The 71,375-nt window shown below is 38.9% G+C and overlaps 20 non-coding genes across 20 annotated transcripts; all 20 read left to right on the top strand.

Moving 5' to 3' along the window:
* The first annotated feature begins 27,952 nt into the window (after positions 1-27,952).
* On the top strand, positions 27,953-28,025 carry trnav-uac (transfer RNA valine (anticodon UAC)). Its single transcript has one exon. It is a non-coding gene; the product is annotated as a tRNA-Val (tRNA).
* A 3,597-nt stretch (positions 28,026-31,622) lies between these two features.
* trnav-uac (transfer RNA valine (anticodon UAC)) lies at positions 31,623-31,695 on the top strand. Its single transcript has one exon. It is a non-coding gene; the product is annotated as a tRNA-Val (tRNA).
* A 7,317-nt stretch (positions 31,696-39,012) lies between these two features.
* Positions 39,013-39,085, top strand: trnav-uac (transfer RNA valine (anticodon UAC)). The gene has a single exon. It is a non-coding gene; the product is annotated as a tRNA-Val (tRNA).
* Positions 39,086-41,988: 2,903 nt separating this feature from the next.
* trnav-aac (transfer RNA valine (anticodon AAC)) lies at positions 41,989-42,061 on the top strand. The gene has a single exon. It is a non-coding gene; the product is annotated as a tRNA-Val (tRNA).
* Positions 42,062-42,236: 175 nt separating this feature from the next.
* trnav-aac (transfer RNA valine (anticodon AAC)) lies at positions 42,237-42,309 on the top strand. The gene has a single exon. It is a non-coding gene; the product is annotated as a tRNA-Val (tRNA).
* Positions 42,310-42,484: 175 nt separating this feature from the next.
* On the top strand, positions 42,485-42,557 carry trnav-aac (transfer RNA valine (anticodon AAC)). Its single transcript has one exon. It is a non-coding gene; the product is annotated as a tRNA-Val (tRNA).
* A 175-nt stretch (positions 42,558-42,732) lies between these two features.
* Positions 42,733-42,805, top strand: trnav-aac (transfer RNA valine (anticodon AAC)). Its single transcript has one exon. It is a non-coding gene; the product is annotated as a tRNA-Val (tRNA).
* Positions 42,806-42,980: 175 nt separating this feature from the next.
* trnav-aac (transfer RNA valine (anticodon AAC)) lies at positions 42,981-43,053 on the top strand. The gene has a single exon. It is a non-coding gene; the product is annotated as a tRNA-Val (tRNA).
* A 175-nt stretch (positions 43,054-43,228) lies between these two features.
* On the top strand, positions 43,229-43,301 carry trnav-aac (transfer RNA valine (anticodon AAC)). Its single transcript has one exon. It is a non-coding gene; the product is annotated as a tRNA-Val (tRNA).
* A 175-nt stretch (positions 43,302-43,476) lies between these two features.
* Positions 43,477-43,549, top strand: trnav-aac (transfer RNA valine (anticodon AAC)). The gene has a single exon. It is a non-coding gene; the product is annotated as a tRNA-Val (tRNA).
* A 175-nt stretch (positions 43,550-43,724) lies between these two features.
* On the top strand, positions 43,725-43,797 carry trnav-aac (transfer RNA valine (anticodon AAC)). Its single transcript has one exon. It is a non-coding gene; the product is annotated as a tRNA-Val (tRNA).
* A 175-nt stretch (positions 43,798-43,972) lies between these two features.
* On the top strand, positions 43,973-44,045 carry trnav-aac (transfer RNA valine (anticodon AAC)). The gene has a single exon. It is a non-coding gene; the product is annotated as a tRNA-Val (tRNA).
* Positions 44,046-44,220: 175 nt separating this feature from the next.
* On the top strand, positions 44,221-44,293 carry trnav-aac (transfer RNA valine (anticodon AAC)). Its single transcript has one exon. It is a non-coding gene; the product is annotated as a tRNA-Val (tRNA).
* Positions 44,294-44,468: 175 nt separating this feature from the next.
* Positions 44,469-44,541, top strand: trnav-aac (transfer RNA valine (anticodon AAC)). Its single transcript has one exon. It is a non-coding gene; the product is annotated as a tRNA-Val (tRNA).
* Positions 44,542-44,716: 175 nt separating this feature from the next.
* Positions 44,717-44,789, top strand: trnav-aac (transfer RNA valine (anticodon AAC)). Its single transcript has one exon. It is a non-coding gene; the product is annotated as a tRNA-Val (tRNA).
* A 175-nt stretch (positions 44,790-44,964) lies between these two features.
* On the top strand, positions 44,965-45,037 carry trnav-aac (transfer RNA valine (anticodon AAC)). Its single transcript has one exon. It is a non-coding gene; the product is annotated as a tRNA-Val (tRNA).
* A 175-nt stretch (positions 45,038-45,212) lies between these two features.
* On the top strand, positions 45,213-45,285 carry trnav-aac (transfer RNA valine (anticodon AAC)). The gene has a single exon. It is a non-coding gene; the product is annotated as a tRNA-Val (tRNA).
* Positions 45,286-45,460: 175 nt separating this feature from the next.
* On the top strand, positions 45,461-45,533 carry trnav-aac (transfer RNA valine (anticodon AAC)). Its single transcript has one exon. It is a non-coding gene; the product is annotated as a tRNA-Val (tRNA).
* Positions 45,534-45,708: 175 nt separating this feature from the next.
* On the top strand, positions 45,709-45,781 carry trnav-aac (transfer RNA valine (anticodon AAC)). Its single transcript has one exon. It is a non-coding gene; the product is annotated as a tRNA-Val (tRNA).
* Positions 45,782-45,956: 175 nt separating this feature from the next.
* On the top strand, positions 45,957-46,029 carry trnav-aac (transfer RNA valine (anticodon AAC)). Its single transcript has one exon. It is a non-coding gene; the product is annotated as a tRNA-Val (tRNA).
* The last annotated feature ends 25,346 nt before the right edge of the window (positions 46,030-71,375 follow it).

Genomic DNA, 71,375 nt, shown 5'->3' with positions numbered 1-71,375 from the left:
CCGCCAGTATCAAGCAGGATTTTCCGTAAAACTTTGACCAGATGAGTGGTCAGTTCCTTCTGTATGAAATGACAGACACAGCAAAGTGGTACGCTGTAAACGCTAAAGTAGCTGTTAGCTCCTTGAGGTTGTAACTGTACTGCAGGTTTCACATTGTATTATTGTTATTAATACATTAGTATTATAAACAGTTTTTTGCCGTTTTTGTGTTGCTTCCAGCGACGTTTCTCTGCTGCTAAAGAATCACATCCCTGCTATCACACTACAAAAATGGCCGAATGTTGGAGTGGGACGCTCTGTGGCCTGGAGGGAAGGGCGAGGTGAGGAGAGTCTCTGCTGCATTTATAAAGAACGAGTGGAGCTGCAATAGAGGCAAAATGCTTTCCATTTTATTTCAACCACAACTGAATGATACGTGTTTCTGATCTGAACTGGTGCCTACTGTCAAATTGTGTTTGCATGTTTTGTTCCTCTCCAAAGCCTCGTCAGTCCTGAGCACTGATGCCAAATATACTTTAATAATCTCCAAACAGTGCAGCGTAGGTGCATCAAAAGGATTAATGCTACACCAAATATGTCACCTCACACAGCTTGGAAGGGTGGAAAAACGCAATGAGTAGGTGGATAAATTGTGAGCTTGTGCTTGTGTGGTATTTAGGTTTATTGGATCTTTTTTCTGCCAGAAGAAGAGATAAAAAAAAGAGGATCCAGAAGATGCTTGCAAATAGTTTTTTTTTTTTTTAAGGGACCAAATGAGGCTTTAGCTGGAGTCTTAAAGGGGCCAAAAATAAAACACATTTCTACTAATTCCAATAGTTCAGTGTTTGAGATGTCAAGCAGAGAGGTAGTAACTGGTTTTACAGAAGTTGTTAATAAACATCTTTAGCACCAGGCCTCGTTTAGGCCTACAACTGATTTGGTTAAAAAAGCCCAGGTTCTTCTGCTAACTTGTTCATCTTTCACCTTCCAGTGGGATGTGAAGTTGTTGTATGTTTTAACGGCGTAGCACCATGTAGCATGTTTCCACCCGAATAGCTGCTCATTCACACATCACTAGTGTTTCCATCTGATCCATTCTGCTCTCTGTTTTATGCAAATATACTCAACTAATGAAAAAACACTAAATTCTAGATATGTTTGTTGGGAGTGTATTTGTATTCTGTTTGTGAAGGTGGGATTCTACAGCTAGAATGTTATTTGTAAATGTTATTTAGAAAACATAAAGGGGTGAGACATCATCAGTCGACATATTGTTTGTTTCTGACAGGAACAACCTGGTTTTCAGAGTTCATCTCCCTGCAAACATGGACTGTTCTAATCGAAACGAATCCTCCAGGCTCCAGGTGGATTTTTTATGCAGTCTGAGCAGATTTTAATTTAAAATCAGTCTTTGATGGATGAAGGACGGAGGGAAAAGATGAAACCTTGAGAAATCACAGAAAGCTTCTCTGCTTGTGCTTGACAAGATTGAAGCTGTAACTGTCTGTTTTACAATAGTTAGTTTAATTATCAGCATGGGGTGACTTTATCTACCCAGACTCCTGGTTGGTTGGATTTCCTTTGCATGTTAAGGTCAAAATAATCAAAACATTATGTTACCATTTTTAAATAAGGCTGTAAATGGTGATAAGAATGAACATGATTATTTTTCTTTTTGTGTTACATCAATAATACACTCTACATGTCTACCAATATCCACTGTATCTGGCAGCGCTCTTAATAAGCAGCTGAATAGAAAATAGACATCTGTGTATATGTGTGTTTATTTGCATGCAAGCATGTGTGGGCAGCATTAGTAGAGACGGCACCGATTTGTGTTCCCTCTCAAGTGCCAAAAGGCTACATGCAGCAGTAAGAGACGGTGTTAGCCCTCCGTAATGTCTGCTGCCCCTCAGGCTGACAGGCTCAGGACGTCTGCAAGCAGCCAAACAAACACTGAAGCCTGGGGCCTGTCCCGATTCCAGACATCCTCATCCCGTCCACTCATCCGTCCAAAGTATCATCTTGAGCAGTTTGCTGTGATGCCCATCTGCCACAACATTTGAAGCGCTGCCCGTGTTTGTACCAAAGTCTTTTCAGTGTCTGATTTGAACCAACACCAAAACCTAAAAGCAAATGCAGATTTGCAAATTGATCCATGGACCATCATGTTTAAACACCAAGAGCTGAAAAATAGTCTGTAACTTTGGGCTAATGAGCTGTAGGTCCTTGCTAGATATCAGGACATTACCACATCATCCTGGAGGCTAGTTAGTATATTAATAAGGCTTTTTTCTTTATTTTGTTGTGACTGAACTGAGAAACTCTGACCCCAAAGAATATTTAGGAATTTTGAGAAGCTATTTTTGCAAGATCTTAATAGAAGCAGGTGTTGTTGTTGTTCTCTAAAACCTTCAGCAAGACCTTGCAGGATTTTTTGTCATTGATCATTGGATGCATTTAGTTAGGGAAAAAAAGATTCTTTAAGGGATGAAGAGAAGAAAATATTCTCTTTACACCTCACAGGTTATGGCTGAAGTTTCATCTTCATATGATTAAACTACTACATTTGACCCTGTAAAATCCCAGAGGCAAATTCCTATTCAAGAGACGAGGCCAAAGACACCAAGACGAACTGCAAATTTAGCCGCAGCCAATAAATATTGAAGATGCAAAGCAGTGAAAACTGAGATGCTGTGTGTGGATTTATTGCTAGACAGATATGGAAGTCCTGACTGAGAGTTTACAGGGTAAACAAATTGCCTCTGTTAGCAACAAGTATTTAAATCTTTTTTTTAGTAACATCTGGTTAACGAGTTTGACAGCAGACTATCCACTCAGTAGTGCATCATATAACACACTGTGTTATATCATGTGATATGAACAGGATCTGGATGTTTTTTCATGGGAAAATAAAACTTTTCTCTAAGCCGACTGGTGGAAACTTGTGGGATCAGATTAAATTAACTTTTGTTTACGTCTAGGTTGTGAGAAATTATCGATTAATTTTTTGGTATCAATTTTTGAGAGAAATAAACAGCATTTAATTATTTTTTATTTAAGAATCCAGTTGGAAAAGAGTTCATAAGCGAACCACCTGTAGCCCACAGCCTTTTCTTTGACTATTTTTGTTCTGGAACTTCAAAGGCTGTGACGCCCTCTGCTGTTTATGACGCTCAACTCCAGGAGACGCTTGTTAATCCCTTTTCTACCTCCTCTGTCTAGAATTTGCTTTCATGGACAGAGAGGCAGTCAGTGACACCAGTACTAGAAAAAGATGTTACACAATGTCATATATGCAGTCTATTATTTCATCAGCACTGCAGTAAACCTGGCAGTCTTTGCTGTCTGTGTCTACTCTGAAACCCGCTGCTGCAGCCTTGGTGTAAATAGGCCATGCAAATACATGGCTTTTAGTACTGTTCTTCAAACTATGGGCACAAACTTCCAGAAGGAAGAAAAAAGACAAAGGAAGACAGAAGAGATTTACATCCATCTTGGTGTTTACCCAGAAAATGACAGTTGTGTTAGTATAGACTATGACAAAAATCATTATTTTGTCTCTGTGCAAAACTCGTAAGATAAATTGTACATTTTTAAAAAGTTATAAACATGTTTTTATGTTTGCTTGCAGCTATGTGACAGATGTCAATGCCATGTCTTGTATTTCTCGGTTCTATGATGATCAAAGATCAAAAGCCATTCAGTAAATCAGCAAGAATGAAGGAAAGGTCGGTTTTTGGACCACTGTTACCTTGCAGTGAAGAGTTGAACATTCAGGATGAGGACAGCACAGTTAGCATGAAAAGTACATTTTATTTTGTAAGAATTTGTTATTATGGGTTTGATCATTATGTTAACTTGATGTTTTATATGTTTCAGTTAATGTTTCAGCAACATCCAAACTCGTTTTTAGGTGTTTTTGAAGTTTATCTTATTCTTACTGGTTGTCCTTGTGGATAAAAATTTTCTTTACAATTATTTATAAATCTAAATATTATGATTAAATTACAAATCTCATGTACTCCAGGGTCCCTGGTCTCAGGTTTACAGATGATCAACATCTGCCTGCTGTTTAGGAATTTTCCAAAAACAACCGATCCCTTTTGTCTTTTATTTTTTTACAACTTGGTATCTTTAATCGTTATTGGTGTCTGCAGGATGCTGCTGTGGTCCCACAAACTGCAGATACAATGCAGTTATTCCATCACTTCTATAAAGTAACAAAAGCTGGAACACAAAAATGATTGAGGGTTTGGTGAGGTGAGGGAAGATGCAGGCAGACCCAGGATGAAGGTGATGATGATGGTTTTAATGATGAAATAATCCTAAAGAACAGAATACAAACAGGTTTCACAGGGAGCAACGGGGAAGACAGAGATGTACACGACGAGGATCCGACACACAGGGAGGGTAATCAGGTAAGCAGACACACCTGGGAACAATCAACAGGGAAGACAGGACTAAACACAGAAAACCTCAAAAATAACTAGACAGAAAACAGAACATAACAGCTATACAATGTTTACCATTGGATTCCCCCTAATGCTGAAAGGTTAGACCTTCTTGACCCACTTTTCATCAGATGTCAGTCGCACAACGAAAAATAACAAAACCAGTTTTCTCTATTCTGTATGCACACATAAGCACACAGCAGAAACAGTGGGTTGCTTCATTAGTCGTAGTTAATAAAGTGTAAAGGATTTTTATGGGTGCTGACAAGCCAGCTGGCTAAGGACGCAACTTACCGACGAGAGGTCAGAGAGGAAGAAAATGGACAATAAAAGGAGAGAGAGAGAGAAAAGTATAGAGTTTGTTTGTTTGGGACACATTTATTGTAAAACATTAATTAAAAATAAACCCTTCAATAAAAAAGACAGCAAAAAAATTAGATGAACCATCTAAATAAGAGAAAATGCAAAGGATAGGCAGACGTAAAAAATAAGATGGCAGGAGATGGAAAACAAACACATCACACATAAGACGAGGTAATTAATGGGAAACAAGTAACAGGTGAAAATGAGCTGATGTGAGATAAAGGATTGACATGACATGGATGCACAGCTACAAAGATTAGCAGCAGGAGCTTAAAGCAAAGTGTGATGTGTGAGGAGAGAGTTATAGGGAAGGGAAAGTCTGTCAAACGTTTTGAGAAGGAGAAAATGCTTAACAAAACACAACTTGGCATTGGCATTACTCGGTAACATACTGCCAAGCCATACAACTCAGAACAACAAGACACAAATGTAAAAATCTAACAGAACTAAAACACCTGGAGCACAAACCTGAAAGGAAAACTGAGCTTTTGAAAACGTGTCTGTATTTCTGATCAGCCTTTTTTACTGACCAAATTTTGGCAGATCTTTTTTTACAGCCACATTTTATCAAAATGTTTGTTCATTTCTACAGCTGAAAACTCTTTTAGCACCAATCTTTCTTCTCGCACGTTTTTGTGTCCGATGCATCATGTGTTGTTCTGAAAGTTTATTCCAACACCTGCACAGGTACACAGTAACATCCACTTTATCAGTGGTTTTTAATAGGATTTTTCAAAGTGTGCCATATTAAGCCTGAAAAACTACAAATGCATAAAATAAATTATGGGATTTTAGCTCCATTTAAACACAGCAGAGTTTTCTACCCTGATAAAGTTGTTTTGTTTACCTGAGACTGAAGTAAGTCACAACCGGAGACAGAGACAAATAAAGATTGTCTGTCATTGAGAGGTGACTGTCCTGCCAGCTAACACAGTACAAAGACACATATGTGAATGTGTGTGTGTGTGTGTGTGTGTGTGTGTGTGTGTGTGTGTGTGTGTGTGTGTGTGTGTGTGTGTGTGTGCGTGTGTGTGTGTTTAGGTTTTATTGGGCGTCTCAGTAATGTCCTTAGAGATCCAGACAGGAGTCTAACCAAAGTCACCTCCTCATGAGCTCTCAGACAGCCCTGCGTGTATCTGTGTGTGTGTGTGTGTGTGTGCGTGTGTGTGTGTGTGTGTGTGGGTGTGTGTGTGTGTGTGTGTGTGTGTGTGTGTGTGTGCGTGTGTGTGCGTGTGTGTGTGAGCCCCAGCCTTTCTCTGCTTTTGTGGGAGTGTGTGTGCTGAATGCCAGAAATCTGCTGTTGAACATCTGAAGCTGTGGGAGTCCTGAAAAATCTGCAATCAGAGTTAACTGGAAATCATAATCAGGAGGAAGAACAAATTACAGCAAATAGCATAAAAAACCGTTTGCAGCTGCATCCTCAAATATTGACTCACAGCTCATGTTCCCTCACACAAATCTTTTTTGGGACTCTGGATCCTCACAGGGGAGGATGTGGAAACATTTCTTCTGAGTGTAAATTCAACATGCAGGTACTGAAGTAATTTGCTATAGAAATCACACACACACACACACACGCACGCACACACGCGCGCGCGCGCACACACACACACACACACACACACACACACACACACACACACACACCAGAACCCACCGCTCGGTTTATGCCCTGGGCTCCTGTGTCTCCATGAGTTCATCCATATTTATTGATCACCCTCTGACGTTTCCACCTGGAGCTCTTTTACTGACAAAAAACTAAACACATTTCATTACTGCCTAAAACACTAAAGAGATTCTTAATGATTTGAAAGGTGCACATTTCAGGAAAAACTGCAACTGAACTGAACTGGAAAGCATGTGAGTAAATTACAGGTGTGTTTTCTGCTGTTGTGCATGGAGCAGCTTAGGACAAAGTCCATCTCTCCAGGCTGGACTCCCCTCTCAGTGTGTTGAGACGGCAGTCAGAGTGATGTGTTGTAGCTCCGATGAAGGGATCCTGGAGGTAATAGACCTGATGACAATGATCCATTACCAGCTGTAGGCCTGCAGCCAGCAGCACCCCCAACGCAGAGCGACAGTCAGACAGACACATGAAACACTGAAACACACTCCCTGTCATTCTTCTCTTGTTTACCCACTACCTGGCTCATAGACACATCTACACAGGTCGATCACAAACTCTCATCAATTATTTAATGCTTAATAATCTCACTGAACTCTATGGAGTACAGAACATGCACTCTGGGAATGATTAGTTTATAACAATGAAGGAAGAGTTTTTATTTGGGAAACTGGACATGAAGGTTCTGTTTTCTGTGATTCTGATGGACCAAAAGAACGAGGAGAGCAACAGAAAGGATGTCTGACTGAATTTGAGTGTCTTGGAGAACCTGTAGAGTTTAGAGGGATTCTGGATGTTGTGGATTAAATGTGAAAATATTCATTTCAGTTGTTAGAGACATTAGTCTTGACTTGAAAAAACTTGAAACATGATTAGGAGCGTCTGTAACCAAACCTAGTTGTAAACACAGCCTTTAACTGTAACTTTAGTTCATGGTGGTGATTTTTAGCCACTTTGGATAAATCTGTCATTGTAAGATTTTTGGCCTTGAACTTGGATCCGTCACGTCTGGTCGTTCAGTTTGATGATGTTCTGAAAAGTTGGTAGATAGTGATCTTCTTGTGGCCAGAAATAATTCAGTTCAGCAAATATTAAACCTTAAGCCTCACAGTTTTACTGTATGACTAAAGCTTGCACTGTATAACACATACAAGTCTTTTATTATTTTTGAAATGTTTGTGTGGGGCTGCTTTTAAATCTAATTTACACCTTTTCACCCCAAACATCTACAGACAATCAGGTATTTTAAAACTTGGGCTGATCAGTGTATGAAAGGTTCTGGTTGTTGTAATAATGAGCTGGAGGATGTTTCAGCAGAGATCCATCTACCTGAACATTTCCTTAATAAGGATACTGGCTAAAAATAATTTACCTAGGAATAAAACATAGAAAGGAGAAGACTCAAATGCTGTTAAGCTTAGAGATGTTGCAGGTGACAGTTTCCTACTTGTCTCTGCATAACTTGTTTGGGTCACGATATAATGAACGGGGTCATCTATAAATGTGGGTTTGTGTCGCGTGCTCTTAAAGACTGAGGCGTGCGATGATCTGCACAGACACACAGGGTTCAGATGTCGTTGTGCTTCAGGCTACAGCTGCTCTGTCCTGGGTGAATAAAACCAGGACAAGAGTTACGCATGTGGGCCTGGACACACCTGCATGGTCAGAGTATAAATAATGAACAACTTTCCTTCGCCTACGATGTTTTCAGGAACTCTGGAGACTGACGTAAAGTTACTTTGCCGGTGTGTGTGTGTGTGTGTGTGCGTGTGTGAATGTAACTGAGGTTCAGTGTGTTTGGCACATACTTTGTGTTATACAAGCACAGAGGCAGAGGAATGGTCAGAGGTCTTACCCTTCCACCCTTATAAAAAATCCAGCAGGAAACAGAGGAATTCTTGCCGTCTTTCTCCATCTGGCACATAGTCTACAGTCTTGCTTCTGGCTTGCTGCATCTTACAATATTCACATGAATATGGATTACATAGGCTAGAGGCTGCGCACCCTGTTAAAGGTTGGTTTAAGTTGGGTAAACTTTTCGTACCTAGGCACAAAAAAAGTTGTATGACTATTTTGAGGAGACGTACTCCTGTATAATGGATCATATTTTGTCCAGGCAGGCAGTGTGTTGGTACAGATGAGACTACTGCATTCAGGAAAAAGATCTCCATCTGAATAATAGGCAGCGTGAGGAAAACTTGTGGTCAGAGCGACTATCTGACTGAAGAATATGTTCATCACATTTTAACAGATCCACCTTCTGCATTGTTACTGGATGCTAGTGTCTTCTCCGTAAAGAACCATAAAGTGTTACTAAGACAAACTAAAAGCATTGACAATAGGCTGATGTTAGGATTTAAAACTAACAGTTTTAGTTGGAGTTGAATCCACTGTGGGTTAGATTCTGACTGGTTTCCTCACTGGGATTGTTTTAAGCTTCTTTCACTTTATTGAAGCTACGTTTCTAACAAAGTTATGTACTACAGGTTTAACAGTATAACTTATATCCTTTCTAAAGAATCTCTTTTCAAAAAACTAATCTAAGTTTTAATCACTAAATTTGCACAATTTAGTTTTCATTTTAAAAAACCTCTTAAAGGCGTGTGCTGTGGAAAACTTGTCTTTTTGGGCTTCATGCTGTAACATCATTCCCTCATCAATACCCAGAGAGCTGCTTTGACATCATGCATGTTTGAGAAATCACTGAGTCTCCTGTGGTAGTCAATTAAAAGCTTATTGTTAGCTTGTGATAGCTCCAGATAGCTCAGCTAATTAGCCTGCTAATATCAGCTTGTCTCCCAAAACACAGAATGATGGAGAAAAACCATGTAGAATAATTTTATTTATTCCTATAGTAAATTAAACTGATCTAAATATCTTTTTTTAACTATCATGGTGTTTAGCTGTTGATGGCCATACATTATATCACACCAGATGAAATAACTGTTAAGATTCGGATCTAAAAACATCTGGAAAAAATGTAAAGTTGTCTCTAAAACTAAGTACATCCTCCAGTTCAACAGCTTGAAGCACCTTTAGCAGCGATAAATTTGGGTCGTTTCTGTGACTCCTCTTTCCAACAGTCCTTCAGTTCATTGTTTGCAGACATTTTTTCTGCTCAGCTCTTTTAAGAGCTGATTTATACCTCCCATTGCGCTCCACTGTCAGCTCAGCCACACAGCCTGAATAGAAAAAAAATCTCAATCTTTATGTGCTCACTAGTCTGCAAGGACTCCCAGCAGGAGTCGGTGCTGTCCAGACTGGGACTGAGGGGCATCCGTTCAAAAGATGCCCAGACGATGAGGAACAAGAGGGTCAGGAGAACAACAAGGATGCTTGTTTGTTTTTGTAAAGAAATAGTGTGAGGAGATGTGGATGAATTATTCCTTAGAAACACAAAGTCATATTTGTCACCTGGTGAGAAATCACTTCCACAATGTTAACGGTTTGTGTCCCAGAACAGAGCCAGCCTTCTCTATGAGCTTCTTCAGCTTTTCTTTAGATTCAAATGCTCTTTCCTTGAGAAATGATGGCAGGAGAACTTGGACTCCTCATAACAGATAAGTGGAGCCACAATTAGTCTGGTTTGCTTCATATCCACTCTGAAGTTAATAAATCAGTCTGTGGAGATTTCGGCCTTGTGTTAATACTTTATTAAAAGGAAAGAAACCAAAGCCATACAAGTTTTCATTCCAAAACTTGATGATGACGATTCCCAGTCAGTAAAATATGCAGATATTTTTCAGTGAATGATTGGATAATTGGCTTAGCTGTTTTACTCTTTGCTTTACTTGTCTCATTTTCTGAATTTACTTGCCTCTTCACTCCATTTTCATCTCATTCTTGATCAACTCAGATATTTTAGCCTATTACACACCACTCATTCTGTTCATTTCAAATTGTTTTAATTGGACACTTGACTGAAACAGCAAGTTTAGAAATGCATATTCTTGGCTACCTGTCATCATGTCGAATAGCTGAAGGGTAACATTGCATTTCTCGATCTGAAGAAATGTCCAATTTCTGTCATATTCTGAGAAGGATATAATTTATCTATGGCTCAAAACTCAAACCAAGTGTCTAATAATTGGGATGAATTATCACTTTCTGTCTGAGTGTCAGAAGGCTTCCTGTGTGCGGTTTGTTGTGATGGATAACGGCGACATGACGGCTCAATTGGAACCTCGTCTCTCGTCCGGCTTTTAAAATAACTTGCAGTTTCCTATTTCAGTTTCACGATCTTTTCCAAACTCCATCATATAATGTAAAATCTGATCATTTTTAATACTGGAAAATATAAGCCCTGGTAAAGATGTGTGTCTTACAGTGCAGTAGTTTAATCTCTAACTGAAAGTTGTGGGAAAATGTAACCTTTAATCCCATGTTAAGAAGTAAAGGTTTTTAACAAAATCATGCTGGCACAATTGTTCGCCACCCTGCTGCCTTTTTACTTATAGTTAAGGCTCAGTCTTGGATCACATAACTACATTTTTTCACCACACTGGCGTAAATGGATACACAGTAAGCCAAAGAGCTAATATAAACCATTTCAATTAGTTTTCATTTAATAACAAACTGTAAGTTTGCTCCTTATGCTTCAGCTCTGCACAGCTTTGTTTTTACTTCCTCCATACTTCCTTCAATGTTGTTTTTTTTCTCATTTGTGACTTTTCTTCTCCTCCTTTTTACTTTGTCACACTTCAGTTTGTCTTCCATCATCCCATCCTCATTTCCACCACCTTCTAGGCCAAAGGCTCGGGGAAAGGATGCTGATGGGTGTTGGCACGCTGCTGCTACTGGTTTCTGATGCCAAGCCTTTGGTGCAAATGATTCTAGAGCAAAGCTTTGTGTATTTGTGAGTATCTGCATTCTACAGTAGTTAAGACCATCAACACATTTGGCAAAAGCTCAGTAAGAGAATTGCATATTTTTATTTGTGCCTGATTCTCATGTTTTCTGTAGATTTGTGTCTGTGTGCATTTCTACCCCCCATCATGTGTTTCTGTGGTTTTCTCAACAAAAGTGGTTCACATTCCCCAATAAACCTGTTTACTTACTTTCTCCACATTGTATACTGTTAAGAAAAAATATATTTTAAATGTAGCAAAGTTGTGCTTAGTGCATTTTTAGTGAAAGCTCTTTGTTTCCCATTTTCTTAGTAAGATGTTTGTCTACAGAATCTCCTCAGGTTTGTTCTCTCCCTCTCTCTTCTCTTTCCTCAGAGTTTTGCAGACTGCAGTCTTTATTCTCACAGATAAACCCACACATCACGACACTAGCTGTATTTCTATTGGCCATATAGTTGTTCAATTTGACATTTCAAAAACAAAAATTTGCTAAATGGATCATGGCAATTAAAAAAAAAACTCTTGTTTTTGGATAAAACGTTTTGCTGCTAGAATGAAGTGGGTTTTTTTTGGCTGTATTGAAATTTTATTCCACAAAAATGTAATACAAAAACATTTTTTGCATTTCACGAGTCACATGATGAACAACGGGATGCTGCTACTGGCAGAAACCATGAAGAAGAAGAACAGGAAGTAGAAGGAGAATCATGGCATGTTATTAATGACCTATTTTATAAACAAACTTATTCACGTGTGATTTTAATTAAGTTTAATGGAAATACTTTTAGTATTTTACTTTTTAGTTTTTCCACATTAGTAAAATGTTGATGTTTTGTGTAATGGAAGCGGATCTACTGACTATTCCATTCCCAGAGATATATGGTGCTACTTACTGAATGGTAAAGGATAAAAAGAGGATTGATTCCTGGATTCATTTAATTTTGAAACTAAAGCAGCAACATGAGGGCCAACATGTAAGTAAGAAGAATTTAATCTTCATTTTATGAAGTTTAATTTGTCAGTGGATTTAATCTAATATATCTTTTGAGACTTTCACCATTTATTTGTCGTACTTTAACATTTTTAGCACAGCATAAAGTAGCTCACATTGCTGCTCCTACTCAGCATAATGAAGAATTCTGCAGGCTACCAGAGCTTACAGCATCTAGATGTGTCTAAAATGTAAATCTTTAAACAGAACGTTTATCGTTGTTGAAAGGAGCATTAAATGAAGAAACACAACAAATAAAATGTCCCACTTCTTCATTTATTATGCATGCATTTAAAATTTAAATAGATGTAAATGTTCAGCTACTTGTTGCAAAGTTAACTTTTACTCTTCTGCTTTGCTTGTGGAAAGAGATGCATTATGCATTTGGACACCAGATTCTATCGCCTGATAAAATATGTGGATCATTGCTTGAGTTGTGTTTTCTTTCATGTTAATAATGTTCAGTTTGGCTAAAAGAAACAAACTGATTTATTGTTTATTCATTTATTTTGGCCTTACTACAGAACTTAAACTGAAGTGTGACAGTTAACTCCTTACAGAAACACAGTTGTTGAAAACACACTACATGCAGCTAGAAGCTCAGGGTTAGTGATAGCTAAGATGAAAATGCTTAATAATTGTACATTTGATGCTCATATTCCTGTTAAATGGAAAAAAAATAATTCTGGGTTAAGTTGTACCTGCTGTCCAAATTTGAGATGATATTAAGATTTTTCAACTGCTTTTAAATTAGATGGTTGTTTAGATGGATCTCAGTTCTGAACATAGACAAACAGAGAAACTCACTCCTGCAAAGTACGTGGCGTTAAAACGATTGCAACTTTTGTCATAACATGTTTCAGTAATTTTGATATTAGAACTGAAAGAACAGAAGACATTAACTATGAAAACACTGAAGGCAGAGGTCATTAAAGTGAGGCTAGGTTTGTGGATAACATATGTTGACAGATTAGACCACCTGAGCTGCATATCACTGCAGCTCCTCCAGAGGAAACCTGGGCCTTTTGACTGCTTTGTGTTGGACTTTTTGTTGCATAAATACACTGATATTTGTTTGTGTACAAACAGAAAGAAAGAGGATTATTCTGAAAATTGTGTTTTGGGGGAAGCATCAGGAAGCTTGTTTTACAGGAATACATCACAAACATGCCAGATTGAAATAAACCATACTTATCCTATAAACTGAAAATAGTACAGGAATCCTGAACAGCAACATGGTTAACACATTTGTCCTCCAGGACTTAATTGTACAATCAGTAACGGAAATATGCACTCTTAAGTCTGGTTGGCAACTGGAGGTGATTTGGCATTTTCTAAATAAGTATGTGGCTGCATAACGTACAGTTCCTGCTCCCAATTTAACTCATCTAATTACATGCCTGTGGAATTTGGATTGCACAGCAGCTGCATGGTGTGTGCTTTCGGGAGCAACTTTGAGTTATGTGACGGGTTTCAGAGCCAGAAACAGCGCCGGAAATATGGGCTGGTTCTGGCTGCCAGAGAGAATCCAGTTTGTTTTACCTCTATCTCCTCTCGTGCAGGGCTCTGTCTTCCTCTGCCTCCACGTGTTTTGTTTTCTTCGGAGGATTTGGAGGTCTCTAACTCACCCTTCCAAATCCATTGTGTTCGGTATATTCTCTCCCAATCCCCATATTTCTCCATTCTTTCCTCTCATTCCTTCCAAGCTTGATTTTCCTTTAGTTCTCTTTTTCTCTCTCCTTCTCTCTAACTGAAACCTTTTCTTATTTTATTAAATATTTTGCCTAATCCTGTTTGGATTGTTGTTCTCTTGTCATTTCTTGTTTCTCTGTTACCTGATCATTTTAAGCTTCTCAATCCTTTTCTATTTTTGACACCTCTGCATTTTGCATATAAACAGATTTATTGTTGATTTATTTATTTTATTTATTGTGGCCCTAATCAGAGATGGGTAGGAGGAAAAACATCAAACTTTAGCTTTACTCAAATAAGAGCAAAAAAGTATTTGGTAAATTGACTTCTTCAGTCCTAAATGTTGGATCCAGATGTCACCTAATATTTTAAACATTTTGTAGTGAGATTTATGTGTAAACCCTGGTATTTTAGAGATTAAAACTGTAAAATGTGTAAAAATAACGTGTTTCAATGGACTGGCACCATGTCCTGCTTGTCATTGAATAGTTTGTTAAGAGAATAAACCAGAGGCAGGTAGAGCAGCATATTACTTATTCAAGCAATACTATAAGATAACAGAACTCAAGTATAAGTAAATATATATATATATATATATATATATATATGACAATGACTGCCAAACAACTAGTAGCTCAGTGCTCCAACATCCGCAAACGGCAACTGCTATCACAACTTGAGATTGACGAGGTACAACACAAATGCTACGGCAAAAGGGAGGAGCCCAAAGGTAAGGTCAGGGGGGAGTTAACTACTCCCCACCCCGAGACTGGGTATGCAGCCCCAGTGATAACGAACTATCACAGAGAGAGAGAATCCGAATGAACACCAGGCAACCCCGACGCCAATTACAACGGCTGAGTGAAGTACCAGTACAGCCAGATGTCCATACCTGAAGCACTCGAAACTGCCAAACAGTTTCTGTTGAAACTGCCAAGACTCCAAGAGAGAATGAAGGATTAACCGGCTCTTCTCTTCTGATGGCAACAAGACTGGCTACGGATACCGACTTAAGAATGGGGCCACAATCAGTAACCTCCTCTACATGGATGACATCAAGCTGTACGCCAAGAGCGAGCGAGACATCGACTCACTGATCCACACCACCAGGATCTACAGCACTGACATTGGGATGTCATTCGGAATAGCAGACATAGAGCACAGCTACAAGTACCTGGGAATACAGCAAGCAAATGGCAACATCGATGAGGTCACAAGGAAAGGAGCCACAGCCAAATACCTCCAACGAATAAGGCAAGTCCTGAGAAGCCAGCTCAATGGCAAGAACAAGATCCGTGCAATAAACAGCTATGCCTTGCCAGTAATCAGATACCCTGCCGGAATAATTAGCTGGCCAATGGAAGAGATGAAGGCTACGGATGTTAAGACTCGGAAGCTACTAACCATGCATGGAGGGTTCCACCCCAAATCCAGCACCCTGAGACTGTACACGAGCCGTAAGGAAGGAGGCAGAGGACTAGTGAGTGTGAGAGCCACTGTCCAGGATGAGACATCCAAGATCCATAAATACATCAAGGACAAAGCCTCAACGGACGATGTGCTCAACGAATGTCTCAGGCAATGGGGAACAGAGGACGAGGTGCTGGAGGAACCATCATGGGAGGACAAGCCCCTACATGGGATGTACCACCGACAAATAACTGAAGTGGCTGATATCAGGAAATCCTGATGAGGTTAGACTCCCATTCCAGGCAGACTGGTGGTGATGACATTTTTGCACGACAAGCTTGTGTGGTTAAAGGTGCTCTGAACATCCTGGGAAGTCGATCAACATGGCTTGCAAACACACGGACCTCAAATGGCCATTGATGAAACACTGGGAGTGTTTGGTAGTCCTGCTCCTTCTCCAACCCCAGTTTGAGCCCAGACATCCAGAACCGGCTGTATAGCCATGCTTTCTGCCTCTTTCAGAAACAGCTTCCATGTCGGCATGTTGTTCATGTCTCGTCTTTAACTCTGTTCCTTTAATCGTTCCTGCAGGGAACCCAAAATGCTCTCAAATGGATGATTTAAGAGTATTTCTTCTGTTCCAACTCCATCAGATGAAATCATAAAGACGGCATCTGGCTTGTGCTTGTGAGACAGCTGTCAGCTCACCGAGAAATGTTGTGATGTTTCAATGTAGAGAGATCTATTACACCATGAATAAAAGCCATTTCCACCCAGTATCAGTCGTCTTTCTCCTGGACAGACAGGCTTCTAGTTCAACGGAAACTTTTTGTGTTTCAGCCTGTCTTGTGTTGTTGGACAGGTTGTAAGTAATTTCATTCTGGCTCTATCCAGTAACCGGGACTGGATGGAGCTGCTGAATTTTAACTTTGCTTTCCCAAAAAATCTTTAATCATAGAGGATTAATGATTTACCAAGGGCAGTGGAGGAGGCGTGTTGGGGATTACTTTTCAACATAAATAGTCGACTGGATTGCTTGAAACTTTTTATATATATGCCTACTCAGGTCATTTACTTTAGAATCAATATCTGTTTAATGCTCTGAAACATTAAAGTGTGACAATAAGATGATTCCTTAAGGGACCTGCAGTAGAAACCATGTCTTTTTGCTGATTGGCAGAAGGCAGGCAGACCTGTGAGCTCTGCAGGCTTCACCATGTCAGCACAGACACTGATTCAGCTGCTGGAAGGAATCAGGTCTGTAACCTTGAAACTCTCCAGCTGAGTACATGCATTAGCTCTCTGTGTGTGAAGCATCTTTGATTTCCACCATGAAATATTAAACAACATTAATATTTAATGGTGCACCTTTCCTCTCTTTGAGTTTTCCCGTCTTCTCCCTAACACGTAAGAAATCTTTTTTTCTTGAAGACGTTGTCTTTGTCTGATGTAATCTCATTGTCTCTCTTTATGGTTAAATCCCTTCCTGTTTCTTTCTCCGCTCTGTTTTTTCTACATATATTGAACCGCAGCTCGTACAATGAGATTTAGAAGTTTTAACAACTGCAGAGTCGATGGTAATTTAATTCAGAGCATGTGTTGGTGGCTCACAGAGGAAACTAATAATCTTTCTTCCCTGCTGTATTTAAAGTAGCACTGGTTTTTGCTTAATTAGTTCGATTCTTTTGGCTTTGAAATATTTAACTGTTGTCTATTGACACAGTACCACCTCCTTTTAATTATTGCAGTACATTATACCATTTATTAACTGTGTGGTGGATTATTTGGTAAAATCATTTTATTTTGACAGCTTGTTTTTTTAACCAAATTTCAACTTCATTTTTGCTTTAATTAATAATTTTTCAGTTATTTTGCAAAGCTGATTGATTGTTGTCAAATATTTAATTATGTGAACATTTGACAAAACTGAAGAATCAAAGTAGTTATAAGCATTTTTTGAGGGAGTCTAGAGTATTTGTGGTCTGTTGTTAATCGTTGTGACCATGATTAATCAACCAGAAATGCAGATTCAAACAGAATCTAACATCGGTGACAAAACCCTCGTTATTCCTCCTGCAGAACTTATATGGACATGATTCTCACAAAGAAAAACTACAGACATACAGGGATGATGTCAGATGTCATCTATTTCTGATTTCCTATTTGACAATAAAAATGCTTGAAAGGCCCAAACACACAGAGACGAGGCAGAGTGAAGTCCCATCCAGAATCCTTTCATTCTCACACTAAATCCTTCGCTTTTATCAGTTCTGTTTGCGCTATGTTTATATTCTCTGATCAATGCACGGAGCTGTTGTGTCAGATGTTAGTGCTGACAGCTGACATGAGCAAACTGATAGGAAACAGAGGCTACAGCCGTCAGCCCCCCTCATCTCCTTCTTTCTGACCCAGTTGGATCTGATGTGTGAAGATTCTCAACAATGAAAACAGAAGCGAGCAGAAGAGGAGTGAATGGAGAAGGTCACAAAGCTCCAGAGTCATCAAAAGCATAATCTTACAATCTTTCCTTCATGTTTTCATCTCCAATTCTGGGTTTTTATTTTGTACTGGAAAAAAAACATCTAGAGTTGATTTGTATCTTATTTGCTGTGGCTGTTTTATATATGAAGTTCTTCCAGGAGGTAAAAGGAGTATTATTATAGATGTGATAGATATAGATCTGGACATTGAATCTCCTTTTTTCAGAAATAATGTTCTTTTTTACTGGTTTCTAATGCATTCTGGTTGAATGAATCAGGTTAACACCTCTTATTATAAAGCACAGTCTCTTTCAGGGGAATATGTCTGAGTCAATTCATCAGAAGAATCTAAAACTGTAATTAATTACTTCCAATGTGTCAGAAGGTTAAAAAAAGGTTTTATGCCAATGAGCGGCGACTTTCATAAAAATAGAATGTACCATTTAAACTTTTTCACTTTTGGCTGGATTACAAACTTCAGTGTATTTGCTGGGATTTTAAGTGATCCTAGAGCTCTGTTCAGAATGCAGAGCATAACTGTGAAGTGAAAGGACAATATTTACATTTGTTTAATGTTAACAATATTAATGTCATTAATGTCATGTTTCTGATTTTCAGGCAGAGAATCTTGTTCCTTTCATGTGCCGGGGAAGATTTGCTGCAAAAAATAAAATCTCAAAGTAAAATCCCTCTGGTGCAAGTGATTATAAAATCTGACTGGATCAAGCTTTAAAGACAGGACAAGGGGTACTGAACCCCGGACCCGGACCCAGACCCGGACCCGAACCTAAAGAGTATTGGACCCGTACCCGAAGAGTACCGGACCCGGACCCAAAGAGTACTGGACCCGGACCCAAAGAGTACTGGACCCGGACCCAGAGAGTACTGGACCCGGACCCAAAGAGTACCTGACCCCGGACCCAAAGAGTACTGAATCCCGGACCCGGACCCGGATCCAGAGAGTACTGGACCCAGACCCAAAGAGTACTGGACCTGTACCCAAAGAGTACTGGACCTGGATCCAAAGAGTACTGGACCCGGACCCAGAGAGTACCGGACCCGGATCCAAAGAGTACTGGACCCGGACCCAAAGAGTATTGGACCCGGACCCAAAGAGTATTGGACCCGGACCCAAAGAGTACCAGACCCGGACCCAAAGAGTACCGGACCCGTACCCAAAGAGTACCGGACCCGGACCCAAAGAGTACTGGACCCGGACCCAAAGAGTATTGGACCCAGACCCAGAGAGTACTGGACCCGGACCCAAAGAGTATTGGACCCAGACCCAGAGAGTACTGGACCCGTGCCCAAAGAGTACCGGACCCGGACCCAAAGAGTACCGGACCCGGACCCAAAGAGTACCGGACCCGGACCCAAAGAGTACTGGACCCGGACCCAGCCACAGGGCGTGGTCCAACACAAACACAGGCTTGTTTCAAAAAGGTCAGATTTTTCTTTGTATTTATTCTGTCACACCTGAGCAATTGGTCTCTGCAGCTGTTCCAGAGTTACCTTGGCCATTATGGCTGCTCTCAGACTGATGCTCTCCTGTCAGCTCATGAGGAGGATCCAGGTTTGCAGCTGGACCATACTCTCTATATTTCCACACGGTTGATAGACCTGACCTCCATGAGATGTGGAAAGCGTCAGATTTTGTTTTACATCGTTTTGGTATCATTTCCTGATAATCTGGTGGTGCCCTGACTAATTTTCATCTGCATTTCTATTTTTTCTTCTATAATTGCTCTCATCAATTATTTATAGTTATTCACAGCCAAGCCAAACACTTGGGCAACCAAACATATTTAGTTGTTTTTATTTTTTCATTTCAAGAGACAATAAAGAAAGGCCACACATCGTTGCAAAGACAGTCACTCATATTTTATCTAATCAATTTAAATTATATTTCATATTTTAAAATAAAAGGTCATGTAAACTCTATGATGTTCAATTCCCTCTCAGTTGTTGCTGCATATGAACTAATGGGGCTGATATCTGTAACAAAGTGCCTCCACCTTTTCCTCCATCAGGTTTAAAGATTGTTTTAGGGAAAAAGGCTCAGATTTGTTTCATCTCCTCATGAAACATCTGCAGACATAACTACCACTTTCTCTGTGGTGTACTTCTCCTTCTTTCCATGTTCTTTATTGATAGACTTGTAAATATACTGTTACCAACAGGGGGCAGTGTTGTTATGCAGCGCTGGAACTGTCAGCATCTGCTGAGTATTGACAGGTAGCACAGAGCTGATTAACACAAAGTTTGCTGCAGTCCAAACTGAAAGGGGAATCCATGCATCTCAGTCCCGGACCATCTGAACACGCCAGCTAGATCCAGAGCTACTGGAGGAAAGTGTGAAAGAAAGAGAACTGAAGGATGAGGGGCTGAAACATGAACAAACTGAAAATATTGTGGGAAATTGTGGAGCTAACAACAGGACGGTGGATAGCAGAAAAAAGGAGAGTTTAGTAAAGAACAAGAAACTACAGATCCAAACAACGTGGAGATAAAATGTTTTTATGTTCCTCCCTCTCAGCTTCATCCTCTCCTACTTTTCTTTCATTCTGTTTTCCTCCCCCTTTCTCCTCCTCCTGTGTCTCGCTCTGTCTCAGGGTGCAGGAGGTAGACATTAATGAGTGTTGTGACAGATTGCAGAAAGTTATCCGCTTCCTAATGCTGCTTACGGGGACGGCCCGCCATGTTTCCAGCATGGAGGGAGAACAGGAGAAGGAATCAGCCCCTCAAAACTTTGGTTTTCTGTCACGTCCCCATTTGTTTGGCAATCAGTTACTTAGTTTAACTCTTCCATCCCCTTTTCTCTCTTTTTATCTACATTTTGTATTTTGAAGTGTATTTTATTCACATTTGCTTGTTTTATTTCAAATCCATCTTAGATGTTATTTTTCATTCTCTGATATTTCTCACATTTGCCCAAGAAGTCTTCTAGACCTTTAAATCTGCTCCGCTCTCCACTTTCTATCCACAATATTTCTTTGTCCAAATCTCTTGTTATTTTGGGATTCCTATTGTTCTACCAGTGTCCTCTACGTCCTCCACTGTTCCCTTTACACGTTCGTTTTTCCCCTTTGTGAACAAACTCTGTCTCAGGGTGCTACTCCCCGTTCTGCTTCGTTTTAATTCTCTGCTGCTTCATCAGGAAGTGATCAGTAATGGTTGCTGTTCTAGAGGGAAACCAGACGGATGTCAAAGCGGTCACCCAGAGTTAAATGAAGTATGAACACAGCACTAATCCCACAGTGTTTTCAGACCAATAGTGAACTACAACAGGAGTATGACAGGGAAATGAATTGCTGGGAGAAAAACATGGAAGTGTCACTAAAGTGCATAAAGGAAAACAATGTTTATGCCAACATAAATAATAGAACTGCAGATTGCAGCCTCTGGATGCAATCAGAGAGAATGGATGAGCTTTAAGACTTTTACAATTAAGGTGTTTTTATTCCAAGGTAGATTGTTGTCAGTTGGACTTTGGGTCTGACTTGGACCTGCCAGAGCAGGTAATTGGTGCAAATGGAGAATTTTATGTTCAGTATGAAAAAGAAATATTACAGACAAATGAAGTTGATCATACGGTTAAAAATGTTAGGTACTACAGCAGGTATTTGTTTTTAATAATGTCACTTTTTGAATTATCTTTCATTTTCTAGTAAGGCAGAAAAATGTCTAGCTAGAGATTTTTACTCAAAGTCAGACTTTTGTGCATTTAAATCTGCCTTTAGTAATTTATTCAGCTTGGATAAATACAGGAAACCACGCAAAGTCTTTTTTTAGGTTTTGGATCTACAATGGTTTAAAGACCCCATTAAAACTAAAATAATATGACAACTTTATTTGCTTAATTATTATATGACATGGTTAGTTTATTTCATGGCTAGGCTATTTCAGGGTGGCCTACCTCTGCTGCCAGGACATTTACTGCCAACATCTTTAAAAGCAGAATGCTCAGTAACTGCTGGAGGCTGACAGCTCAAAATGTAGGCTCCTCTGGCTCCTAAGTGCAGCTATTGTCCTTCCTTTGACTGGTATTTTCAAAAGCTTTGCCCTGACCAGAAGAAAGTTGATCTACGATTGTTCTGGTAACAAACTGAAATCTGTTTCTAACTTTATACAACTTCTGTGTCAGTAAAATCAACATGTGCATCTTTCATGTTCATTTAAGTAGGAGTGGTTACAAAACAGCCTTTAGCTCTGAAATAAGTAAATAGGTTCCTTTTTTTATAGAGCTCTTCTGGTTTCATTGTCCACTCAAAGGAAAAGATGCTTCACTATCAGCATAAGTTTGGTTAAGTTTAGGATCAGATGACTGCTTGTCTTCTTCAGGGATTGCTGCTCCAGTTTTATGTAACTCAAAAATAGAAAGAACTTAGTGATCCATTAGTGTATGGAGCAATGCCATCATGTCATAGATTCCCTGTTGTGTTTTTGGTCACATTGATTGTAGAATCATTTTTTATGTAGAAGAGTTTAAGCTTAACTCAGTAGCTACAAAGTGCTCTGGTCCTGCCAGAATAACCCGTGTTAGTTTTTCATTAAACATGATGCTGCACCTTATGGCCAGACATCTAAACCTTTTTGTCATTCTCTAAAGAAGATGGGTCAAAGCCAAGTGATTATGCAATATTCTTTTAATGGTGTCCCTGTGAGCTGCGGTGGTCCGGCTGGCTGCCATATTCCTTCCTAAACCCAATGAAACTCTTGCTGAGCCATACTTGGTGTGTTTTCATCACAGATGATTGCTCAGGCATTTTAGGAACTAATTCAACAGTTGTGTTGAAGTCAGCAGACACCTTCCACATGGTTAACATGGTGAGTGACTCATCCATTCATCTTACAACAGCTTTTGTTTGAAACCAGAGAGCCTATTTTCACTGCATGAATTAGTACCAGATGTGTCATATTATATGTATAGATTTCCACTCTTGGCACGATGACGGTGCATGAATAAACCAACCTAATGTTTTGATTCTGCCTCCCACAGGAGAACAGAATCATACATGATGTTGAGAGAGGGAATGTAATTGGTGGATCAATATAACACTAGACTTCACTTTTTTGACTGCTGTATTGGAAAAACTATGTTTTGATTCTGTTTAATAAACTAGAATTGGACTAAATTGGGAAACAAACCCAAACCTGAGTTCAGAGTGGATTTCAGTGGCAGAACTGAAGCATATTTTATTATTGCTAAGCACTCGGCTGTTTACTCGTGTTCTTTGCAAATAAACATTTGTTGGAAACTATTTTACATTATTTTGGGAAAAAAAAGAAAAAGAAAAGCAAAGAACTGTCTGAAGTTTTTTTTTCTCCAAAAAACATGGAGTCACATCATATGCACATGCTCATAATAATTATGTCTCTTTGTTAAAGTTTAAGCTGTTTTCTTTTGTGTTCTTAGTCTCTACAGCAAAACTGTGCAAATACACAAATTACAGTATTGCCAAAGTGATTGGCATTTCCAGTCGCTAATTGGAGTTCAGAGCACAGAGATGGTGATACCTTGTGTTAAGTAGGGGTAATACAGAGCAGATGTGAGTGTCATGATGTGTTGTAGTGTTTCAAAATGCAGCACAGGGATAGGCAGCAAGTTTAATGACAAACTGATAAGACAAGAAGTTACAAACAACAAGGGGGACACAGGAAGTGAGAGCAAGATGAATGAAGGTGACAGAAACCATCAGGAGGTGTTTGAACACTGAACAGTAAATGTTGGAACAATGGATCAGGACTGATTCCAAACAGGATGCAGCTGAGAGGGGAGAGCAGAAGGCAGGCTGAGGGAGAGACAGGGAGCAAGGAGGAGTCAACACAAACAGGGGAGCGCTGAAAAAATCTAAGCATGACGACAAAACATAAACAGTAAAGAAGATCTAACTAAAATACTGAGAATGGACTGAACTACACTAAAACAGAAATTAGGTTGATCTACCAAGACCAAAGAATAACTAAAAAAGATAAATGACAAACAAAACAAACAACAGCTTATTCTTCCGAGTTCCCTTCCACCCCAACATCTGACAAATGCAAACATATACACAAGACAACTGGGACATTTCATTGCTGCCACCCACTTTGAGAAAAGCCCTTGTCTGTGTTTTGACAAACAAAACTACAAACCCCAAAAAGCAACCATTTAATTTGTACTCTGACATGATTTGTATTTCTATCTCACAAGAAAATTTTAAACAATGTAAAATCTTAAAAGAAATATCATCTTTCCCTGGCTGAATACGTTAACTATCTCAAATTATAAAGACATTAAACTCATTATGCAAACAGAATTTCTCAAAGAAACATACATGAACTCATATTAATAATAATCTGCTAGTGGTGTGAAGAATGGACAGTGGAGCAGAACAAATGGATGTTAAACGAGGTTTGAAAACTGAACTCTGTAATTAACCGAGTAGTTAAATTTATAAATGGTTTGGAATATTTCACTGAGGTGCAGTTTTTGTTCAAATGTTCTCATCTTGTGTGGTTAATTTATCCCAGTCTGAGATCTGTGACCTGGTGGTGGTTTAATCATTTGTTTGGGTGAGTTGCTAATATGTCTTTTCTGTGATTTGATGAACAGATCATTTAGTAACAAAATGATTCTTACAGGAAGCCTGAGACTGCCTCCACGTTTTGACTGGCAGCTGATTCCTGGTAAAGGTAGACCAATGACAGCAGGGCAAAACTGCAATGAGCACTTAACAGCACAAGGCGAGAACACACACCCCGCCTCCTTAAAAAAATGGACATAAAAGGATTCTGGGAGATAATCGCTTTAAGGTTTCCAGTCCAGCTTCCAGATTTGGACTCTCTCAGGAGCAGGGCTCATTAAAACATGCCAGCTGCTGTCATAGGAGAAAATACCTGATATAAACCTCACCCTGTGACCCACTTCCTTACACATGCCTTCTGTGGACGGAAACAATTCCCACATTCACATCTGTCACGGAAGTGACACAAACACAACACAGTATGTGTACAACTTCTGTCCTCGCAACTCTTACATGAACAGTGAAAACACATTTTTACCTTAATTTTCTTCTCTTTGTTGCTCTTACTGTCCCAGACATACAGGCATACATGTACATTATGCAGACAGTTGTTGCTAAGATCTAGAAGAGGCCTGGTAGCTGTCATAGAACAGTACAACTGGATGATTCGTTGTCACACAGAAGTGTGACTGGCTGACAGATCGATAGACAGATTTATGACAAGCCTGCAAGACATCCTGGGAGAGAAAGAGAAGAAGTGACAGAGAGAAAGACAGACTGGAGTGATGGAAGACAAAAACGAAATGAGCCAAGGGAAAGGAAACTGTTGGGTTAGCAAAATAATGTTTCAGAAAAAAGAAATGAAGATGGGAAAAGAGAGCAAGACTGAGAAACAAGTGACTGAAAAGAAAGAGAGAAGTCTTTGAACAAAGTTTAAAGAAGCATCTTCTGATTAAATTTTCTTTATTACAGCCGTCTCTGCTAATTTCAGTATCATTAAAATTGGCCATTAAAAGCACTCATTTTTGAGCACACTGAAGAAGTAATTATCTCAAATGGATGTTGACAACGTTAGATCATTCGTTAAGCTCTTCAAATCAATGGTCCATTTAAAATGACACCAGTTACTGTTGTTATCCTGATTTCTCTTCCGTTTGCATCAGCACCTCCACATAGTTGATTTTAAATAAGTTGATCTAAATTTAATGCTTCTCTTATCTATTTTCTTTTCTTTTGCTTTTTAAAGCCATTAGTTTGTGAAAATAAACAGAAAAACCTTAATGACTTAATGTCTCAAGAACATGTTCGTTTTTAATGAACTGGTCACATTTAATTGCAGTTACGACAGGGATTGTGTGTTTGCATGGTCGTCTGTCTTGTGTCATATTCTAAATAAGAAGAGATTGTTTCTTTTATTATAATACATCAGGGATAAATTCATGCTTTTCTACTAAAAATTATCTTTATTTGGCATCATTCCTGCATTGTTTCTCTGTGGGAATTTCTACTGGATTAAGGACAATAATTTCAAAATCATTATGTTAAAGGGGAAGTATTATGTATTTTCCAATCATATGTCACAATTTTGTAGTACAGTCAAGTAAATATTACCTTCAGTTGTTGATATCAAACAAAACTTATAGGACATTTGACTTTCCAGTTTGTCTCCTTGAAATGGGTCTCTGTGTCTTTAAGAAGCTCCTACTCTTTCCAACATCCTGACTTCAGCACATCATCGCAACTATGTTCATCCATTTTGCTGTTTCCAATGTTCTAAGGCACATGTGATAAACTCAAGGCCCGCGGGCCACATGTGGTCCGCCATGTCATTACATGTGGCCCCACAGCATTTTATAGGCCGATGATTGACTTAAAATAGGTTTTGATCACGAATTGACTACAAACAACATTTCCCATAATGCATTCCGATTGTTACCAGCCAACATTGCGGCTTCTCACCACTAGAGAGCAGCAGAGTCACCTCAAGCTGCTTATTGATTTTCCCAGCGAATAAAACTGAGACATCGACAAGCTAACATCAAAACGTCCAAGAAAAGAAACATCGATTTACAAGTAAGACTGTGAATGAAGATGTGTGTGAGTTGTTGTTGTTGTTGTTGTTGTTGCGTGGTTTCTCTTCTCCGAAACAGACAGATGTTACGTCTGCAGCTCCTCCAGAGCGCCGCTCTCCTGGGTAACGTGAACCCAGAAGGCTCCATTTGTTAAATCCGCTGGATGAGTTACTCCCAGCGGTTTCTTTCTAATTCCGCAGTGGTTGAGCAGCGCACTGCGCATGTTACAGTCTAATTATCTTTTGCATCGTCATTTATTTCCTCAAGATAAACTGCCGGCTCCTCAAACGGATTAACACAACGTTGCATTCTCTTTAGTTTTCTCTGGTCTGTAATGGAGACATGAATTTAACGTGCCATTTCAACCAAAAGTTTGTAATGCGCTTCCTAACCATTTTTTATTTGTAAATATTGATTTTATTTTTTAGCCATTTAGCCAAGACTCTGTAGAACAATTTGTCTCTGCTAATGACATCTTCAATACCTTTTTTTATCCCAGGCTTAGTTTATGGACTGAACAGACAGAAACAATTACCATTATACTGAACTGAACTGTTGATTTTATTTTTGAAACATTTTTTATGGTTCAAAAATAATTTTTTTAATTGTAAAGTGTTGATTTTATTTTGAACCCTTATTTATTGTAAAGTGTTGATTTTATTTTGAACCCTTATTTATTGTAAGGTGTTGATTTTATGTTTGAATCCTTATTTATTTTGAAGTGTTGATTTTATTTTGAACCCTTATTTATTGTAAAGTGTTGATTTTATTTTGAACCCTTATTTATTGTAAAGTGTTGATTTTATTTTTGAACCATTTTTTAATTGTAAAGTGTTGATTTTGAACCCTTATTTATTGTAAAGTGTTGATTTTATTTTGAACCCTTATTTATTTTGAAGTGTTGATTGTCTGAAAGACCTTACACATGAATTGCCCCATGCGGGGTTTGAACCGATGACCTCAGCATTACCAGCACGGTGCTCTAACCTCCTGAGCTAACTCACCTACCTTACAAACTGTTGAGTTTCCATGGATTTAAGAAGAACTCACATGATCTTACCACAATGTAGATTTGATAAAAGTGCTTATATTCTAATGTTTTTCAAAACAACATACATAATATTTTATTTTCCAGAGATTTTGTATCTCAAAGTGTTGATATTATTTTTGAATCATTTTTAATTTTCAAGTGTTGATTGTATTTCAGAGAAATTTTTTATTTTAATGTGTTAATTTTATTTTTGAACCATCTTTTATTTGTAAGTATTGATTTTATTTTATAGCCATTTAGCCAAGTCTCTGTAGAACCATTTGTCTCTGCTAATGACATCTTCAATACAATTTTTTGATCCCAGGCTTAGTTTATGGACTGAAATGTTGAATTGGGCACAAGTATAAGTCTCACAATTTGTTCACCAAGTTACTGTGCTCTCTGATAGGATCTGTAAGTATTTGACATTGTTCCATGCCAGTCGTTGACATTAGTCACTAACAAATTTTGGATCATCTACTAGGAACACTGCAAACAGCATGAGTTTCTGTAGTGTAGTGGTTATCACGTTTGCTTTACACGCTAAAGGTCTCTGGTTCGAAACCAGACAGAAACAGATTTTGCATGTTCTATTCATCACAGGTGTTTACTAAAGGTCAACAAGGGTCTGTGGTGTCATGGTCTGTACTCTGAATCCAGGCATCTGAGTGCAAGCCTCAGTTGAAATTTTCATGTTGCATCTCACATCATCAACTTTGGAACCTCAAACTGAAACAAAGCAGAGAAGTTCAGTTCCAGTAGTGTAGTGGTTATCACGTTTGCTTAACACGCAAAAGGTCTCTGGTTCGAAACCAGACAGAAACAGATTTTGCATGTTCTATTCATCACAGGTGTTTACTAAAGGTCAACAAGGGTCTGTGGTTTCATGGTCTGTACTCTGAATCCAGGCATCTGAGTGCAAGCCTCAGTTGAAATTTTCATGTTGCATCTCACATCATCAACTTTGGAACCTCAAACTGAAACAAAGCAGAGAAGTTCAGTTCCAGTAGTGTAGTGGTTATCACGTTTGCTTAACACGCAAAAGGTCTCTGGTTCGAAACCAGACAGAAACAGATTTTGCATGTTCTATTCATCACAGGTGTTTACTAAAGGTCAACAAGGGTCTGTGGTTTCATGGTCTGTACTCTGAATCCAGGCATCTGAGTGCAAGCCTCAGTTGAAATTTTCATGTTGCATCTCACATCATCAACTTTGGAACCTCAAACTGAAACAAAGCAGAGAAGTTCAGTTCCAGTAGTGTAGTGGTTATCACGTTTGCTTAACACGCAAAAGGTCTCTGGTTCGAAACCAGACAGAAACAGATTTTGCATGTTCTATTCATCACAGGTGTTTACTAAAGGTCAACAAGGGTCTGTGGTGTCATGGTCTGTACTCTGAATCCAGGCATCTGAGTGCAAGCCTCAGTTGAAATTTTCATGTTGCATCTCACATCATCAACTTTGGAACCTCAAACTGAAACAAAGCAGAGAAGTTCAGTTCCAGTAGTGTAGTGGTTATCACGTTTGCTTAACACGCAAAAGGTCTCTGGTTCGAAACCAGACAGAAACAGATTTTGCATGTTCTATTCATCACAGGTGTTTACTAAAGGTCAACAAGGGTCTGTGGTTTCATGGTCTGTACTCTGAATCCAGGCATCTGAGTGCAAGCCTCAGTTGAAATTTTCATGTTGCATCTCACATCATCAACTTTGGAACCTCAAACTGAAACAAAGCAGAGAAGTTCAGTTCCAGTAGTGTAGTGGTTATCACGTTTGCTTAACACGCAAAAGGTCTCTGGTTCGAAACCAGACAGAAACAGATTTTGTCAGTTATGCATCTTTTGGGGTGCAGTGAGACAAGAGCCTTCCGCTTTCATGATGGTTCATTTGCCAATCGACTTCAATGTAGGCTTCTGTGAAATCGAAGCTACTTTACAGTTCTATGGCATAATGCACATGTGTCAAACTCAAGGCCCGCGGGCCACATGTGGCCCCACAGCATTTTATAGGCCGATGATTGACTTAAAATAGGTTTTGATCACAAATTGACTACAAACAACATTTCCCATAATGCATTCCGATTGTTACCAGCCAAACATTACGGCTTCTCACCACTAGAGAGCAGCAGAGTCACCTCAAGCTGCTTATTGATTTTCCCAGCGAATAAAACTGAGACATCGACAAGCTAACATCAAAACGTCCAAGAAAAGAAAAAAGGATTTACAAGTAAGACTGTGAATGAAGATGTGTGTGAGTTGGTGTCAGGGCGGCAGGTGGCGCTAGACGTTATCTTAACCGACAACATAAAAAAATAATCGGTCCTGTACTATTTTATCCATGAAATTACAATCATATTAGTCGCATTTTATGCGGTTTAGTTAATATTCACCGTGAATCCAAATCCCATCACAAATTAAACAGATAAATGCATCTACAAAAACCACTGACTGAGGCCCCAATAACTTTTAATAAATTAAATTAAATTAAGCGACTTCACTTATTAGCATCACTTCACCCGCTGGGGTCTGAACAACTTCCTCCTGGTTCCCATCTGCAGAAAAATCTGCGCTAATTCATCAGTCAGTTGGATCTGTCTGATCCAAACAGATCAACTGAACTCTGTGAGTGTTTTACCCTGAGCGGTCCGGTGTGCGCTTTTACCAGGATTTGTTGTTGTTGTTGTTGTTGTTGCGTGATTTCTCTTCTCCGAAACGGACAGATGTTACGTCTGCAGCTCCTCCAGAGCGCCGCTCTCCTGGGTAACGTGAACCCAGAAGGCTCCATTTGTTAAATCCGCTGGATGAGTTACTTCCAGCGGTTTCTAATTCTTCGCAGTCCGCAGTGGTTGAGCAGCGCACTGCGCATGTTACAGTCTAATTATCTTTTGCATCGTCATTTATTTCCTCAAGATAAACTGCCGGCTCCTCAAACGGATTAACACAACGTTGCATTCTCTTTAGTTTTCTCTGGTCTGTAATGGAGACATGAATTTAACGTGCCATTTCAACCAAAAGTTTGTAATGCGCTTCCTAACCATTTTTTATTTGTAAATATTGATTTTATTTTTTAGCCATTTAGCCAAGACTCTGTAGAACAATTTGTCTCTGCTAATGACATCTTCAATACCTTTTTTTATCCCAGGCTTAGTTTATGGACTGAACAGACAGAAACAATTACCATTATACTGAACTGAACTGTTGATTTTATTTTTGAAACATTTTTTATGGTTCAAAAATAATTTTTTTAATTGTAAAGTGTTGATTTTATTTTGAACCCTTATTTATTGTAAAGTGTTGATTTTATTTTGAACCCTTATTTATTGTAAGGTGTTGATTTTATGTTTGAATCCTTATTTATTTTGAAGTGTTGATTTTATTTTGAACCCTTATTTATTGTAAAGTGTTGATTTTATTTTGAACCCTTATTTATTGTAAAGTGTTGATTTTATTTTTGAACCATTTTTTAATTGTAAAGTGTTGATTTTGAACCCTTATTTATTGTAAAGTGTTGATTTTATTTTGAACCCTTATTTATTTTGAAGTGTTGATTGTCTGAAAGACCTTACACATGAATTGCCCCATGCGGGGTTTGAACCGATGACCTCAGCATTACCAGCACGGTGCTCTAACCTCCTGAGCTAACTCACCTACCTTACAAACTGTTGAGTTTCCATGGATTTAAGAAGAACTCACATGATCTTACCACAATGTAGATTTGATAAAAGTGCTTATATTCTAATGTTTTTCAAAACAACATACATAATATTTTATTTTCCAGAGATTTTGTATCTCAAAGTGTTGATATTATTTTTGAATCATTTTTAATTTTCAAGTGTTGATTGTATTTCAGAGAAATTTTTTATTTTAATGTGTTAATTTTATTTTTGAACCATCTTTTATTTGTAAGTATTGATTTTATTTTATAGCCATTTAGCCAAGTCTCTGTAGAACCATTTGTCTCTGCTAATGACATCTTCAATACAATTTTTTGATCCCAGGCTTAGTTTATGGACTGAAATGTTGAATTGGGCACAAGTATAAGTCTCACAATTTGTTCACCAAGTTACTGTGCTCTCTGAGAGGATCTGTAAGTATTTGACATTGTTCCATGCCAGTCGTTGACATTAGTCACTAACAAATTTTGGATCATCTACTAGGAACACTGCAAACAGCATGAGTTTCTGTAGTGTAGTGGTTATCACGTTTGCTTTACACGCTAAAGGTCTCTGGTTCGAAACCAGACAGAAACAGATTTTGCATGTTCTATTCATCACAGGTGTTTACTAAAGGTCAACAAGGTTCTGTGGTTTCATGGTCTGTACTCTGAATCCAGGCATCTGAGTGCAAGCCTCAGTTGAAATTTTCATGTTGCATCTCACATCATCAACTTTGGAACCTCAAACTGAAACAAAGCAGAGAAGTTCAGTTCCAGTAGTGTAGTGGTTATCACGTTTGCTTAACACGCAAAAGGTCTCTGGTTCGAAACCAGACAGAAACAGATTTTGCATGTTCTATTCATCACAGGTGTTTACTAAAGGTCAACAAGGGTCTGTGGTTTCATGGTCTGTACTCTGAATCCAGGCATCTGAGTGCAAGCCTCAGTTGAAATTTTCATGTTGCATCTCACATCATCAACTTTGGAACCTCAAACTGAAACAAAGCAGAGAAGTTCAGTTCCAGTAGTGTAGTGGTTATCATGTTTGCTTAACACGCAAAAGGTCTCTGGTTCGAAACCAGACAGAAACAGATTTTGCATGTTCTATTCATCACAGGTGTTTACTAAAGGTCAACAAGGGTCTGTGGTGTCATGGTCTGTACTCTGAATCCAGGCATCTGAGTGCAAGCCTCAGTTGAAATTTTCATGTTGCATCTCACATCATCAACTTTGGAACCTCAAACTGAAACAAAGCAGAGAAGTTCAGTTCCAGTAGTGTAGTGGTTATCACGTTTGCTTAACACGCAAAAGGTCTCTGGTTCGAAACCAGACAGAAACAGATTTTGCATGTTCTATTCATCACAGGTGTTTACTAAAGGTCAACAAGGGTCTGTGGTGTCATGGTCTGTACTCTGAATCCAGGCATCTGAGTGCAAGCCTCAGTTGAAATTTTCATGTTGCATCTCACATCATCAACTTTGGAACCTCAAACTGAAACAAAGCAGAGAAGTTCAGTTCCAGTAGTGTAGTGGTTATCACGTTTGCTTAACACGCAAAAGGTCTCTGGTTCGAAACCAGACAGAAACAGATTTTGCATGTTCTATTCATCACAGGTGTTTACTAAAGGTCAACAAGGGTCTGTGGTGTCATGGTCTGTACTCTGAATCCAGGCATCTGAGTGCAAGCCTCAGTTGAAATTTTCATGTTGCATCTCACATCATCAACTTTGGAACCTCAAACTGAAACAAAGCAGAGAAGTTCAGTTCCAGTAGTGTAGTGGTTATCACGTTTGCTTAACACGCAAAAGGTCTCTGGTTCGAAACCAGACAGAAACAGATTTTGCATGTTCTATTCATCACAGGTGTTTACTAAAGGTCAACAAGGGTCTGTGGTGTCATGGTCTGTACTCTGAATCCAGGCATCTGAGTGCAAGCCTCAGTTGAAATTTTCATGTTGCATCTCACATCATCAACTTTGGAACCTCAAACTGAAACAAAGCAGAGAAGTTCAGTTCCAGTAGTGTAGTGGTTATCACGTTTGCTCAACACGCAAAAGGTCTCTGGTTCGAAACCAGACAGAAACAGATTTTGCATGTTCTATTCATCACAGGTGTTTACTAAAGGTCAACAAGGGTCTGTGGTTTCATGGTCTGTACTCTGAATCCAGGCATCTGAGTGCAAGCCTCAGTTGAAATTTTCATGTTGCATCTCACATCATCAACTTTGGAACCTCAAACTGAAACAAAGCAGAGAAGTTCAGTTCCAGTAGTGTAGTGGTTATCACGTTTGCTTAACACGCAAAAGGTCTCTGGTTCGAAACCAGACAGAAACAGATTTTGCATGTTCTATTCATCACAGGTGTTTACTAAAGGTCAACAAGGGTCTGTGGTTTCATGGTCTGTACTCTGAATCCAGGCATCTGAGTGCAAGCCTCAGTTGAAATTTTCATGTTGCATCTCACATCATCAACTTTGGAACCTCAAACTGAAACAAAGCAGAGAAGTTCAGTTCCAGTAGTGTAGTGGTTATCACGTTTGCTTAACACGCAAAAGGTCTCTGGTTCGAAACCAGACAGAAACAGATTTTGCATGTTCTATTCATCACAGGTGTTTACTAAAGGTCAACAAGGGTCTGTGGTTTCATGGTCTGTACTCTGAATCCAGGCATCTGAGTGCAAGCCTCAGTTGAAATTTTCATGTTGCATCTCACATCATCAACTTTGGAACCTCAAACTGAAACAAAGCAGAGAAGTTCAGTTCCAGTAGTGTAGTGGTTATCACGTTTGCTTAACACGCAAAAGGTCTCTGGTTCGAAACCAGACAGAAACAGATTTTGCATGTTCTATTCATCACAGGTGTTTACTAAAGGTCAACAAGGGTCTGTGGTGTCATGGTCTGTACTCTGAATCCAGGCATCTGAGTGCAAGCCTCAGTTGAAATTTTCATGTTGCATCTCACATCATCAACTTTGGAACCTCAAACTGAAACAAAGCAGAGAAGTTCAGTTCCAGTAGTGTAGTGGTTATCACGTTTGCTTAACACGCAAAAGGTCTCTGGTTCGAAACCAGACAGAAACAGATTTTGCATGTTCTATTCATCACAGGTGTTTACTAAAGGTCAACAAGGGTCTGTGGTGTCATGGTCTGTACTCTGAATCCAGGCATCTGAGTGCAAGCCTCAGTTGAAATTTTCATGTTGCATCTCACATCATCAACTTTGGAACCTCAAACTGAAACAAAGCAGAGAAGTTCAGTTCCAGTAGTGTAGTGGTTATCACGTTTGCTTAACACGCAAAAGGTCTCTGGTTCGAAACCAGACAGAAACAGATTTTGCATGTTCTATTCATCACAGGTGTTTACTAAAGGTCAACAAGGGTCTGTGGTTTCATGGTCTGTACTCTGAATCCAGGCATCTGAGTGCAAGCCTCAGTTGAAATTTTCATGTTGCATCTCACATCATCAACTTTGGAACCTCAAACTGAAACAAAGCAGAGAAGTTCAGTTCCAGTAGTGTAGTGGTTATCACGTTTGCTTAACACGCAAAAGGTCTCTGGTTCGAAACCAGACAGAAACAGATTTTGCATGTTCTATTCATCACAGGTGTTTACTAAAGGTCAACAAGGGTCTGTGGTTTCATGGTCTGTACTCTGAATCCAGGCATCTGAGTGCAAGCCTCAGTTGAAATTTTCATGTTGCATCTCACATCATCAACTTTGGAACCTCAAACTGAAACAAAGCAGAGAAGTTCAGTTCCAGTAGTGTAGTGGTTATCACGTTTGCTTAACACGCAAAAGGTCTCTGGTTCGAAACCAGACAGAAACAGATTTTGCATGTTCTATTCATCACAGGTGTTTACTAAAGGTCAACAAGGGTCTGTGGTTTCATGGTCTGTACTCTGAATCCAGGCATCTGAGTGCAAGCCTCAGTTGAAATTTTCATGTTGCATCTCACATCATCAACTTTGGAACCTCAAACTGAAACAAAGCAGAGAAGTTCAGTTCCAGTAGTGTAGTGGTTATCACGTTTGCTTAACACGCAAAAGGTCTCTGGTTCGAAACCAGACAGAAACAGATTTTGCATGTTCTATTCATCACAGGTGTTTACTAAAGGTCAACAAGGGTCTGTGGTTTCATGGTCTGTACTCTGAATCCAGGCATCTGAGTGCAAGCCTCAGTTGAAATTTTCATGTTGCATCTCACATCATCAACTTTGGAACCTCAAACTGAAACAAAGCAGAGAAGTTCAGTTCCAGTAGTGTAGTGGTTATCACGTTTGCTTAACACGCAAAAGGTCTCTGGTTCGAAACCAGACAGAAACAGATTTTGCATGTTCTATTCATCACAGGTGTTTACTAAAGGTCAACAAGGGTCTGTGGTGTCATGGTCTGTACTCTGAATCCAGGCATCTGAGTGCAAGCCTCAGTTGAAATTTTCATGTTGCATCTCACATCATCAACTTTGGAACCTCAAACTGAAACAAAGCAGAGAAGTTCAGTTCCAGTAGTGTAGTGGTTATCACGTTTGCTTAACACGCAAAAGGTCTCTGGTTCGAAACCAGACAGAAACAGATTTTGCATGTTCTATTCATCACAGGTGTTTACTAAAGGTCAACAAGGGTCTGTGGTGTCATGGTCTGTACTCTGAATCCAGGCATCTGAGTGCAAGCCTCAGTTGAAATTTTCATGTTGCATCTCACATCATCAACTTTGGAACCTCAAACTGAAACAAAGCAGAGAAGTTCAGTTCCAGTAGTGTAGTGGTTATCACGTTTGCTTAACACGCAAAAGGTCTCTGGTTCGAAACCAGACAGAAACAGATTTTGCATGTTCTATTCATCACAGGTGTTTACTAAAGGTCAACAAGGGTCTGTGGTTTCATGGTCTGTACTCTGAATCCAGGCATCTGAGTGCAAGCCTCAGTTGAAATTTTCATGTTGCATCTCACATCATCAACTTTGGAACCTCAAACTGAAACAAAGCAGAGAAGTTCAGTTCCAGTAGTGTAGTGGTTATCACGTTTGCTTAACACGCAAAAGGTCTCTGGTTCGAAACCAGACAGAAACAGATTTTGCATGTTCTATTCATCACAGGTGTTTACTAAAGGTCAACAAGGGTCTGTGGTTTCATGGTCTGTACTCTGAATCCAGGCATCTGAGTGCAAGCCTCAGTTGAAATTTTCATGTTGCATCTCACATCATCAACTTTGGAACCTCAAACTGAAACAAAGCAGAGAAGTTCAGTTCCAGTAGTGTAGTGGTTATCACGTTTGCTTAACACGCAAAAGGTCTCTGGTTCGAAACCAGACAGAAACAGATTTTGCATGTTCTATTCATCACAGGTGTTTACTAAAGGTCAACAAGGGTCTGTGGTTTCATGGTCTGTACTCTGAATCCAGGCATCTGAGTGCAAGCCTCAGTTGAAATTTTCATGTTGCATCTCACATCATCAACTTTGGAACCTCAAACTGAAACAAAGCAGAGAAGTTCAGTTCCAGTAGTGTAGTGGTTATCACGTTTGCTTAACACGCAAAAGGTCTCTGGTTCGAAACCAGACAGAAACAGATTTTGTCAGTTATGCATCTTTTGGGGTGCAGTGAGACAAGAGCCTTCCGCTTTCATGATGGTTCATTTGCCAATCGACTTCAATGTAGGCTTCTGTGAAATCGAAGCTACTTTACAGTTCTATGGCATAATGCACATGTGTCAAACTCAAGGCCCGCGGGCCACATGTGGCCCCACAGCATTTTATAGGCCGATGATTGACTTAAAATAGGTTTTGATCACAAATTGACTACAAACAACATTTCCCATAATGCATTCCGATTGTTACCAGCCAAACATTACGGCTTCTCACCACTAGAGAGCAGCAGAGTCACCTCAAGCTGCTTATTGATTTTCCCAGCGAATAAAACTGAGACATCGACAAGCTAACATCAAAACGTCCAAGAAAAGAAAAAAGGATTTACAAGTAAGACTGTGAATGAAGATGTGTGTGAGTTGGTGTCAGGGCGGCAGGTGGCGCTAGACGTTATCTTAACCGACAACATAAAAAAATAATCGGTCCTGTACTATTTTATCCATGAAATTACAATCATATTAGTCGCATTTTATGCGGTTTAGTTAATATTCACCGTGAATCCAAATCCCATCACAAATTAAACAGATAAATGCATCTACAAAAACCACTGACTGAGGCCCCAATAACTTTTAATAAATTAAATTAAATTAAGCGACTTCACTTATTAGCATCACTTCACCCGCTGGGGTCTGAACAACTTCCTCCTGGTTCCCATCTGCAGAAAAATCTGCGCTAATTCATCAGTCAGTTGGATCTGTCTGATCCAAACAGATCAACTGAACTCTGTGAGTGTTTTACCCTGAGCGGTCCGGTGTGCGCTTTTACCAGGATTTGTTGTTGTTGTTGTTGTTGTTGCGTGATTTCTCTTCTCCGAAACGGACAGATGTTACGTCTGCAGCTCCTCCAGAGCGCCGCTCTCCTGGGTAACGTGAACCCAGAAGGCTCCATTTGTTAAATCCGCTGGATGAGTTACTTCCAGCGGTTTCTAATTCTTCGCAGTCCGCAGTGGTTGAGCAGCGCACTGCGCATGTTACAGTCTAATTATCTTTTGCATCGTCATTTATTTCCTCAAGATAAACTGCCGGCTCCTCAAACGGATTAACACAACGTTGCATTCTCTTTAGTTTTCTCTGGTCTGTAATGGAGACATGAATTTAACGTGCCATTTCAACCAAAAGTTTGTAATGCGCTTCCTAACCATTTTTTATTTGTAAATATTGATTTTATTTTTTAGCCATTTAGCCAAGACTCTGTAGAACAATTTGTCTCTGCTAATGACATCTTCAATACCTTTTTTTATCCCAGGCTTAGTTTATGGACTGAACAGACAGAAACAATTACCATTATACTGAACTGAACTGTTGATTTTATTTTTGAAACATTTTTTATGGTTCAAAAATAATTTTTTTAATTGTAAAGTGTTGATTTTATTTTGAACCCTTATTTATTGTAAAGTGTTGATTTTATTTTGAACCCTTATTTATTGTAAGGTGTTGATTTTATGTTTGAATCCTTATTTATTTTGAAGTGTTGATTTTATTTTGAACCCTTATTTATTGTAAAGTGTTGATTTTATTTTGAACCCTTATTTATTGTAAAGTGTTGATTTTATTTTTGAACCATTTTTTAATTGTAAAGTGTTGATTTTGAACCCTTATTTATTGTAAAGTGTTGATTTTATTTTGAACCCTTATTTATTTTGAAGTGTTGATTGTCTGAAAGACCTTACACATGAATTGCCCCATGCGGGGTTTGAACCGATGACCTCAGCATTACCAGCACGGTGCTCTAACCTCCTGAGCTAACTCACCTACCTTACAAACTGTTGAGTTTCCATGGATTTAAGAAGAACTCACATGATCTTACCACAATGTAGATTTGATAAAAGTGCTTATATTCTAATGTTTTTCAAAACAACATACATAATATTTTATTTTCCAGAGATTTTGTATCTCAAAGTGTTGATATTATTTTTGAATCATTTTTAATTTTCAAGTGTTGATTGTATTTCAGAGAAATTTTTTATTTTAATGTGTTAATTTTATTTTTGAACCATCTTTTATTTGTAAGTATTGATTTTATTTTATAGCCATTTAGCCAAGTCTCTGTAGAACCATTTGTCTCTGCTAATGACATCTTCAATACAATTTTTTGATCCCAGGCTTAGTTTATGGACTGAAATGTTGAATTGGGCACAAGTATAAGTCTCACAATTTGTTCACCAAGTTACTGTGCTCTCTGAGAGGATCTGTAAGTATTTGACATTGTTCCATGCCAGTCGTTGACATTAGTCACTAACAAATTTTGGATCATCTACTAGGAACACTGCAAACAGCATGAGTTTCTGTAGTGTAGTGGTTATCACGTTTGCTTTACACGCTAAAGGTCTCTGGTTCGAAACCAGACAGAAACAGATTTTGCATGTTCTATTCATCACAGGTGTTTACTAAAGGTCAACAAGGTTCTGTGGTTTCATGGTCTGTACTCTGAATCCAGGCATCTGAGTGCAAGCCTCAGTTGAAATTTTCATGTTGCATCTCACATCATCAACTTTGGAACCTCAAACTGAAACAAAGCAGAGAAGTTCAGTTCCAGTAGTGTAGTGGTTATCACGTTTGCTTAACACGCAAAAGGTCTCTGGTTCGAAACCAGACAGAAACAGATTTTGCATGTTCTATTCATCACAGGTGTTTACTAAAGGTCAACAAGGGTCTGTGGTTTCATGGTCTGTACTCTGAATCCAGGCATCTGAGTGCAAGCCTCAGTTGAAATTTTCATGTTGCATCTCACATCATCAACTTTGGAACCTCAAACTGAAACAAAGCAGAGAAGTTCAGTTCCAGTAGTGTAGTGGTTATCACGTTTGCTTAACACGCAAAAGGTCTCTGGTTCGAAACCAGACAGAAACAGATTTTGCATGTTCTATTCATCACAGGTGTTTACTAAAGGTCAACAAGGGTCTGTGGTTTCATGGTCTGTACTCTGAATCCAGGCATCTGAGTGCAAGCCTCAGTTGAAATTTTCATGTTGCATCTCACATCATCAACTTTGGAACCTCAAACTGAAACAAAGCAGAGAAGTTCAGTTCCAGTAGTGTAGTGGTTATCATGTTTGCTTAACACGCAAAAGGTCTCTGGTTCGAAACCAGACAGAAACAGATTTTGCATGTTCTATTCATCACAGGTGTTTACTAAAGGTCAACAAGGGTCTGTGGTGTCATGGTCTGTACTCTGAATCCAGGCATCTGAGTGCAAGCCTCAGTTGAAATTTTCATGTTGCATCTCACATCATCAACTTTGGAACCTCAAACTGAAACAAAGCAGAGAAGTTCAGTTCCAGTAGTGTAGTGGTTATCACGTTTGCTTAACACGCAAAAGGTCTCTGGTTCGAAACCAGACAGAAACAGATTTTGCATGTTCTATTCATCACAGGTGTTTACTAAAGGTCAACAAGGGTCTGTGGTGTCATGGTCTGTACTCTGAATCCAGGCATCTGAGTGCAAGCCTCAGTTGAAATTTTCATGTTGCATCTCACATCATCAACTTTGGAACCTCAAACTGAAACAAAGCAGAGAAGTTCAGTTCCAGTAGTGTAGTGGTTATCACGTTTGCTTAACACGCAAAAGGTCTCTGGTTCGAAACCAGACAGAAACAGATTTTGCATGTTCTATTCATCACAGGTGTTTACTAAAGGTCAACAAGGGTCTGTGGTGTCATGGTCTGTACTCTGAATCCAGGCATCTGAGTGCAAGCCTCAGTTGAAATTTTCATGTTGCATCTCACATCATCAACTTTGGAACCTCAAACTGAAACAAAGCAGAGAAGTTCAGTTCCAGTAGTGTAGTGGTTATCACGTTTGCTTAACACGCAAAAGGTCTCTGGTTCGAAACCAGACAGAAACAGATTTTGCATGTTCTATTCATCACAGGTGTTTACTAAAGGTCAACAAGGGTCTGTGGTGTCATGGTCTGTACTCTGAATCCAGGCATCTGAGTGCAAGCCTCAGTTGAAATTTTCATGTTGCATCTCACATCATCAACTTTGGAACCTCAAACTGAAACAAAGCAGAGAAGTTCAGTTCCAGTAGTGTAGTGGTTATCACGTTTGCTCAACACGCAAAAGGTCTCTGGTTCGAAACCAGACAGAAACAGATTTTGCATGTTCTATTCATCACAGGTGTTTACTAAAGGTCAACAAGGGTCTGTGGTTTCATGGTCTGTACTCTGAATCCAGGCATCTGAGTGCAAGCCTCAGTTGAAATTTTCATGTTGCATCTCACATCATCAACTTTGGAACCTCAAACTGAAACAAAGCAGAGAAGTTCAGTTCCAGTAGTGTAGTGGTTATCACGTTTGCTTAACACGCAAAAGGTCTCTGGTTCGAAACCAGACAGAAACAGATTTTGCATGTTCTATTCATCACAGGTGTTTACTAAAGGTCAACAAGGGTCTGTGGTTTCATGGTCTGTACTCTGAATCCAGGCATCTGAGTGCAAGCCTCAGTTGAAATTTTCATGTTGCATCTCACATCATCAACTTTGGAACCTCAAACTGAAACAAAGCAGAGAAGTTCAGTTCCAGTAGTGTAGTGGTTATCACGTTTGCTTAACACGCAAAAGGTCTCTGGTTCGAAACCAGACAGAAACAGATTTTGCATGTTCTATTCATCACAGGTGTTTACTAAAGGTCAACAAGGGTCTGTGGTTTCATGGTCTGTACTCTGAATCCAGGCATCTGAGTGCAAGCCTCAGTTGAAATTTTCATGTTGCATCTCACATCATCAACTTTGGAACCTCAAACTGAAACAAAGCAGAGAAGTTCAGTTCCAGTAGTGTAGTGGTTATCACGTTTGCTTAACACGCAAAAGGTCTCTGGTTCGAAACCAGACAGAAACAGATTTTGCATGTTCTATTCATCACAGGTGTTTACTAAAGGTCAACAAGGGTCTGTGGTGTCATGGTCTGTACTCTGAATCCAGGCATCTGAGTGCAAGCCTCAGTTGAAATTTTCATGTTGCATCTCACATCATCAACTTTGGAACCTCAAACTGAAACAAAGCAGAGAAGTTCAGTTCCAGTAGTGTAGTGGTTATCACGTTTGCTTAACACGCAAAAGGTCTCTGGTTCGAAACCAGACAGAAACAGATTTTGCATGTTCTATTCATCACAGGTGTTTACTAAAGGTCAACAAGGGTCTGTGGTGTCATGGTCTGTACTCTGAATCCAGGCATCTGAGTGCAAGCCTCAGTTGAAATTTTCATGTTGCATCTCACATCATCAACTTTGGAACCTCAAACTGAAACAAAGCAGAGAAGTTCAGTTCCAGTAGTGTAGTGGTTATCACGTTTGCTTAACACGCAAAAGGTCTCTGGTTCGAAACCAGACAGAAACAGATTTTGCATGTTCTATTCATCACAGGTGTTTACTAAAGGTCAACAAGGGTCTGTGGTTTCATGGTCTGTACTCTGAATCCAGGCATCTGAGTGCAAGCCTCAGTTGAAATTTTCATGTTGCATCTCACATCATCAACTTTGGAACCTCAAACTGAAACAAAGCAGAGAAGTTCAGTTCCAGTAGTGTAGTGGTTATCACGTTTGCTTAACACGCAAAAGGTCTCTGGTTCGAAACCAGACAGAAACAGATTTTGCATGTTCTATTCATCACAGGTGTTTACTAAAGGTCAACAAGGGTCTGTGGTTTCATGGTCTGTACTCTGAATCCAGGCATCTGAGTGCAAGCCTCAGTTGAAATTTTCATGTTGCATCTCACATCATCAACTTTGGAACCTCAAACTGAAACAAAGCAGAGAAGTTCAGTTCCAGTAGTGTAGTGGTTATCACGTTTGCTTAACACGCAAAAGGTCTCTGGTTCGAAACCAGACAGAAACAGATTTTGCATGTTCTATTCATCACAGGTGTTTACTAAAGGTCAACAAGGGTCTGTGGTTTCATGGTCTGTACTCTGAATCCAGGCATCTGAGTGCAAGCCTCAGTTGAAATTTTCATGTTGCATCTCACATCATCAACTTTGGAACCTCAAACTGAAACAAAGCAGAGAAGTTCAGTTCCAGTAGTGTAGTGGTTATCACGTTTGCTTAACACGCAAAAGGTCTCTGGTTCGAAACCAGACAGAAACAGATTTTGCATGTTCTATTCATCACAGGTGTTTACTAAAGGTCAACAAGGGTCTGTGGTTTCATGGTCTGTACTCTGAATCCAGGCATCTGAGTGCAAGCCTCAGTTGAAATTTTCATGTTGCATCTCACATCATCAACTTTGGAACCTCAAACTGAAACAAAGCAGAGAAGTTCAGTTCCAGTAGTGTAGTGGTTATCACGTTTGCTTAACACGCAAAAGGTCTCTGGTTCGAAACCAGACAGAAACAGATTTTGCATGTTCTATTCATCACAGGTGTTTACTAAAGGTCAACAAGGGTCTGTGGTTTCATGGTCTGTACTCTGAATCCAGGCATCTGAGTGCAAGCCTCAGTTGAAATTTTCATGTTGCATCTCACATCATCAACTTTGGAACCTCAAACTGAAACAAAGCAGAGAAGTTCAGTTCCAGTAGTGTAGTGGTTATCACGTTTGCTTAACACGCAAAAGGTCTCTGGTTCGAAACCAGACAGAAACAGATTTTGCATGTTCTATTCATCACAGGTGTTTACTAAAGGTCAACAAGGGTCTGTGGTGTCATGGTCTGTACTCTGAATCCAGGCATCTGAGTGCAAGCCTCAGTTGAAATTTTCATGTTGCATCTCACATCATCAACTTTGGAACCTCAAACTGAAACAAAGCAGAGAAGTTCAGTTCCAGTAGTGTAGTGGTTATCACGTTTGCTTAACACGCAAAAGGTCTCTGGTTCGAAACCAGACAGAAACAGATTTTGCATGTTCTATTCATCACAGGTGTTTACTAAAGGTCAACAAGGGTCTGTGGTTTCATGGTCTGTACTCTGAATCCAGGCATCTGAGTGCAAGCCTCAGTTGAAATTTTCATGTTGCATCTCACATCATCAACTTTGGAACCTCAAACTGAAACAAAGCAGAGAAGTTCAGTTCCAGTAGTGTAGTGGTTATCACGTTTGCTTAACACGCAAAAGGTCTCTGGTTCGAAACCAGACAGAAACAGATTTTGCATGTTCTATTCATCACAGGTGTTTACTAAAGGTCAACAAGGGTCTGTGGTTTCATGGTCTGTACTCTGAATCCAGGCATCTGAGTGCAAGCCTCAGTTGAAATTTTCATGTTGCATCTCACATCATCAACTTTGGAACCTCAAACTGAAACAAAGCAGAGAAGTTCAGTTCCAGTAGTGTAGTGGTTATCACGTTTGCTTAACACGCAAAAGGTCTCTGGTTCGAAACCAGACAGAAACAGATTTTGCATGTTCTATTCATCACAGGTGTTTACTAAAGGTCAACAAGGGTCTGTGGTTTCATGGTCTGTACTCTGAATCCAGGCATCTGAGTGCAAGCCTCAGTTGAAATTTTCATGTTGCATCTCACATCATCAACTTTGGAACCTCAAACTGAAACAAAGCAGAGAAGTTCAGTTCCAGTAGTGTAGTGGTTATCACGTTTGCTTAACACGCAAAAGGTCTCTGGTTCGAAACCAGACAGAAACAGATTTTGCATGTTCTATTCATCACAGGTGTTTACTAAAGGTCAACAAGGGTCTGTGGTTTCATGGTCTGTACTCTGAATCCAGGCATCTGAGTGCAAGCCTCAGTTGAAATTTTCATGTTGCATCTCACATCATCAACTTTGGAACCTCAAACTGAAACAAAGCAGAGAAGTTCAGTTCCAGTAGTGTAGTGGTTATCACGTTTGCTTAACACGCAAAAGGTCTCTGGTTCGAAACCAGACAGAAACAGATTTTGCATGTTCTATTCATCACAGGTGTTTACTAAAGGTCAACAAGGGTCTGTGGTTTCATGGTCTGTACTCTGAATCCAGGCATCTGAGTGCAAGCCTCAGTTGAAATTTTCATGTTGCATCTCACATCATCAACTTTGGAACCTCAAACTGAAACAAAGCAGAGAAGTTCAGTTCCAGTAGTGTAGTGGTTATCACGTTTGCTTAACACGCAAAAGGTCTCTGGTTCGAAACCAGACAGAAACAGATTTTGCATGTTCTATTCATCACAGGTGTTTACTAAAGGTCAACAAGGGTCTGTGGTGTCATGGTCTGTACTCTGAATCCAGGCATCTGAGTGCAAGCCTCAGTTGAAATTTTCATGTTGCATCTCACATCATCAACTTTGGAACCTCAAACTGAAACAAAGCAGAGAAGTTCAGTTCCAGTAGTGTAGTGGTTATCACGTTTGCTTAACACGCAAAAGGTCTCTGGTTCGAAACCAGACAGAAACAGATTTTGCATGTTCTATTCATCACAGGTGTTTACTAAAGGTCAACAAGGGTCTGTGGTGTCATGGTCTGTACTCTGAATCCAGGCATCTGAGTGCAAGCCTCAGTTGAAATTTTCATGTTGCATCTCACATCATCAACTTTGGAACCTCAAACTGAAACAAAGCAGAGAAGTTCAGTTCCAGTAGTGTAGTGGTTATCACGTTTGCTTAACACGCAAAAGGTCTCTGGTTCGAAACCAGACAGAAACAGATTTTGCATGTTCTATTCATCACAGGTGTTTACTAAAGGTCAACAAGGGTCTGTGGTTTCATGGTCTGTACTCTGAATCCAGGCATCTGAGTGCAAGCCTCAGTTGAAATTTTCATGTTGCATCTCACATCATCAACTTTGGAACCTCAAACTGAAACAAAGCAGAGAAGTTCAGTTCCAGTAGTGTAGTGGTTATCACGTTTGCTTAACACGCAAAAGGTCTCTGGTTCGAAACCAGACAGAAACAGATTTTGCATGTTCTATTCATCACAGGTGTTTACTAAAGGTCAACAAGGGTCTGTGGTTTCATGGTCTGTACTCTGAATCCAGGCATCTGAGTGCAAGCCTCAGTTGAAATTTTCATGTTGCATCTCACATCATCAACTTTGGAACCTCAAACTGAAACAAAGCAGAGAAGTTCAGTTCCAGTAGTGTAGTGGTTATCACGTTTGCTTAACACGCAAAAGGTCTCTGGTTCGAAACCAGACAGAAACAGATTTTGCATGTTCTATTCATCACAGGTGTTTACTAAAGGTCAACAAGGGTCTGTGGTTTCATGGTCTGTACTCTGAATCCAGGCATCTGAGTGCAAGCCTCAGTTGAAATTTTCATGTTGCATCTCACATCATCAACTTTGGAACCTCAAACTGAAACAAAGCAGAGAAGTTCAGTTCCAGTAGTGTAGTGGTTATCACGTTTGCTTAACACGCAAAAGGTCTCTGGTTCGAAACCAGACAGAAACAGATTTTGTCAGTTATGCATCTTTTGGGGTGCAGTGAGACAAGAGCCTTCCGCTTTCATGATGGTTCATTTGCCAATCGACTTCAATGTAGGCTTCTGTGAAATCGAAGCTACTTTACAGTTCTATGGCATAATGCACATGTGTCAAACTCAAGGCCCGCGGGCCACATGTGGTCCCACAGCATTTTATAGGCCGATGATTGACTTAAAATAGGTTTTGATCACAAATTGACTACAAACAACATTTCCCATAATGCATTCCGATTGTTACCAGCCAAACATTACGGCTTCTCACCACTAGAGAGCAGCAGAGTCACCTCAAGCTGCTTATTGATTTTCCCAGCGAATAAAACTGAGACATCGACAAGCTAACATCAAAACGTCCAAGAAAAGAAAAAAGGATTTACAAGTAAGACTGTGAATGAAGATGTGTGTGAGTTGGTGTCAGGGCGGCAGGTGGCGCTAGACGTTATCTTAACCGACAACATAAAAAAATAATCGGTCCTGTACTATTTTATCCATGAAATTACAATCATATTAGTCGCATTTTATGCGGTTTAGTTAATATTCACCGTGAATCCAAATCCCATCACAAATTAAACAGATAAATGCATCTACAAAAACCACTGACTGAGGCCCCAATAACTTTTAATAAATTAAATTAAATTAAATTAAGCGACTTCACTTATTAGCATCACTTCACCCGCTGGGGTCTGAACAACTTCCTCCTGGTTCCCATCTGCAGAAAAATCTGCGCTAATTCATCAGTCAGTTGGATCTGTCTGATCCAAACAGATCAACTGAACTCTGTGAGTGTTTTACCCTGAGCGGTCCGGTGTGCGCTTTTACCAGGATTTGTTGTTGTTGTTGTTGTTGTTGCGTGATTTCTCTTCTCCGAAACGGACAGATGTTACGTCTGCAGCTCCTCCAGAGCGCCGCTCTCCTGGGTAACGTGAACCCAGAAAGCTCCATTTGTTAAATCCGCTGGATGAGTTACTTCCAGCGGTTTCTAATTCTTCGCAGTCCGCAGTGGTTGAGCAGCGCACTGCGCATGTTACAGTCTAATTATCTTTTGCATCGTCATTTATTTCCTCAAGATAAACTGCCGGCTCCTCAAATGGATTAACACAACGTTGCATTCTCTTTAGTTTTCTCTGGTCTGTAATGGAGACATGAATTTAACGTGCCATTTCAACCAAAGGTTTGTAATGCGCTTCCTAACCAGACGCTCCAAACCGTCCGGTCCATAACTCTTCAAGTCCGGTCAGCTCCGGTCAGAAAGACGCATTTAGTTCAGAGACCATGAGATGATATTCAGAAAGGATTTTTTTAATTAATTGATTTCAGTTGCCTCTGAGACTAAATCTTTGCGTAAAGTCTATAATGTCTGCCCATGTGACTGGTTTTTATTATTTGTTTGCTCACCTTTAAACACTGATTTAAATATTGTAATTTTTAAACTGAGCAGTAATTTTACATCCATGGAAACTCAAGTGTAATATTTAAAACTTCAATACATAAAATCAGTTATTTAACAATATGAGGTGTTTAATTTGTTTTTAACATTGTATTTTTATACATTTATGCTGGGCTGCCCAAGTCTAGTTTTCCAGAGCTACCATCTGCAGCTTTAGATGCATTCCTTCTCTAACACACCTGGACCATTGACTCATTATAAGCCTCTACAGAACTGAATGAGGGAAGTCAACCTTTTGTCTGGGGTGTTTTAGCAGGGATGCCCTCCTGATCTGTACCGTCAATGTGGCCCGTTGAGGGGGGCCAATATGCTGAAGTGGCCCTCGGTGAAAATGAGTTTGACACCCCTGTTCTAAGGAATGTTGCTCTGAGGTCTCACTGTAAATTTAAAAACCTAAATTCCTTCAGACACACGTCTGAAGGAATTTAGGTTTTTAAGTGACATTTATCCAAATACATGAAGTCATTCAGTGGGTAATCAGAAGACTTTACGCTGCAGCAGGGTTGATTTTCACACAAACACTCTGAACACAAGAGGGTCAAGTGGGCATGGTGAGATCAGAACCATAAAAATTTATTATTACTTTGAATTGGTGACTGAGTGGGTCTAAGTCAATGTGAATTGAAATTACATGTGCAGGGTTCAAGCAAAATAGGGCTGTGTGTGTGGCCTGCTTCTACACATAATGGATAGCTACTGAGGGAAAGGGTGCCAAAAATGCGTGCGTGCATGCGTGCGTGTGCGCGTGCGTAATTACAAATGTGAATTTGTGAAATATTGCTCTCATGTGTGCAAACACCTAATAACTAATGCTGCCGGGTATGTGGGTGGAGAGCAAAGCAGCGATCACGGAGTCATTCTTCACCTCAAGGTTGGCGCTGCGGACACACACAAACACACACATACATCAAAGATGGACAGTTTATTCTGCCGTGGTTGTCCTGTCTTAAGTCAAAGTCTTCATCAGCTCCTTCGGCTGGAAGTCTGTCATGGATGCACGGTTACAATCCTGGACAGGCAGACCCCTTCGTCTACATTCCCCCAAACAACGGCATCTTCAAGAAAATAAAGAATATTAAGAAATTAATCACACAAATATATAAAATGTTGCTTTATATCGATCTTGACTAAATCCTTCCTTCAGTTCTAAAAGTTACAATTTATAATTCATCGTCTAAAACCTGTGAACTTTGAGTTTGACATGCAAAGTCAGGAAGTCATTGCTTCAGTATCCTGGACAGTTGGTGCCCAAAGCTTTACAGGAAAAATCAACAAGTTAAAAAAACAAAAAAAAAAACACTTTCTAATGAAAAAATGTTTGATAAAACAACATCTGAGGAATCATTGTAAAAGTTGTTTCACTATGCAAGAAGTGTTTGACAAGAGAAATATTTCGTGTTTTTCATAAGTTTTCTAATATTCAGCATCTTTTTTGAAAAGCCTCGTGTCATCTGACCCATCAGTGCTATTCCTGAACTGTGGCTGCAGGTACAGAAAATTAATTCACGGTCACACTTTGAACATCCCTGCTATAGAGCATATTGAAATAAATATCTATGGTGAAGGAAAACACTGTTTGGGGTTAGTATTAATATACCTGGTCTTCTTTTTTTCTACTTTGGCTATTTTTATCACATCGGATTCAAGGAAAATATCATTTGGCCACTTTAAATGATATTTTTTTTAAATCTCTCTCTTTCTCACTGTTTATTCAATGTCACATGCTGTTTTTATTTTAATTATGTAAAGCACTTTGAAATGCCTTGCTGCTGAAATGTGCTATGCAAATAAAATTTGATTGATTGATTGATTTAACTGATAATCTTTTTAAACATCAACCATAGTTCTGATTTAGGAAATGATCTCTACACAGCAAAACAGTATTTAAATGGAATAAGGTTTCTTGTATTGTTGAAAAGTAGTAGGTCAATTCTGAGTAAATATTTTTTCTTTAAAATTTCAGCTATGCTTATTTGAGTATTAGCAGTAGGTTGAGTAGTGGGATATCAGTAAGTGTTTCACACACCTGCAAATATTTACAGAAGCAGAAATCAAAACTTTTTATGAATGCTGCAAAGTAACCATCCTCCTGCTCATAATGTCTAACTTAATTTGCACCAATTATGACTGAGATGTTACAGCAAGAATTCACTGGTTACTTCCTGTTTTAATTTGTCTCCTTTTCCCTTCCTCACATGTTTTGTCTGCCTCTGTGATTAGCACACCTGTTGCCTGGTTCGTCCCTCCTATGTCAGATCCCAGGCTTTCTTCCTGGTTCTTATGGTTTTCATGCCTGCTTCCTGGTTTGTTTTCACATTCCAGCTTCTTTACGGGCTGTATGACTTTCCCTGCTTCTGCTGCAAACATCATGTCTTCTGTTGAGTAAGTAACTTTTTTTCTCTCCATAATCTGTTTCTAGATGTGCATCCTGTGCTTCAGACCAGTTGCAATAGTAACCCACTTAGTTGTGTTTTTGCAACTCCTTCATACATTTTTGTTCATTTTTGATGAAAAAAGCCACTTTTCTCTCATTTACCTTTCAGCAGTCAGAATTTAGACTTACTTCATAAGTTTCTAGTCACATTTTCTTATGCTTTCAAATATCTTTATAGCATTAATTGTCCCAAAACTGATATAAAAGAAAACTCTGCATGTCACATCCAGGCTGTGTATTTTCCATGAACATACTTTAAAAGCTGCTGCTGTTTCTCTCTTGGAGGTTCTACAGACTTGATATGCTGAGTTTGTGTATATCTTGTGTGCTGTTGCAGAAGTGGTGTGCAGTGCATGATAATTGCGAACATGAAGTGTTTGTGCTGCAGGTAGTGATAGGATTTTTCCTGAGAAAGGTTAGAATGGAGCAGCTGAAGTTGGCTCTTGTTTGTGCAGCAGAGCTGTGCTTCTTAAACTACAAGTTTCAAAGTGAGGTTTTCTTATGAAGCCTCACTTTGATGGAATTTGGGATCTTATGTTGAACACAAATATTGAGTAAATGCTTGCAAAAATATTTCATTACATTTAAATATTTAATAATCCATTCAATTCATGAAAACAGGAAGAGCAAAGGACATGAATGAGACATTGTGTGTAAACTGTGTAAGCTGCAGGATGTCTGGAATAAAACACGACTGCAATCTGATGCAGTTTAAAGTCTATAGATCTTTCTTTTCTACTACTCTGGTAAAATATTGAAATTTGCCTTAATTTAGTGACTTTGCCTCGGTGACCATTCTGAGTTACTGTGTTTCCTTCATTATTTTGTTTTTTTATGAGGACTGTTTATTTTTTTTACAGTTTCTGCAGAGACGTTCCTGCTTTGAAAGTCTGTTTCTGCAGCCCCTCTCGGAAGCTGTATTTAAAAACGTCCTTTTAGATCCAAGTTTTGTCTTCCTGTCTGTGCTGATGGTTAATTTTAAAGCCGGCAGCATGTGAGCACTGTGTCCTGCTTGTGCATCCATTAAATTACTGGTGTCATTTTGTAACAGGCTGTGTGTTTCAGATCCTGTGCAGTGACCCCTAATGTCCCCTGTATCTACATGCATGGACACAGTCTCATGCATCCATAAACAAACATGTAAGCTCATTATAAATTAATCAATGTGTCCACATTCTTGTCAGTACAGTGACCTTAGTTCATATCCAGGCTTTTTATCTTGTACAGGTGTAAGGAAATGTGAGTTATATCAGGTGTTTAATTATTCATTAGATTTTCCTAAAGCCACAGAGTGTGGAAACTGATTACCTGCCTGTAAACACACCAGTTGCAGCTACTAATGTTTGAATTCTAACACAAGAACCATGCTAAAGCATTAATAGACAAAATATGAAGATGCATCTCAATATTTATAGGATCCCTGATGTAGTGAAACTAATAGCAGTATATAATATGTTAAAATCCAGCCCATGGCAAAGGGTTGAACCTTATACTTATACTTTGTACTGTCATTAGGAGCCTGAGATATATTTTTCTAATTTTTACTTTTTGTTTTATAGATCATGTTCTGTATTTGATGTTTTGCTTTTTGCCATTATTTTGATCTCAAAACTACCTTTTTATAGGGTGAAGAAATTAAAATGTAGTAATTTAATAGGACAAAAATCTGACATTTAATAAATTAGTATTCTCATCCCAACAATATGTTAAGATTGAAACACATGGGCAAAAACAGATTCTTACGAAGTGATTTGGTCTTGAATCTAGTGCAAGGCAGCCTTCCTCATTTTTAGGAAATATTCAGAAATGTTGGCTGATGAGGAATACTTAATAAAGGTGTGAGCAACTAGACAGTATTTGTCTCGTTTTTATGGCAAAGCAATATTTCTCTTCTTTTTGCATTCCTACTGTTATTTCTGAGATGTGCCATAAATCAAACACTGTGTGACATCAGTTGCAGGTGTAAAATAGCCGTCCTGTTTTTTTCAGAACGAACATTAAGTAGGAAAGGTCAGAGAAAAGAGCTGACATGGAGTCTGCTGGCAGGACAGAGCTGTGCTGTCCTCCATGGTCCACTTGGATATTGGCTATCTTTCATCAATCTCATTATTCAGCTTATTCCACTGAGAAAAACAATGATTCTTAGACTATTTAAATCATGGGCGTAGGTTTGGGTAGGGACGGTAGGGACATGTCCCGACCAATATTCACGGGATATGAAAAAGTCCCGACCAATTTTTGCCATATTGGCTCAAAGAACGTGGATCTACGATCTTTGATTAGCAGCAACAGGCGGTGCGCGGAACGGAAGCTTCTTAGTTTGACATTTATTATGAGCCTCCGAGACCGTGTCGGAACGGTGCTGTCGGGGGATGGGGGGGAGGGGGAGTCAGTTGAATCGTCGGACGTTCTTTGATTAGCTGCAAAAGGCGGCGGCTAGCTGGGCACACGCGTCTCCTTCTGAGTCTCCGAGACCATGTCGCCACCAAAAAAGAAAAGGACAGACATTAGAAGTTATTTCGCTACGTCGGCTGTAAGTACAGTGAGTGGACCCATAAGTTAGATATCTATCACGCAACGCATTTGTTGTAAAGTTCGGTGTTTAGTAAGGTCAGCACTGAATGTGAGGTAGAATAGGTCTGTTAATTATGTAATATTTTTTCACATAGGATGCTCAGACAGCAGAGCAAGGGGCAGAGCAGAACGATGGAGAGGTGGCTGGAGCTTCAGGGCTCCAGGTGAGGTGTTAGTTCTCAGATATGAAATATACTGTGAAATTATCTCAGTAAATATGGCATTTGAAGTGTTAGTCTTAAATTAAGTTAAGCTAGCGTGAATACAAACCAGGTTACGCTTTGTTTGCTCTATAGGAGGCTGTCAGTGTGAGTGCCAGTGACCAGGGAGTATCCAGAGGATATTTCTTTTGATCTTACTTGTAACGTTTGCTGAATTTTGTAAAGGAAAAAGTAAAGTGTTCTTGAACTGATCTGCTGAGTATGACTGTATCTGGTTGTATACACAAGATGTATGATATGGTTATGGTTGGGGGGAGGGGGTTATTAAGCCAATGTGGTTTCCCCCCCCTTCTCAAAAATGTTCGGTACTCTTCGGCATTTCACTGTGCTGGAGGGGGAGGGGGGAGGTGTCAAGGTCCCCACCAAAACTTAGACCAAACCTACGCCCTTGATTTAAATAGATTTGTATTTTTAAACGACTGAGTTTTCGTAGTATGTAAATTAAAACCACTGAGAAGGCTTCCCTTACCCCATGCTGTTTGTTTCTGTAGAGGGGTGAAAAACAAGTTATTGGTAAATAAAAACAATAATTAAGAAAATAGGCACCCCCAACATAATTTTTAATTTTGTATCTTTAATTTCTTGTTGTAATAAGTTCTTAATTTCACACACAACCACTAGGGGCGCTGTCGTATTGGTGGCATAGAGAAGACTGAGCACACGAGAAGAATAAATCTTCCGTTTGAATGAGAAGGAAGCTCAACATGTGTCTCGTCTTTCTCATATCACAGGTCAGTAAAAATATGGTTTTTTACATATACATTAGTTTTCTTGGAAGAATTGAAAAGATTCTTAAATCGAATCTCAACTAATGAGTCGCGTAGTTCGTTTTGTGATTGTTATTGTGTCCAAAAACGAGACTTGTTCTGAAGGCTAATTGGAGCTAATGCTAGCTGAGGAGCTAGCTGAAGGACAGTGGAGTTCATTTGAACTTGTGTTTTGCATTTTTTGAGAGTTCTCACTCAAAGGACATTATTTTGGTTTCTTTATTTTATTTTATTTGATGCTTCTTTATGGGTTTGTTGTAAAAAAACCCCCCCAGATAAACCATATATTTAGAACATCTGTGAAACTGAGTACCGAGGCACAGCATTAAAGGAGTATTGCGCCTTTTCAGGTTTATATTAAGAGTAGAGTTTGTTATGCAGGATGTAAAATATTATTGTTCTATTGAAACAATGGCTATTGTTAAAAGCTAAGATGCTTAAATGTTAAAATACATTTTATTTGTGCTGATTAAAAATGGTAAAAGCTATTAAAATAGTTAAAAGCCATTTTATATATTTTTATTTTTGATAAATAAATACCTTGTCCTCTCAGAAAAGAGGGCAAGGTATTCAATTTAAAGCACTAACTACAAAATTAATATGGGTTAGAGAAGTAAAAGCTATTTGTGAATTAGTTTTGTCAGTTGATAGAAGTCATAATGCTAAATGGAGCATGTTAAAATAATTGTTTGGTTTAAAGAAATATTACAGCCATTTCTGATGTAATGAAGTTAATGGTTCTCTACTGCAGTATGAGATACCTGAAGTTTGTTGTATATGAAGTGTTTATAACGCAGAAGAAGAATTAATCTTCCAGTTGAATGTGAAGGAAGCTCAATGTGTGTGTCTCGTCTTTCTCATACCACAGCATCACACTTTGAGGGAAGATCATCTTATACATTACCCTACATTACCTGTTGGGATTTATTAATTAATATGGGTGTAATATTACTCCTCAGTATATTGACTGGAGAAATCCAGCATCCTACCTTAGAGCGAGAGTGGCTGTTAAAGAATTGAAAGATTTCCCATATATAAACATTATCAGATTTGATGAATTTAGTTAACAGATTTTTCATCTGACCTGCCAATAAATGCTGGGAACCAAACAAGAAAAAATATAGCTACTTGGTTTGCTTACTAATGCACTAAAAATCACAAAATGTTGTGAAATTTAACTTGATTAAATACATCTGATGCAAAATGCAACTGACAGAATAATTGTCGTAATGTAAAGTAAAAAAAATGAGATTTTTTATGAAGACAAAATTTCAGGACCTCATACCCAGAAGTTAATTGTGTGATGTTCTGCTAATGTCTGTATGATAAGCATCACTGCAGCCATACTTTGAGCAAATTGAGGCGTTTCATAGTCTGATTTCAGTGAAAATGGATCCATTTGTCTGTGTTGAAACAAAATACCAGACATCCTTTTACATCTCACAATGCTACTTGGTTTGTGTCAACACCAGGGCGCTCTAAATATTTTAACATGCACTTATCTTTCATATTTAAAATTGGGTATGGATACACCATGGTACTTATCCCTGTTGACTAAAACATATTTTCTTTTCCTCCATTTCTCATCAGACTTAATGACTTCTTCCAAATGAAAGCAGACATTTGTTGAGTGCTTGGTTGAGGTCACACCTGCTTGTTGGTTTCAAACAAGCAATCCATCTAAATAATCTGAGCCAAAGAGAAAAAGAAACCATTATTAAAAAGCAGCTCTTGCATTAAATTCCCCTCAGAGATTTGACATGCCACTTAAAGGACAAAACAGAATAATTCTCCACAAATTACCGCCTTAAAATGCATTGATTTATCCCAGAAAGCATCAGCTCCATTAATGTTGACATAAACCAAATCTAGGCATCTTGGATGTGTGTGGTTTTGGCCTTTTAACTCTCAGAGCAAGTGTTGGATAATATCTATAGGAAATAGGCCAAAAGCAGGATTTCTTTTAATTAAAAAAGATGTGATGGGGTGATAATGGAGCTTGAGCCTCATTTGTAGTAATTAATGTTTATTCGGTCTTGAAGGACTGGATGTGTGACAGCGGGGGATAAATAACACTTGCCACTGGACACTAACATGATTATAAAAGTATCTGCTATTATTATGTTCACAGCAGGATCTGCAGGGGAGTGAGATTGACTATGCTAATCACTGCAAAATCAGATTTCACAGAGAAAGTAGGAGGTCAAATATTTTAGGAGTAAAAAATACTATCTCAGTTGTGAAACTGGTATTCTGAACAATGCTATAAAAACCAAGTCAAATTCAAAGTACTTGGTCTAAATCCTGTTTGCCTATATTTTGTTACACAACAGTTAATAATTTTAACTTGCACCCTCAAAGAATCAGTATAAACTGTACAAGAACAACAGTGACTGATGAAGATGAAATCAGCTTTTTAAAAATGGCAGCACCATTTTATTTTACATCCTTACTTAGACATATACAGTAAACCACGTTGGCAGGTCGAAGTCATTGGTTTAAATGTGAATGTGTAATCGGTCTGGAGCAATGATGTCTCAAGCACTCAGCATCCATTTGTTCCATTCTCATTGTATGGGATAATTTTAAGCATTTTGAGATTATCCATGAAATATCCACAAAATGAACATTTCATTGGTTTCTCTGTGGAATTACCTAAAACCTTTAATGTAAAGCAATTTTCTTCCTAGTTCTACTCAGTTAATTGTTAATGCAGGTAAACGGATAATTTACAGACTCCACTTGGGTTCATTATAAACATATAAAACATTCAATGGTCCTGTCTTATCTACCTTCAAATTTCTAAAAGACTACAAGACCTGGAAAGGCACAGCTCCCACCTGCTGGCCTTTACCTCAGGTTAAGAGTCTGCTGACTCTAGAGAAGTCCATGCCAAAAGATCTAGACCATCTATGAGCCAAACATTAAACATGCAACAGGTCTAGTAACTTTCTTTTATTTACTCCATTCAGCTTCCTTTTTTATGCATATAAACAAATCCTAAAACTCACTGAACACTTGGACTTTAATTGGATGCCAGTGTTGCACATCTTAGTTGACTACTTGGAAATAAAATTGTTAAAGTTGGAGTAAATGATGTGGTTAGTTTATTTTTCTTTTTCTTTGGAGAGAAGCTGGTAATGTCTTTCCAAAGAAGCTAATGTCTGTTTATTGTTAACACATCCAACCAAAATAAGGTTGGTTGGACCTTTTTTTGTGTGCTGGTGTAACATCATGTTGGCACAGGAAGGAGAGATCTGCAAACTGTTCCCAAAACATTAGAAGCATGAAATTATTCAAAATGTCTTGGTGAAGTATTAACAGTTCTTTCCTCTGTAACTAACAGGCCAAACAAGACTCCTGAAAACAGATCCACACCAAAATCCCATCTGTTTGACACGATGCTGCCGGACAAAGCAAAGTTCTGGAGGCCAAACCCAGTTTCAGTGGCTTGGAGGGGTAAGCCAACACCTGTGTCAATGTTAGCCTTAGCTGTCTAGTATTTCTTAGACCTGGTAATCATAACACTTTACATGTTTTTCATAAATTACTCTTCAGGTTTATTCCAGTTCCAAGTCTTGAATGAATCATTAATGTTCTTAGCGTTTTCATTGTTAGGCTTTGTCTCATCTCTAGATAAATACTGTCCACTGCAAACGTTTCATCATGTCTTTGCAAGTTTGGTTAGTGCTTCCTGTTAATGTAGAGGTAGTCGCTCATGTAGACTCATTTTATGGACTTCTGACTAATTTGTGATGGTTCTTGTTTTGGAAACTCTGATTCTTTAAACTATCCATTCCAGCAAATCTTTGATTTGAGTTTTTCAGTTAAAGAACTTTTTTGTAAAATTGAGTATAACATTTCTGCATTTCCAACTTCCTAACAACTGTGTAGGCCTAGTTCCACCATACTGGCATATTTTTGTAGCTGCTGATGTTCAGTCATCCTTGAGGACACTTTCAGTTGGTAAAATGTTTCAATCTTAGGCTAACAATAAATAAAATAACATAGTTAATACTAGTCATTTTCTCCAAGGAATCCAAATGTAACGTTCAGAAGGGCAATCTTTTACAAAGAAAATATATACTTCGGTTAGGAGCAAATTGAATGTCTCCAGGAATGTGAGAAATTGAGTTTCTTAAAAAGCTTGGTCTTTGGTTTGTTTCAAGTGAAACACAGATTTTAGTGTGTCCTGGGATTTATGTGCAACACCGTTTAATTTAGTTTGTTTATATAGAACTGGTTCACACCACAGTATCACCTCAGGGCACTTTACTTAAAAGCAACTCATGCTAGACAAAAAGGGACTCACTTGTGCCAAACTCCAGGCAGCACTTATTGTCATTCATGTGTGCAAACCTTTCTGCTTTGAGTGTCTGTCTCAAAGAGCGTTGATCGACATAAATTTTAATGCAAATGTCTGCACTGAGGAAAGCTTGGATCACCCACTGACATACCCAATAGCTTTCTCCAAAAACTAAAGATGTTCTTTGTTGTGGATTGAGGAATCCCATTAACCTTTGGGAGCTTTGTACTTTTAAACTGAAGTCTTTGTGTTGCTGGGTGAGGGTTTGATGATAATCGCTCAGGCTTTGGAGCCATAATACAATATGTCAAGCTGGTTGACAGAATTTTCATGCCAATTACGTCTTTTGGTTTATTTTTGACATATTTTTTGTTTATATTTGCATGCGCCTTTCTGAATGCATCAACTGGAAATGTCACAGACAGAAAAGCTTAGGACTGTCTGTATACTGCTGATTTAAAAACCAAATCACAGAATATCTTGTCGGTTGTATTTCCTCTGAATGTTTTGACTATTATGTTCTTGTGACAAGATAACTTGAGATGGCGACTTATTTGTTGTTTTTTAATTTGTGATTTCTGAATTATTCTCTGCCCTGACATTGTAATAGGACAACTTGGAGTGAAACATTGCCTTCTTTATTTATCTTTTGGAGTTATCTGTCTCTGAACATTAAGTTATTGGCAGTAATGGCTCAATCGATGTGCCCTTCCAGGAAGATGTGAGACCTCAAAAGACATGCTGGGCCTGCTGTGACTTCTACAAAAGCAAAAATTAGAGGCAAGAACACGTAGTTAAAGGAGGCAATGAAACTTGAATGGGCAAATATTGGCAAGACATTATATTCTAATAGACTTTGGCATGTTAATAAGAGCGTCTGTATATTGTGAACACATTTATTTTGTAACATCAATGTCTTTATTAGATTACAAACCAGCAATAATGTATTAGATGTGACCTCATTTAGCCTCCATGGCACAAATTAAAACGCATTACTTCTTTTTATCAGTCTGAGATTATCGGAGACTGAAACACTCATCTTTTAATAACAAATACTTGAAATAAGGGAAATTTAAAAAATATTAATGCCTTTTAGTATGTGGTAGTTTAGTTTAAATCTTGGCAACTCAAAATGTTGAAACATTTTGTCTTTAGAATCAGAGAGAAGGAGGTGAACGTGTGGTTTTCAGTCTCTCCTCCTGTGGGTTGGACTTTTCTGTGAAAGCAGCTCATCTTTATTCGACGGTTAAGGGTGTTGTAAATGTGATTGATCTTACAGGCTTTGTGGTGATTGATCGGCTGACTGGTGTTCATAATTCAGCTTGAGGAAAGATAAAGTACATTTTAGCAAAAGCTATCTGGACGATGTCTGAATGGGCTTGTATTATCCCACTGACATTTCAAGTCTTAATATTTTATCCCAGTAATTACCTGAACATACCTATTTGGTTTAATTTTGCCAGTTTCTGACAGGTGAATCCATATCCTGTTTAAATTGGGACGGATTGCTTTAGATCTGAAATAAAAAAAAAGTGGCATTCTGGCTCAATTGATTATTTTATCACCTTGTGAATGAGCCTCTCTCCACCACTGATGTATTTCCTGAGGGAAAAGCAGTTGAGGGTGGGGGAGGGCTCTGGAGCCGCGGAGGCCGCAGCAGACTTCAGTGTCTAAACTGTGTTCAGGGGAGATTGATAGCTGTTGTAGTAAATGTACTGTACACCCCAGTTATTATTCTCTGAATTATAACTGGATTTACAAACACAACTATAAATGCACAAACTCTGTTGCTGATTTAGGGTGGTAGTCTTTTGTTTGAGTTACTCCCTTTAAACACACACATGCACAAAAGCAGCATTTACTGATCCCTGCAGAGATATCTGTTGTTGACGCAGCGCTGAAGTCTTTGTGAAGCCTGTATCCCCTTTCACCTTCAGTCCCAAATCAAAGATAAATAATTCCCTTTTAAAGATGCTTTTCATTCCACAACCTTTTCTTTTCTGTTGAGCTGGGCTCAAACATGAGGCATTTCTGTAAACCTTGTGGGGGCTAACATGTCCAACTCATCCTTCTTCCGCTTCCTCTCAGCTTGTTGGCGATGCAGGTACAACGATGGGCTACAAAACTGACAGTCGCCAAGGGTACGACAGCAACAGCTTCCTGGTGTCACCTTGGTGATGGCTGCTCAGTGATGGAGGAGGTTGTTAAGTAGAGGCGACATGCGATACTGTCACAGCAGGGAGCACAGAACCTGATGCCAGCTTCCTAACTGTTGACATTGAGCCCTTTAATGCCAGGTGGAAAAGCCCTTCTGCCATTCAGTTCCATTTTGAAGTCATTTTAGTTAACTTCTAGATGAAACGTGTGTGTGACAGCCCAGGGTCTTTTTTGTGTCCTGTTTTTGGCATTTCAGTGATGCCATACAGATAGAATGGTTGTCTATACCTACCAGGACAGATCTCTTCTCTCAGGATATCTGAAGATTGTATCCTGATTGGATGATTGACTTTATTAAATCAACACTGCACACAGCATCAAAGTGAGCAGGCCACAGTGACGGACCTGTGTGTTTCTCTGCCCTTCAACCATTTGGACTATATATGTGTGTATCTGCAGCATTTTTTCTGTGCAAAGCTCTGGCGTTTGTAGTGACTTACCGTGAACGCTGCAGTCAGGGGCGTTCAATTACACAGTCACTCATAATAAAAAGGGAGAAATGCCAATAGCAATGAATTCACCTTGGCCACAAATACTCAAAAGTCGATGCTTGTTGCTGACACAATAGAACTTATAGCTGTTGTCACTAGTTCAATTGCCCTAGCATTAAAGCTGCAGCATGTTTATTTTACAAAAATGTGTTTTTAAATATTTATTTAAAACTGTTACTGTGTTGGCACGGTTGCGCTCCTCTGCGTTCTCCCAGTGCTCCTACTGCCATCTGCAGAAATGACTGCTCAGTCAGGAACAACCAGTCAGAGCCAGGAGGAGGATTTTAGTGCCGTCATTCAAGCGTATTACTACACTGCTCAATGTAATAATGGTGAAGAAACAATTTACTGTTCCAGCAAAACTTCATCGGCCATCATCAATGGCTAAGCTCTAGCAGCACATACACAAGCATGATTGACAGTGCTAAGACCATTTTTCATTTTTTTTTTTTTCTCATACTGTCACAATATAGTGACAGCTTGAAAAAATATGGAGAAAACATAATTCATGAGAAAGTTGCATATTGCAGCTATAAGTATTGGAAAGGTTTTTCAGTTTTATTAATATTTTGAATGGATAAATTTAAAGTTCCAAACAATTGTTGAAATTTGTTTGGAATTTCAATATGCTTTACAGTGTTACCACATTCAACACACACACAAAGTGACAAGCAACTTAAATCCAAGGTGTTCAACTAAATGAGTTTGTTTTCAGAGACGTCCACATCTGTTACCTGGAGATCTTGAGTGGAAGGCATACCTTTCAAATTAAAAGCACAATCTAAAGTTTGTGAAAAGCCTTTAAAAACTTTCATATTTCAGGGTAGCTGAATTGACCAACTAGTTCCCAGCCAAGTAAAGTAATTATATGAAGAAGAATCATGTGTCTAGATTGTTCTTGCTTTCATGTACTTCTTATTGCATTATGCACAGCTGTGTAATGCAGCAGGACATATTTTTACCCTCTCTTCACATCTCCATTGTTCTTTCATCCACCGTTTGGAGGAAAATGTCTTGATGGGAGCCTTTTCTTTCATTGTGGCATATCCAGTTTTTATTTCAGTTTTAATTAAAGAAATCAGATTTTCATCACAGCCTTCTTTATTTTCAGCAAATTCTGCATCTTACTCATCCTCCTCGACCACTCTTTTATCATATCCATGCTCTTCATTGCTCTTAATACTTTGCAGTACCACTCAGCTGCCTTATCCCACTTTGACACCTTCCATTTTATTCTGCTGAGCCAAGACACAAAAAAAAGAAATGACCAAGTGTAGAGAGATGAAAAGCGCCCCATAGTATCCTTTTAACCCATCAGTCCTGTCATGTAGGTTCTCTAAGAGTAGTCTGTCCTTACCTTACCCCTTAGCAGTTTAGTCTATCCATATCACATTGATCCAGTCATCTGTTGATCCATTAAACCATTTATTCAACGCCTTTACTCTCAGCACAGCGGTTCCTCTTGAGCCATTAGCAGCGATGTGGGAAACAAAGCTCTGGCTTTAGCCTGGATGACGTCCTTCTTGTACTCTAAGTGATAAATATTCAGCAATTTCTGAATAGAAATTGGCCAATGGAGCTAATGGGAGAGCACAATCCACTCAAGAACAGTAAAACGGAAACAAGCTCCCAGATATCAGCGGTTATATTGATGAGTCATCATAACCCTGCCAAGATACAAAAATGAGGATTTGCATTTTTTTATTTACTTTATGCTGTATTGGGGGAGAAGCCCTTTTTCTCTCCAAAAGCTTTTTTTTCTTGTTTTAGTTTAGACCTGGATCGTTCAGACCCTTCATGAAACAACCTTCTCCTGTCCATTTTTGTCCATGCTTTTATAAATCAGAGTTTATCCACAGAATGATTTTCTCCTACCACTTATTTCCATCCGTCTCCTCCCTGCGGGCATTTTTCTGCTGCAGAGTGCCCACTGTTGCTAATCACTCTTGCTCAGCCTTGCCTCCAGCAACGATTAATGGGTTTCATTTATGCTCATTTGGAGAAAACACCTGTGACCAATCAGAGAAAAGCTATGAGAAATTACGCCCATGTTTGAGATGGTGTGAGGTGGCGAAGACATAACTGTAACTTCACTTGTTTATCCGTCTGGTGTGTTTCCATGCGACTCCCATTCGAGCTGCAAGTAATTACACTGATTCTTCACTTAAATATTTAATGTGTGTGTGTGTGTGTGTGTGTGTGTGTGTGTGTGTGTGTGTGTGAGAGAGAGGTAGAGATGTTGTTTGAGAGAAAACTGAAGAACGAGGGAAATAAAGGGTTGTACTTCTGGGCTTGGTGGGGCATCTAATCACTCAGGTTCATCGTGTGTGTGTGTGTGTGTGTGTGTGTGTGTGTGTGTGTGTGTGTGTGTGTGTGTGTGTGTGTGTGTGAGAGAACGCGGCTGCAGTCCCAGTGGGGCCGTTATATTTTGTCTGCGGACTCATACGGAAACAGATGAGGTGGATTTGGGAGCAAATGTGGATCTGTTTGTGGAGTGCAGACTTTTATTTCTCTCCATCTATGTTTCCTTGTGTTGTCAGCATACTAGTTCAATGGCACCTAAAACGAACCAGTTCAAGAGAGAGAGTTCTTCCACTGGAAAAGGCCTACCAGTGAGTCTTTTTTGGACTTATCCCCAATTTAAGTAGTGAAATATGTTCTGTCTATGTGCCCTTCAGCAACATATGCCTAATGTGCGTCAAATGTGGCAATAGTTGTCGAGTACCAGATGAGACGCACCATGACATTCAGGTGTGCGTTCCACTTCAGGAGCCTCCAACATTATTCAAATGCCTGTTTTTGGAGCGGAACACATCCTGGACGAAGGAACACCCAGTGGAAAGCGTCAGCTCTTTTCACCATCCTCTGCTGGGACCTCTTGTCTGCCATATTGCTGCCTGACTACCAGACTGTCAGGGGGCATATCAACACACTCTCCAATACAGCTCAATAGAGTGCTGTGAGGATGCATGCAGGCAGTGATGTTTCAGTTTCTGCAGAAAGGGCAGAATCTGCTGGACTTGTTTTGTGCAGCAGCAATTGGCAAACATCTGGTGGAACTGCATGTATGTTGAGCTCATCATACAAACTACTTCTCAGTCCAACACTCCAGTTGTAAACATGAGATAACATTAGCCAATCAAATACAAGTAGAGTTGTTCTTTAATGGACAATCACTGTCATGACGTGCTGAAGGCAGAGAGTGGGAAAGAGTAGGAGCTTTTTAAGAAACAGAGGCCCAATTTTAATAGCAATGTCAAATTTCTGCTGTTATTTTTGACACATGCAGCATTTTTATAACTTAAGGTATCATAGTTACTTGGTAGTGCTGAGAAATGGCACTATGTGCCTGGAAAATGCTACTACCACCCCTTTAACTACACAAATGGCTTCTTATAATTGATACACAGAAAACCAAGAAAACTTTGTCTGAACAGCGAACTCAACATAAATATGTGACTGCATGAAATGAGAAAAAGTACATCTTCCTCAAAGCGCTGCCCTGGAGCAACTCTCCAAGCTGAGCTGCAGGAGTGTGCAGGCTCCTTCTCAGAGTCCACAACTGTATGTTTAGAGATGAATTAAAACCACAACATATTGGCATGTTGGTTTATTCACCCCACTTCTTCCTCACTTTCCCTACTGTGAAAGCTTTGTAGTGAAGACAAACTCCTTCTGCAGCCAGCAGAGAGGCAGGCAAGAGTCTCTGAGGATTTAAATAAAGAGCAGCTGAATCAAAATCAGCCCCTGGCTCTGAGGTGTACCGCTACAGGCTGAGTCCTGCAGGGATTTGGAGTGTGTGTTTTCCTTGCGGAGCCCGTCATGTTGAATGATTGAACTCCCAAACCTCCTTGGAGTTGCTCTCATGAGACTGAGAGAACGTGTGCGCCTCACCACTGAGACAGATGTATGTTTGTGTGGAAATTTTTTTTGGGGGGGGAAGTCTGATTTAAGAAAAATATTTTGTCTGTGCACACAGAAAAAAGAAACTGCCAGAAAATATTCAAAGGACCTAATTTCAGTCGATGTATTAATATTTAATAACCAAACAAAGCTTTTGGGCTCCTATGAAGGACTTTTTATCTCGTGCAGGAGTGTCTTTGCATTTTTATGCATTATCCACACAGTGTTGTCCTTGTTTTGACTTTCAGACTCGAAGCACCTAAAAAAACTTTTAATAAAACTATTTCCAAGTGGACAAACGTTTATTTACGCTGCTTAAATATCCCAGTATGTTGAGGATGATGAAGAACAACTCTACTTGTATTTGATAGGCTACTGTTGGATTCTTTCAGGAAAACGTGAAATGAGGCTTTGCTTTAAAGTTGTTTTTTTTTAATCCTGTTTAATCGCAGAACCGAGCTGAAAATGGATAAATCATTGGATATTCATCTGCAGTAATGAGGGGATTTTTCCGATTGTAGTAAAGATGAAGCTGAGCTGAAAGGAGCAACTCTTCATTTATCAATTTTATTTCTGTCTTATACATATAATATGGATTATGTCTAAGAGAATGAGATCCAGGATGTGTGAAACGGGCTTCCCTCATGGTGTGGCTGTAACATTTGGTTTGTTGAACAAATATGACGGATTGATGATGTAATTAAGTTAACGTCCTTAACTTATTGGTTTATTACAATATCTAATAAAAAATTATTTAAGCTTGCAAATCATGAAACATATTTCTTCACAAAATTATTGATGTTCCATCAAAAACCTTTAGTCTACATGAGAAATGAAGTGATTTTTAACTAACATCAGGTGAAAGAAATGTGAAAAGTATTTTTTAAATCCCTTTTTGTAACCAGTCTGATGCTTTCTGCCATTTTCCACTTCTGACTCTTCAGCTTCTGTTTGCAGATACGATTTATGCTAAATGATCTACATTCATGAAAGCGAGCCAAACGTCCTCTAACTGGATATGGAGAAAGCTTGTTGTTAGTCTGCAGCCTGTGCAGCTCAATTGTTTAAAGTTTTTTGATTTTAAAAAGAACAATGAAAACAAATATGGGAATATTTGTATGCTTTTTGCATTACTTTATGAATTTTGAATAGTTTTCCCACATTATCACATCACTGACAAAAAGATTAAATTAGTTGATCCACATTGAATCAAATGAAGCTGTTCTTAGTTCATCCTTCCTGGGATTTTCACATTCTTTTTCAGACTTGGACAAATCTGGTTTTGTGAAAATAACATACACATGCCTAAATCAAGATGCCGTATAGAATTACCATTGACTCATGCGTTAATTAGGTCTAGGTGTAGACTAATGATTTTAAAGTTTTGATCAGTGTTTTTACAGTTTTTCTTCAGTGTATTATTTTCTCCAACATACACATGCTGGTGGTCGTCTCCTGCAGGATTATATGTTCTATATCTGTTTTTCTGCGGTTTGATGGATGGGAGACTAGGCCGTTTTATCATTTTCCCTCCGCTGCCACACATTTCTTCAGTCTTTTATTTTATTTCCTGAGTTATTTTCATAAAAGAACCAATTTCTGGTAGTAAACCAAAATAAATGAATGAAAAAAATACAGGAAAGCAGTCTAATTTGTTTTGCTTGGTCACTGGAAAAAAATCTAAAAACATTCCTTTCCTGCCCCCTTCCATGTGAGAAAATGGGTGGACTGCTGCCACAGGGACAATCTAGTCCTAAGTGCTCACAAAAATGGCTTTCTGCAGGATCTACTCTCCTGAATTTCTAAATCAATGTAGAAGGGGAAAAGTCAATTTTCACCTGAGGTGGCCAAGCAAAGCTTTTACTGGAAGTAAAGTTCACATTCCCTTCATTGAGTTTTCCTTCGGAGCAATTCCCATGAACATCTGCTCAGTGGTGTTGTGTACCAGCAGATCTCTGCAGGCTCATTTTCCAAACAAAGCACAGAGATATGAAATGGCAGCTCAAGCACGTCTCTGTCACTCAAGGCTACAGAGTCAAACATCATTCCTCACATGGACAGGAATTGCAGCAGATTATGTGGTCGAACATATTTTGACATTCTAGTGCACTTAAAAGGAAAGTAGCTTCTTAAAACTTTCTGTAGAATATAAGGGTAAACAACACCATTTAATGAATCAGAACACTACATGTATTCTTAAAAAATGGCTAAAATTACAAGTATATCAGGTCCTTATGACTGGAACGTTGTTGCTCACATTTTAAAGGTGGCTTACCCTGTTTAAACCTCTGATGTACTTCTGACTGACGGGAGAATGAACACCATGGTGAGACTGGAAGATAAAAATGATTAAAAGAGAGCTCACAGGAATTTGAAATCCACTATCCCATGGTCTAAAATAACTAACATGACCAGGTCTGGCAGGACAGGCAAGTTCAGCCAGAAGGTTGACCCCAAGATGCTATGAAAGTCTGCAGAACCTTTAAAGTGTCATCACAAGACCTGCAGCAAGCTTCTGCTAGTGTTAATGTGAAAGTGTATGCCTATACGACCTTAAAATGCACAAGTTTAACTTCCATGGGAGGTTTGCAAGGAGAAAACTTTTGCTCTCTAAGAAAAAGAAAAGCATGACGGTCAGACTAACGTCTGCCAGAGAAACATGGAGGATATGCTTAGGCAGCTCTTAAAGAGATAAATATTTAATGAGGCTTCCACGTTTTTAAAAAAATGACTTTATATTGAAGTTTTTCAAAATGGCCTTCCACAGTGGATTGCACCTTTTTGTATTTGCAATCTGGTAAAAAGTATTAAACTGCTCATTTTGGTAAGGACAATAGATGCAAACATATATTTTCCTGACTTTGCAGCAGTGTTGTCAGTTTTAATTTTAACCCAGTTTTAACCCCCCCCAAACCCACCCCAAATAGAAAATGTTTGGATGGTGTTAGTATGTTTGCTTTGATCAGCTCTTATTTTTCCCTGCAGTAGGAAATCCACTGAGCTAGAGCTTTCAAGTTTTCTTTCTTTTTCTTTTTTTTTATACAGGTGTACAGTATAATAATTGTCCATTAGTTATGATGGATGTCTTGGATGCTTAGTAGGGGCAGAGAAAGACAAGAAATGAGAGCGTTCACCTCCAATTACTGTCATCCAGATAAAGTGCTCACGGCTAACAAAGTCGGCGCTGTGCCCTTTTAACAAGCTTAAATCAATTAAGACAGAATGATCAATTTACTTCAGTAATTAGCCTGCACATTAGTGGTTATTACCATGAAACATATTTATTCGATAGTTCTCCTGCTCTCATTCTCAAAAGTTATCACCTTCTGTATCAAGAACGGTAGTTCATGTCAAATGGGAAGTGTGCAATCCACTAAATTAATTTAATTTATTAATTAATTAGACAGCTTTAAATGAGTCAATTAATGAGTCAATTATAGGAGAACAGGCTGGTGTGGGGGTAGAGAGTGTCTCCTGGGTTTCAGGGGTTTATTAATATCAGGGATTTTTTACATCGTGGCACAAAGGAAACCTAATCCCTCGCCGTCTCTGTAACCCAGAAAAGCTTCAATCCAAGGAGACGGTTGGAAAACTCAAATCACTGTTAAAAAAAATAAGCATCACATCATTTGCATTTTTTAAAATCATTTCTCATGCACAGAACAATACAAATACATGGTGTATTGTTAGAATTGGCATGTATTTTTAAATCTGCAAAGATCTGTGAAATGGCTTCAAACTGTTCTCAATGAGAGAACCAACACTGCATGATATTACCAGTCACAATATATTCTGATTTGATTTCTTATCTTTGTAGGGACTGTTTTGATGACAGACATGCATTGTTTCAAGTGTCCTTGAAGTTGAGCAAACCTTGCACACAAAAAATGCAGCAAAAGATCCATAATGGAAATGCATTATAGCTTTGCTGAAAGGCTCTGGTTTGTACCACGTTAATATTTAACACATTAGGTTGAACAGAACAGCTTCCTCCCTCCAAGGCTGTGAAGACGGGCATTAGGTGTCACTATGGGTTCGTGTGGATGTGATTCAGTTAGATGACAAGTTAAAAGAAAACAAGACTCATTTTCTGTCCTTCAATTTATTTCAGTATTAATGTGTTTAATCAGTCAAGGTTACTTTACACTTCCAGTTTACATATTGCTCCGTCTCTTTTGTTATAATACTGGAACATATGGCAAGAAACCAGGATTATCAGCACAACATGCACAGTAATCAGGTTTTCTTTTCACTCCAATCAGAGCCAAGCTAAGGAAATAGCCAAGGCCTTAAATCTTCACATAGGAGACAGAAAAAAATATCGATGTTAGAGGCAACTTTTGACCAATCCACATATAGTATATATGAAGTAGGGCTGTTGTAAATGAATATTTTAGTAACCGAGTAATCTATCGATTATTCTTACGATTAATCGAGTAATCGGATAAAAAAATTTATAAAATAAACTATTGGCAAATCTGCAATAACACCAGTTGTATGTATGTATTGGAAAACAGAATGTAATCTATATGTTAGGAAAAAAATAAACTCTTACTCAAAATGTAAAGGTTTGAGTTTGTACAGAATTCTGCAGCCTTAACTAGTCATGGTAAAATGCAAAAATTTTGCTATTTTTATTAAAACTATGCTATTATTTATTCTTGATTGCTTAGGTATAAACAAATATAGAATTACTACAAAAAATATTAATCAAAAATTATAATTTAATAAATGTCCCGCTATTCTTAGTTTTTGTTCTCACTTTTATGAGACATGATGAAATATAGCAGGTCGTGAAATATAATAATATAATAAATATAATAATTCATACATAACAGTAGCGAGAAGAAAAAAGATTGTAACTTTTCAGGATGGAAAGACACCAATAAATAAATAAATGCTTTTCAGCTTATGCCTGTAATCTGTTGCTGCGTATTTTTATTAACAAACTTACATTAAGTCCTGCATAATTTCTCTCAGTTCCACCCTCACATACAATTTACACTACACCCGGTTAAGTAACCGCTATGTTTAAGCGGTAGATGTAACGTTAGCAAAATAATGTGCCTCAATTTACATCTATAACATGGCAGATTATCACACAACGTAGTTGGCAAAGAGAACATAAACGTTACCTGTTGGCAACCGTGTACGAGTTGGATGCATGTAGCGGGTGTTTTCTCTTCAGATGCTGCAACATTGATGTCGTGCTGTTGTGGTACGCCAATTCTGCTTTGCAGTGAATGCATTGCGCTGTGGTGTCCTTTCTGTTTAGCCTAAAATGTTCCCAAACTTTTGACATTTTTTGTCGCTTTCGGGGTTCTCCTTCTGAGCATTCTCCGATTCCCTCCATAGCTACAAACTTAGCACATGTGCTCCAGGCGCTAACGGAAAGTGGTAGCGTTGTGCAACACAAAAACCCTCCGGCTAGACCAGTGTGCTGCGTATTTAACAGCATTGCTTATTACAATACAATAAATTTAGCGAAGCTTCGAGGCAAATTTCCTCGAGGATTTTTTTGTAATCGAGTTACTCAAGTTACTTGATGAATCGTTTCAGCCCTAATATGAAGAAAAGCAGCATTTACACAAAACCATTGTTGCTTCTAGAAACACACAATCCACACATCTAAAACTGCATCAGTTGAAATATTACCAGGGCTTCAGGTTGTACGGTAAAGTACCTAAAACCAGAATTTCTGATATTTGGTATACATTGGATGACTGTGTTCGACTGAACTGAATGATGAAACATCGCTTCTAAGAACTCCTTTATAAGTAGGTTTCAAAATGTTTTCATCACACTGATACTTTGTAGGGGTGTAGCGATACAATAATGTCACGATACGATATAAGATATTCTGGTCACGATACGATATGTATCACACTATTTGTTGAGTGATACAATTCGCTACTATTCAGTGCATTTTTACGATTTTCTGAAAGATTTTAGAAGGACAGAGTGATTTTAGTGACATTTTGTGTTCCATAGACTTGAATTTAGTTAACTGAAAACTGATTTAAAAGCACCAACTACACAATACCTGACTGATTGGACAGTCTAACAGTCTGCAGCTGGACAAAATTAATCAAAGATGCAGTGAGAGAATTAGTTTCTGTCATTTAATTCATGTGGATTTGACATAAAACTCAAAAGTTTAAACGGTAATCCAGGAGCAGAGTGGGGAGATTATCAGCCTCTGTAGACTCTCAATATGCAAATGTTTGCACTTATGTTTTTTTCTTTTGGACACTGTGGCTGCAGTTTGGAGTAAAAATGCAGCCTCTTCGTCTTCCTGCTCAAAACACAGTCCCGCTGGCAGCTGTAATGGTAGCTGATATTTGACGTAATCGGGGTTCAGGCCTTATAACACAATAAGATAAAGTTAAGAAAAATTCAGTGATTTTTGTAATAGCCCCAATTTTCTTTTTTTTTTCTTTTTTAGTTTTTATAAACCAATGTTTCTCCACTGTGGGAGAGCCACTGTAAGAATAGCATCAGCATTGCTGCGAGTAAATCCTAAATATACATGGAAATGATAACGGGATCATAACAGAAGTTTGTTTTCTGCTTTATGTCTTGGACCTGCTCTTATAGAAGCATACTGGCTCTTAGCAAATATGTAGAATACTAGCAGGAAATATTTTGGAATACTATTGAAGTTAAGGACACTTGTACTAATGGTTGGCACACATTTCTAAATGTCAGTAGATTTTACCACTGCTTTCAGAACTGATTGACTAAATCTGTTGCACTTATGCACAACACTTTTATTGTTTTAAAACCTCGCTGCTTGGTGCACAGTGATCTTTCTCTCTCTCTCTGTGTGTGTGTGTGTGTGTGTGTGTGTGTGTGTGTGTGTGAGAGCCTAAATTACTGCTCATTTGTGAAGGCACTGCTGCAATCCTTTGATCTACAGTGGTACGACGGAGCGGTTTGCAGTCAGAGTCATTATACA

Source organism: Poecilia mexicana, unplaced genomic scaffold (assembly GCF_051168715.1).
Source record: "Poecilia mexicana isolate PSO_F unplaced genomic scaffold, ASM5116871v1 scaffold_5, whole genome shotgun sequence".
NCBI lineage: Eukaryota > Metazoa > Chordata > Actinopteri > Cyprinodontiformes > Poeciliidae > Poecilia > Poecilia mexicana.
This window is presented reverse-complemented; position numbering and strand designations above follow the sequence as displayed.